Raw genomic sequence first — 72,089 nt, forward strand, 5'->3', positions numbered from 1 at the left:
CAAGACAGCGTGTCCCACAAGCAGAGAGAGCATGTGAGCAAGGAGGCAGGAGAGGGCAGCTGTGGCCTGGGGACCAAGCCTGCTTGGAATGAGGCTGCTGGGCAGAAAGGGACGGGGTGGACTGCAGGGCGCTGTGCTGTGGGGCTGCAGGGCAGATGAAGCAGGAAGGGGGGGCAGGGCATGTCCGGGCGGCAGGCCAGCGTGTTTACAGCCATGTGGCCAGGGTGATGTGTTAGAATGGACCATGGTAAAGGATACAGAGAGAACAGAGTACACCCCAAGGCCATTTGGAAGACAAGCCCAAGAGAAGACAAGGACTCTGGAAGGATTCTGGCTTCCTGGAGGGGGCAGCGCCTGGGCTGGGGAAGGCAGACAGGCAGGCTCAGTCTCAGATGCTGTCAGGGGCCCAGCATCAGCATCACCCCAGTTGTTGGCCCTGCAGCTTGACTGGCCACGGTGTTTAACAGAGTCCAGATGTGACGCATAGGTGCATGGAGGATGGAGAAGTGCCCAGCCTCAGGGGACAGGAGCTGGAAATGCAGGTGGGCTCACAGGCCAGAGCAGATAGGTGAGGCCCTGAATGTCCTATTGCAGGAACAGAGCGAAGCATAAGAAAGGAGTGCCAGGGGCTCACTCTTTGGAGGGGGGGTGAGGGCGGGGGCTGAATCTGCAACAAAATCGGCACAGAGGGATTAGCCTGAGAAGAAGAAAGAAGCAGAAAAGAAATATTGCTCCCCAAAGACATACCAACTCACTATCTCTCCAGAGATATTTTCTGGCTAAAAGCAGAAGTCTTTGGTCAAAGAGCAATTGTGGGCTGTAATTTTAAGAGAAAATAAAACCTTGCTGAGAGATGAATGTTCAGAAGCTTCAGCAAAGAAAAAGGAAGCATTGCTAGTCAAAAGTTAAGAGAAACAAACAAGAAAATTATTTGTACATTCAAACTGTAATAAAACCCCATGTCTTTTTAAGGACTCACTCAGGAATATTGATTTGACAATATTGCCTGGGGAAAATTCTGTTCCTCTACAAGGCAGGTATGTTCTACAGCCCTTTTGGGGTGATTCATATCGAGAAGAGGCTGTTTCACATAGTCGTGTGTGTGTGTGTCTGTGTGTTTGTGTGTCTGTGTCCCTGTGTGTGTCTGTGTGTTTGTGTGTCTGTGTTTCTGTGTTTAACATGAAAGGGTATGTGCTTTGCTCCCGAGATGCACATTTGCAGTCAGTTAGATACATTTCCATTGATGAAAAGCCCCCTTTGGTTATAATATACACCATTTTGGATACTTTTTTGGACTGGCAATATAGATCCTTCTCATCTACAAACACAGCTGCTCAGTCTTCTTGTCAAAAGTGCATTCCCTGGGAGTTCCCGTCGTGGCTTAGTGGAAATCAGCCTGACTAGCATCCATGAGGACACAGGTTCAATCCCTGGCCTCGCTCAGTGGGTTAAGGATCTGGCGTTGCTGTGAGCTGTGGTGTAGTTCACAGACGAGGCTTGGATCCGGCGTTGCTGTGGCTGTGGCATAGACCAGCAGCTACAGCTCCAATTCAACCCCTAGCCTGGGAACCTCCATATGCTATGGGTGTGGCCCTAAAAAAAAAAAAAGACAAAAAAAAAGTGCATTCACTGACTTCACACATCCACCCAAGCGTGTGCCTGTTGTGCACAAAAAGTATCTAATTTGGTGACAAGTATCCTCGTCGCATGTGGAACCTGCACTGTTTCTTCAGTATTGGCCTTGAGGATGGTAGCAAGCGGGCATCAGGAAGTAGTCTGGAGGGGACACCCTGTCGCCAAGGCCTGGGGCTCTGGGAGGATGTCAGTTTTCATACCTCAAGGCAGCTGCTTGCCCATCCTGCCTCCTGGCCAAACATTTTACGTGGTACATAAACGTGCCCAGCACTTCTCTCTAGTGTCCAGCTATGGGCGATGACACAGTTTCCCCCCCAATGTTCAGGCAGAAGGAGTCCAGCGACATCTTCAGTGCATGTAACCGACTATCCTGTTTCTTTCCAACTCTCTTCATCTGGTGAGAACAGAGGCCTTGTCTGGGTTCTGCCCCTGTGCCCCACTGCCCACTGGGAGAGGTTTTGAGCCCTGTTTTGCAAGGGGACTTCTCTTTTTAGTCAGTTAGAACGCTCGGTCCCCACCAAAAAAAAAAAAAAAAAAAAAAATTCAATGCAGGTTTTCTGGTTCAGTATTGAGAGGGCGTTTTTGGAAACCTAATGATTATGTGGGTGGAAAGGATGAGGGCACCTTCCAGGGCACCCAAGTCCCGCAGGGAAGAGCTTCAAGGACTAGTGGGCCAGGACTGGAGGGTAGGTGCTCTCACAACTACCTGCGCCCGGGTCCTGACCTCTGCCCCATCTTTGTTTTGCCAGGTGGACCCCTGTGTGTGCCGTAGGTGTCAGGAGAAGGCGCAGGCATGGCAGACAGTGCCAACCACTTGCCCTTCTTCTTTGGCAACATCACCCGGGAGGAGGCTGAAGACTACCTGGTCCAGGGGGGCATGAGCGACGGGCTCTACCTGCTTCGCCAGAGCCGCAACTACCTGGGTGGCTTCGCGCTGTCGGTAGCGTATGACAGGAAGGCGCATCACTACACCATCGAGCGCGAGCTGAATGGGACCTATGCCATCTCGGGCGGTAGGACCCACGGCAGCCCGGCCGAGCTCTGCCACTACCACTCCCAGGAGCTGGACGGCCTCGTCTGCCTGCTCAAGAACCCTTTCAACCGGCCGCCAGGGGTGCAGCCCAAGACCGGCCCCTTTGAGGACCTGAAGGAGAACCTCATCCGGGAATACGTGAAACAGACATGGAACCTCCAGGTGGGCGGCGGCGGGAACCCCTCGGCGCGCGGTCTCCTGAGTTCCCGGGCACTGGCGTTCACGCAGGCACCCAGCTCCATGAGAGCCAGGCAGTGGGGCCCCAGATAAGCACCCTTCTCCTTAGTCATCCACGTGGCCCCAAAAGTGCCTCACTCCAAGAAGACAGCCTTTCCTCTTTTGCGGTCGCATTTTCGAGGGTGGCCCTTTTGTGCCAGCGATGTGGGTTTCTCCACCGCAGGAAACCACTGTCACCCAATTCATGCTGGGCCTCTTGGAGGAGGCATCACAAGAATATACTGGTTTTTATTTACCTGAGAGGGTCATACTGTACACTCTTTTCGGCTTTGATCCTCTCGCTAGATAACATCTCTTGCAGAACTTCTGGTGTCAGCAGATACATGCTGCATCAGTCAGTTACTGACTGCCTGAGACTCCCTTCTATGCATCATAACTTATTTAACTAGTGCCAATTAACCAGTACCCATTGATGGACAACTTCGGTGCTTATACATAATGCTGCTAGTAACATCCTTCTAACCCTTTTTGCAATATCTACAGGATAACCCTGAGCAGGTTGCATTTGCCACAGAGAATGATTTGGACATGTTGATAAGTTGTCATCCAGAAAGGTCTCAGAGCTGTGACAGCTTACATTCCTGCCACACTCTCAACAGCACTGATATCAGGAGCCAGCAGGCTGATCGACGGCCTCCTGCTCCGACTTATATGCTCAACCATTTCCTTCCGTTTCCTGGATGTATGCCCCGGGCATTTTTCTGTGTTGTCTGATCCACAGGGATGTATGACAGCTCAGGCTTTTTCAGGATTCTGTACACCGATTCCTATATTGCTTTAATAGGTTCTACAATGAATGCAATCTTGCAGATAGATAATAATACTATGAGTTCAGTATTTTTCATTTAGTATTAATTGGATATGTCTTAAACCATCCTTTTTAAAAATTTTAAATTATTTTTCTTTTAAAAAAATTACTATTATTGAAGTATAGTTAATTGAAAATGTTTCTTCCTGTTCTGTTGTATAGCAGAGGGACCCAATCACACACATTTCCCTGTGCTATACAGTCGGCCCCCATTGCCCATCCATTCCAAATATAACAGTTTGCATCCAAAAAACTCCCCAAATGCCCATCCTTCCCGCCCCCTCCCCTTTCCCCTCTGGGAACCTCAAGTCTGCTCTCCTTGGCCATGATCTATTTTTGTTTTTTTAGATATAGGATCATCTGTTCCATTTTTTTTTTTTTTTTTTTTTTTTTTTTGCTTTTTAGAGCTGCGCCCGCGGCATGTGGACGTTCCCAGGCTAGGGGTCAAATTGGAGCTACAGCTGCTGACCTACACCACAGCCACAGCAACACAGAATCTGAGCCGTGTCTGTGACCTATACCACAGATTATGGCAACGCTGGGTCCCTGACCCACTGAGTGAGTCCAGAGATCGAACCCGCATCCTCGTGGGTACCAGTTGGATTCGTTTTCACTGAGCCACAATGGGACCTCCTTCTCTTATTCTTTTTTAAGTCAGATAAGTCAGGCTTGTTGAAGCGTAACTTACAAACCATGAAATTCATCCTCTTTAAAAGTGTCCAGTTCTATGATTTTTCAGCAAACACATGGCACATGTAGTCATCCCCCCAAGTCAAATATGCATTTCTGTCCCTATAGTTTTTCCTTGTCAAGAATGTCATATAAGTGGGCTCCATAGCAAGCAGTCTTTTCAAACTGGCCTTTTATACTTGGTGTAAGGCATTTGCGAGTCAGCCATGTGTCAGTGGTCCATTCTTTGTTATGGCTGAGTAATATTCCACACTATTGCTTTTGCCCTCTGCCTACTTTGAACTTGATATCTCTTTGGTACATAACTGTTACTGCTTTTGTTTTTCACCCCATCTCTGAGGCATGAAAAAATTTCCAGACTCACCTTTTCTTCTGTCTTCCCTCCTTGCATCCATCTCCTCCTTTGGGTTGGTTATGTTTTGATTTTTACTTCTTCTGGTTCTTTTTGTAAGTTAACAATTAACTTGGGTTCTTCATTTTCTGCTGCGAAGGATCTCTGTTTCTCTCCTCCTGGAATGATGAGGAAGAGAATTCACGTGGCTGTCAACCTTTTTTTCTCCTTTTTCTTTCTTTCTGCTTTGTCATTTCTGCATTGTCAAGGGTCATCTCCTTTCTGTGACCTTACAGGCAGCAGCGTGCATGAGCCCTCAGAGTGAAACCTTGCAGAGGCAGACAGAAAAAAGCATGCCATCTTAAGGCTTCCTGACTGCTGTTAAATGATCAGAGTCTAATACAGAACAATCAGCTCTAAGAGGAAGAGGGCAGGAAAACCATTCTTGAGACCTCATGGACTATACCAGAAGGTTTCTACAGCTCGATGTGGCTTTTCTTTTTTTTTTCTTTCCATTTTTTTTTTTTTTTTATTGCTCAAATGAATTTATCACATCTTCGATGTGGCTTTTCAAAGGCCAACCTCTGTATTCTAAAATCTGTTTTCTTAGTTATTACACTTGAAGGTACTTAAGTAACGTAGTAGATCTATCGGCTTTATCTATCGAATGAGCAAATAGATGAGATTGCATTTTCCTGGGTCAGGCTTAAGACAGACTGGAAACGCTTTCTTGTCACTTTCACTTAGCATGGCTCCACTCTCCTCTCCTCGTGGCAGGGTCAAGCCCTGGAGCAGGCAATTATCAGCCAGAAACCTCAGCTGGAGAAGCTGATTGCCACCACAGCCCATGAAAAAATGCCCTGGTTCCACGGAAAAATCTCTCGGGATGAATCTGAGCAGATTGTCCTGATAGGATCAAAGACAAATGGGAAGTTTTTGTAAGTATTCTGTCTTTCCCTTCGCTCCTGAGCACCAGGCCTACTGGGGACAGTTAGGGGTAACTCAGCCTCCCCATTCCTGGACTCCTGGTGACCCTGGGAAGGGATCAAGTGCCATCCTCTGAGACACACGTGTTGGTCACATAGACACCTAAAATCAAAGCCATCCCATGGAATTCTGCATTTAGCCACTCGCCCCCAGGGCGAATACTCCTCTTGGGCACTGAGGGACTTCATGTAAAGAAAATCTATTCAGCCTCACTTTCTGCTTTTCACGACAAACATGGGATGTGTAACACTGTCTCTGGCTCGCCATCCAAGCTAAAAATGCCGCAGTGTGTTTGCTTGCATTGGCCCTGAGATCTCAAACTTTACTTCTCTTTTTACTTGGAGAGGAATGTCCCTAGGGTGGAGAGTAAAGCGAATTTGCTGGGAAAGGTTAGTGCAGGTGCTTGATCCCAAGCACGCATGCAGACACCAGCCTCATAATCTCGGGAATGAGGTGTGGGCGTTCCCTGATGGCCTAGTGGTTAAAGATTCAGTGGTGTTATTGCTGTGGCTCCGATTCGATCCCTGGTCTGGGAACTTCCACATGTTGTGGGTGTGCCCCCCCCAAAAAAAGAAAAGAAAAGAGATGTGCATCTGGAAGTCTGTTCACTGTTATCCTCAGTGGTCAGTGCACCTCCATCCTGGAGGTTCTGGAGACACAGGCCATCCCAGGGTGCGGTCATTGGTCCAGAGGAGGGAAGGAGCTGTCTTGGGCAGGTGTCGACCGTATTCCCCCAAGGTGCTTCCAGCTGAGGCACACTCACCTGTGCTGGTCACTGCTCAGTGGTCACCACTCCCTCCCCCCGCCCCCCGAAGAGGGTCTGACTGGGTGCCGCGTCCGCATCTTGGACACTGACCCAGCAATGCAGCCCCATGACCAGCAATATGGAGTCACATCACGGGCATTATAAACTTTTCCTAGAAACAGAAGTGTTTTCTCTGAATAGCCATCTAAATAAGAATTTTCTTTAGACTTTACCGTAATAGTTCTTGTTTAAGAAATGATTTTAGGGAGTTCCCATTGTGGCTCAGTGGTTAACGAACCCAACTAGTATCCATGAGGGTGCAGGTTCGGTCCCTGGCCTTGTTCAGTGGGTTAAGGATCTGGCATTGGGGTAGGTCAGCTTGGATTCTGCGTTGCTGTGGCTGTGGTGTAGGCTGACAGCTGCAGCTCCGATTCCACCCCTTCGACCCCTACCCTGGGAACTGCCATATGCTGTGAGTATGGCCCTAAAAAGACAAAAAAAAAAAAAAAGGAATGATTTTAGGAGTTCCCATCGTGGTTCAGTGGAAACAAATCAGACTATCATCCATGAGAATTCAGGTTCAATCCCAGGCCTTGCTCAGTGAGTTAAGGATCCAGCGTTGCCATGAGCTGTGGTGTAGGTCGCAGACAAGGCTTGGATCTGGTGTTGCTGTGGCTGTGGTGTAGGCCGGTGGCTATAGCTCCAACTGGACCTCTAGCCTGGGAACCTCCATATGCCACAGGCGGGGCCCTAAAAAGACAAAAAAGAAGAAGAAAAGAAAAAAGAAAGAAAAGAAATAATTTTAAACACAATACTCTTTTTTAAAAAGTGACCTAAAAAAAAAATACACAGCAGACCAGGTTGGCACACAACATGACTGGTATGCAGTAGCAGCTGCTGGCAGAAATCCTGTGGCGGGGAGACATTTTTTTCCCCCTCAGTGTGGCATTTACTAGCTCATTTTCCCCCAAGGTTTGGACTTTTACCACCTTCTCTGGAGTGATTTCCATCAGCAGTGTCGTGGGACTGCATCCCAGCCTCTTGGTGTGCTTTGTCAGCCCCACGTTGTGTCATCGGAATAGCCAGGCCAGCTGCCCTCTCATAGGTTCCCACGCCTGCTCCCAGCCAGGCTCGCTGGGGGACAGCTGTGCTCAGGGAGGCCACGTGCTCCCCACTTAGACAAAGGGAGCAGCCGCCCTGGGACGGACTGCAGTTTCGGAGTCCTTCCCGCGGGGTCTTCTTGGTCCTCGTCCAGGTTTTCCTAAAGAACATGTCTCCTGCCCACTTTCCCATCATCTACGACAGCTTGTCCCTCTGTGGATCAGCATCTCCTGGTGTTCGCAGTTGTATGAGGCACTGGACGCCAGTACCGTCATGGGCGCTGGGCATCTGCCATGGGGAGCCTACATCTCAGTGGCAGAAGTAGCCACTGGACAAGGGAACAAGAGCTGCAAAGTATGTCAGAGCATTTAAGGATGGGACTAGAGCCTGCCGTGGTTGAGGTACCTGGGTTCTGTTTTATGCTGGGTGGTGAGGAAGGAGACATTTGAGCAGAGACCTGAAGGCAGCTGGGAACCTGCTGACACAGGAACAGCATGTGGCAGGAGTGTGCCAGGCCACCAGGAGGCCACCGTGGCAGATGCAGAGTGAGAGGGGGAGGATGGAGATGAGGGCCAGGCTGCCCAGGGCTCTCGGGCAGTAGGAGAACTTTGCTTTGGACAGATTGGTCCATCCACCTTCAGGAAGGTATTAAGGCAGATCCAGCTGAAGCTCAATGGGGTTCCATCTGGCTGGGTGCAGAGAAGAGCCCGTGCAAAGGTGCATAGGTGAGCACGCTCACCGACCACACTGTGTGTGTTTGTATCCATTTGACCCAAAGTGCAATGTCCATTTTCCTGTAGTGATTTGGGGACCTGCCCCTTCTTCTTTGTGAGCAAGGAACCTTTTGTGCCTGTTGGAAGAAGGCATGGCCTGGGTGCTGACGTGCAGCCCTGCTGCTTGGCTTCGCTCTGCCCCAAGGTCAGGGCCAGGCGCTGTGTCTCCTGTGTGTGCAGGCAGGCTCTTACTGTTGGGAGCAGCAGTTCATTTGTATCCTCTGTTGTCCCCAGTGAGGAGGAAGGCAGATTTCAGGATACGTGGTGCTGCACTTGGTCAAAGGGCCTGACACCAACTGTCTCTTATCCTGATGTTGACAGTTCTTTGTCCAACCGCGCCCACCCCCCCCCCCGCCGCCCTTTTCTCTTTAGGGCCACACCCGCAGCATATGGAGGTTCCCAGGCTAGGGGTCTAATTGGAGCTACAGCTGCCGGCCTACACCACAGCCACAGCAATGCCGGATCTGAGCCGCATCTACAACCTACACCACAGCTCATGGCAACGCCAGATCCCCGATCCACTGAGCAAGGCCAGGGACTAAACCTGCATCCTCATGGATACTAGTCAGATTCATTTTCACTGCGCCACAATGGGAACTTCCTGTCCAACCCCATCTTGCTGCTTGATTTTACCCACTTGGGGTGGATGATACTGGTCGTCATTGCTTACAGTCTATACTGGTCCATTCCCAGCCCTTCCGGACACGGTTTGGCTCCAGTTGGCCACCTGCCATGTGCTTCTCACACACCCTCTGCTCCCCTCATCCCTGCAGACTCAGAGGTGCTTACTTCCTGTGTGACCCTATCAGAGACTTTTCAAGGCTGGTGGCCTTTCCAGGACCTGCCTGTAACAGACATTAAGAACCTAGGAGGCTTTCAGATCCAGACACAGAACCTAATCTTTGTGATTCCTAATCTGGGCTTCATTAGATTTAAAATAAGTTAATGCATATCGAGCGCTTTGTAGAAGGCTAATAAATATAAGTGATTTTGTGTCATTAATAAACATAGGAGGAAAAGCCAAGGGACACCCATGGCTGATGGAAATGCCTGCACTTCCCATTTAGGAATAACTTGGAGAGTCAAGTGTGAAGATTCATCTGGAATCTCTGATTTACATTACAGTTCAGTGTAGCAAGACACCCTCCTTGGGAAAACAGTACTCTTGCTGCCCACAGAAAACATGGATGGAAAGACAGCATATTTCAAAAAGTCTGAGACCTAGATGAGGTTCTAAATCTTCATTAAGGCAAAAAAATAAAGGAGTTCCTGTTGTAGCTTCATGAATATGAATCCAACTAGTATCTATGAGGTCCACGCCTTGGATCCGGTGTTGCTGAGGCTGTGGTGTAGGCTGGCAGCTACGGCTCTGATTTGGTCCCCAGCCTGGAAACCTCCATATGCTTCGGCTGCAGCACTAAAAAAAGCAAATAAATAAATAAATCCTCACTAATGCAGCTTAAAATGCAGATAGTATGTCCTGGAGATTTCTAACCATCCAGAAGAACTGTGCCTGGGGAATGCTGGCCAACTCAGATTTGTTTGTTTTCCTCTTGAATTATGGCATGCAGTCCATGTGCAGTGGCAGAACCCCTGAGCCAGAAGGAACCTCACTGCTAAAGGTCTAAGTCCCTTGATTTTTACACAAGGACTTGGGCACAGGAGAGCTTACCCCAGGCTGTCAGGCAAATAGGAGCTGAGGGCTGGAATGCAGGGTCCCTGAAGTGGCAGAGCTGAGAGGAGGCAGCAGCAAAAGCCACACCCAGGGTGTACATAGTGTGTGGTTGCCTCTTCATTGTCAAAAATTTGGTAATATTTTCTGGGTATCAAGAAAGAAAACAGAGGAGTTCCCGTTGTGGCTCAGCAGGCTAAGAACCTGACTAGTGTCCACTAGGACAAGGGTTCGCTCCCTGGCCTCGCTCAGTGGGTCAAGGATTTGGCATTGCCATATGCTGCGGTGTAGTTCACAGATGCGGCTCAGATCCAGCATTGCCGTGGCTGTGGTATAGACTGGCAGGTGTAGCTCTTATTCAACCCCTAGCCTGGGAACCTCCATATGTCACAGGTGCAGCCCTAAAAAGGGGAGAGAGAGAGAGAGAGAGAGAGAGAGAGAGAGAGAGAGAGAAAGAAAGGGAAACTGAGTCCTTCCTGTAGGTTCACAACTCATTCTGAGTAATACATGTATATTTTTAGGATTGTTGTCAACTCTGGGAAAGGAAATTGGAGTAGCAGAGGGGGTCTTCTCTGGCTGCGATTAAATATCTCTTACAAATCGTACAAAACCCTATGGCCACGTGGTCACATTGCTGGGCCCTGCTTGGGCCGGATGAGGCCAAGAGGACGGGCCGTGGTCAGCAAGCCTCTGAGCATCCCATGCAGAAATATCTCACCCTATGGTTCATGCAGGGCAGCTTAGAGCTCTGGTGCACAAAAGCTTCCCTAAGCACCCATCATGTCTGCTGAAATGTAACGTGCTGTGCACCCTTTATGTCATCGCGTAATGTATCTCAGAATGAAAAAGCTCTGAAAATTCCATGTTCTGCAAATGAAAAATGATAGAATTGTCACTATCATTGTGTTTAGCACTCAGGTAAATATTTTATTGATTTTTGGCTAAAAGTCCTTACAGGTCGAGCGAGTTGGACGGGACCTTTAAAATACACAGATAAGGAGTTCTTGTGGCTTAGTGGGTTAAGAATTCTCAGTGTCCAGGAGGATTCAGGTTTGATCCCTGGCCTCACTCAGTGGGTTAAGCCAAAAGCTGCAGCTTAGGCCACCCATATGGCTCAATCCAGCATTGCTGTGGCTGAGGCGTAGGGCTACAGCTGCAGCTCTGATTCAACCTCTAGCCTGGGAACTTCCATATGTCGCAGGTGTGGCACTAAAAATTAAAAAAAAAAAAAAAAAAAAAAAGCAAATAATGGCTCTCCAAATGCTTGAATCAACATCTCACAGAAAAGGAGGGATTTCAGATTTGTCAAATGAGTCATCAAACCAATGTCACCGAGGCCATATTCACTGTCGTTCCTACTTTCTGACTTTAGAAAGATGCTATTTAAAAAAGAAGCTACAGAGTTCCCTTTTGGCACAGTAGGTTAAGGATCTGGTGTTGTCACTCCAGTGGTTCAGGTCACTCCTGTGGCATGGGTTTGATCCCTGGGCTGGGAACTTCCACATGCCCCGAGTGTGGCCCAGAAAAAAAAGAAACTGCAGGAATAGCTTTTCATTCCACAAAATATCAATGCATTCCACCAGATGGGTGCCATGCATTGTGATAGGACTGTGACAAACAACACAGGTTTTGGTCCCTGCCCGCACCATGCTTACAGCCTAAGGGGAGATGTTAAATTCAGAAAGATGTACGGCAAAGCGTGTGATGGGTGATGGGCAGGTAGGTCCTATTCCATCCACTATGGTTATCGCTTCTAATTAGTGACGCTGTTGACTGTCCCAGTGGTATCTTTATTTTATTTCCGTTCACTTGTTTACTGTCCATTAGTCTCACTTGTTCTGAATGTCAGCAGTGCCTTGTCATGGATTCTACTGCTCAGAACAGGGACTCAGTGGTAGGCATCTTTCTGGGGAAAGGGATGTTTCAGCTGTGCTCTGAGCAGTGAGGAGAATAGAATTAGTGGAGAAAGAAAAGAAAGTGGTCCCAGGCTGGAGGACGTGTCATTGCAGAGTCTTAGAGGTCAGCTCTGTGACCCAAGTGTGGCCTGGCCAGGAGCGGGCCAGGAGTGACAAACGGTGGTGGGGAGGCAGTCAGACCAGACAGGAAGTCTCTACTGATCCTAACAGGTGGAGCAGGGAATGGATTGTCCACTTGGGGAGTGAGAGGAGGCTCCTAACGTGATGGGAGGGGGTATAGCACTGTCTTGGGGTCAACAGGACTCTCAGGCTGGATGATCATCCTATTTATGCGCCAACTGTAGGATTTGCCAAATGTTCCTTAACCTGGCTGATTCGATCTAGCTGAGGGTGAGGGGGTGGAAGGGCAGGCCTGGAGTCCAGCAGGAGGGAGGAAAAGCTATAGCCGGACAAGTGTGTGTGTAGCAGGGAGGGGTCGGTATGCCTGAGATACTGGGCAAGAGTGGTGGAAGGTGAGAGGTGGCATCACTGGTGCTGACTGCAGGTCTTATTTTGGAAAGGCCTGGTGAATGCCAAGCCAGTGTGGCCATTTGGATAGGAGGTGGAGGGTGCTGAAGGTGAACCCAGGAGAGAAGGGTTTCGGGGTAGGGGTGACAGAATGTCTAGGGAGTAGGTGCTGCTAAGCCAACCCTCCTGGGCCAAACAGGCGGGGCTCTCAGATAGGGGAGACTCCTGAGGTCCTCAGGAAAACTCTGACCCCGGGCCTACCCCCTAGGGAGTGAAGAATAGGGATGAGGGTTCTGCAGAGGGAGAGATGGCAGAGTCAGGTCTCAGACCAAGCACAGTAGTTTGCAGATGTCAAGAACCAATGTTGCCTATGCAGTAGCTGAGTGAGGTGGGCGGGGGGGCAGGAAGGGAGAACTGAGGCTGAAAGGTATCCGGGAGAGTGGGGTTCTGAGAGTCAGAGAGGCACACCTGCTGGGGAGTGTGCGTGGAGGATGGGAGATGTGGCCTGTGGGCTTCGCTGGTCCTGAGGTCATAGAGTGCTACATCCCCTGCGCCCTTTGCTGGCCTGTGGTTGTGGTACGTGATGGGTGGGACTCCTTAACACACTCCTTTCCCATGACAGCTCTTATTGTAACGTATTCAAATTCTCCCAAGTAGCCTGGGGCCCTATATGCACAGAAACAAGACAGTGCAGAGGCCTCTGGAGCAGGTACCAACTGGGGGTGCCATTTGCCCTTCACAGGCCCTCAATAGTCAGCCACCTTTCCAGCCCCCTGGGACACCTGAGTCCCCTGTGTGACATGTTCTTAGGTGCTCTGCAACATTAGCCATTTGCCGTTTTCCAGGCAGAGTATGACACTCTCATTATTTTCTCCCTTCCTCTCTGCTTTTCCTTTCCCTTCCCCACTGTATTCTTTTCCATTACAGCCCTATACCCCTCCCATCGTCTCCTCCCTTACACACACACACACACACACACACACCCACACACACGCACACACCATGCCTCTTACATTGCCAGCCCTTTGGGAGGCCCACTAGGAGAATCTGCAGGTACAGCCAAGAACAGGCAACAAGCATAGGTGGTCCAATAAGGGTATAACCAAGTGGGCCCTAGTAGATTTGGTGATAGTGGCTTTCTAAGGAAAAGGTTGCGTCCACTCAGAATCACGGATGTGCAAGACCACGTGACGCTTGTCCAGAATGAACCTGGCTTGGGAACCCCAGATGACATACCTGCCACCCTTGACTCTTAGAATAATACCTTTGACCAGGGCCCTCCCCACTGACCTCATCCTGTGGACTGGGTGGCAGGTGGATGCCTCTCTTTGGAAACAGCTCTTAGTAATCCTTTTCAGTGCAAGTACAACTTGGTAATAAGGTAGCCATAAAAAAATGTGTTCATGATATGGCACATTTTTCAGAGACATTGAGATCAATTGTAAGAATGTACACTTATATTCCCAATGAACAGGGAACAAATGTAAATTAGGAGAAAGGATGAAGAATGCAAGCAGAGCCTTCAGTTGGGTTCCATAGGATGGACATAAAGTCCAGAGCAGATGATGTAAGCATTAGTCCTCAACCTTCTGTGTTTATGTGAACCACCTGGAAGCTGGTTAAACCCCCCTGCCCCACTGCCCACCAAGTTTTTAACTCACTATGTCTGGGTAATGGCTCAGGAATTTGGATTTCTAATAAGTTCCTAAGTGATGCTGAGGCTGCTGGGGTGGGGACCACATTTGAGCCTGTTCAAGATGCTGAATGCCTACCTAAGCTATCTGATTAAGAATAGTGATCATTTAAGATTTTCCAAGTTCACTGAAGGGTCTGTAACCATGTGTGCAGTAGGGAATGTTCCCATGACACACTGCAAATGCTGTATTATTTGACTGGTTGAGACAGAGTTAACCTTGAAACTGCTTCTATTTGTAGAAACTTTAGTTCAGACAAGCATAGCCACCTAATAATGCTGTGATTTAGACAGTTTAATTCATCTCTCTGACCTCAGTTTACTGAATGATAAAAAGAGGAAACTAGTGTGTTACCTGAGTTGTTATAGAGATGAACAAGATAAAAAGTATTTAAAGCTAAGCCAGTGGTTGTCCTCTATCTGTACTTCCTACAATCATGGATTCTTTTCTTTTATCCTTCTTTCATATTTCTTCTTTCAGAGGCTCTTATTAAACATATGTTAGACCTTTTTAATTCATCTTCTGTATTCATTCTTATTTTCTGTTGCCTTTTCTCTGTGTGCTGCACTATGTAATGTTCTTGGATTTGTCTTCCAGTTCATTAATTTTCACTTCATCTGTATCTAATCTGCTATTAAATTCATCCACTGTTTTTTCCGCACTAATTATATTAAAAATTTTTTTCTAACAGTTCTATTTGTTATTTCTTAAATAGTCCTATACATTTTTGAGATTGTTTGCTAGTTTTTGTGATTCCATCCTTTGGTTCTTTGAACATTTCATTTTATATTCCGTAAATAATGATTTCAAAGTGGAAAGTCCTTGGCAGTCTATATCTCTGTCTCTCCTGCTGTCTTTCCTGCTCTGCCCTTTTTCTCAGAACGTATTGTTTCGTTATGTTTCGGGTAATCTTTGTGCATTAGTATTTGATTGATATTCATCTGCAGGACTCCTGAACATCCTGTGCTGGGAATGTTGACTTCCAGAGTTGAAGAGGTTTTCTTCCCAGTCCTTGCTTTCATGGGGCAAACTCAGGTTTGGGTGCCCACCTTGCTGCTGGCCCAGGATGTTGTTCTCCTGTCCACTGCAACACTGATATTGGTGTTTGTCCTTAGGTGAAACTCACATTTTTTTTTGGCTTGTATTTGCTACTCATTTTCCCCGGCTCAAGTTTTAATTCACTTTCTATTATAGACTTAAATTTTGAAAGCAATCTGTGGGTTTAGAAAAAAACCTTACTCTGTTCATTGTTGAAGGAGACTGGATGACCCTCATATGCCACAATAAAAGCTGAGTTCTGTGAGCACTCTCAGGTACCGGAATCCTTGATCAGAGTGTACCATTTTATTTGACATGTGTGGTTGTGTCGCCACAGGTCTGCATGAAGAGACGAGATGTGTCTGAAGTCAAAAGTTTAAAGGGGGTTGTGAAGTGATGTCAGCGTCACTTCGTTGGTCTGACCAAGGTCCCCATGAAGCTGGAGGAGAAGCAGCATGACCTAGTTTCACCTTATGATCTAGAGCCGAGGGAGAGAGAAGGGAATTTGTGATGAAACTTTTAAAAAGGCAGAGGTGTGAAAGAATAGCTTGACCTGTGAACGCATTTGGCCCTGTGTTCCATACTGATCCTGCTTGTAGGGAATGCTCACGTGTCTCGGTTTTTCTACAATACAAGGCAGAAGCACCAGAGAGTTGCATTTTCTTTGTCTTCCATGGATCATGAGGGCAGGTACCTCTCCCGACTCTAGGGGAGGGGCTCTTGGCGTTACACTGGCAAGCACACTTCTGGGCATGACACTTTCACATCCTCTCCTTGCCAGCTCTGCAGCTCTTGTCTTGAGAAGCCCCTCTTGGGCCCAGGCGGCAGTATCTGACCACCTGATACGGTGTCGGCCCCGGAAAGGAACCCTTCCCTGTCTCTCTGTACAGCCCATCCCAGCCATAGGTGCACAGCTCATCCCAGCAGCCTCCTTCCCCTCTAGCCAGCCATGCGCTGCTGTGCCATGGAAAAAAACATGCATGGGACAGGAATGCCTGGTGGGCTAGCATGCACCCTAGACATTCTTTTCTGTGTGCGGCAGACACATGACAATGTCCTGGGACCTTGGGGGTCACCTTGAGGGTCCTGCCACCTCCCAAGTCCTCACTCCCTCCTCAGTGTCTGGGCATCATTACCAAAAAGTTTTCTCTGATCCAGGAGGTTATAGGAGAGCCAAGAAGGAGTTCAGCCCCTCCAGGCGGTGCCTGGCAGAACACTCTCCCCACCTCAACTTTGCCAAGCGCCTTGTGTCTGTGAGCTGCAAGGCCTGATCATTGCAGAGCCTGAGACTGTCCACCCCCAGAGGCAAGGTAGCTCTCTTGCCCTCTCACCAGCGACCTCAATTCTGTCTTTTTTCCTTTTTAACCTTTAAAGCACTTGGAGTAACCACCACCAGATGTAGTTTAGTTCCTTATGCTATAGTTGGGAAAAAATACTTCTTCTTTTTTTTTTTTGGTCATTTTAGGGCCACACCCCCAGCATATGGAGGTTCCCAGGCTAAGGGTTGAATCGGAGCTGCAGCTGCTGACCTACACCACAGTCACAGCAATGCCAAACCTGAGTTGCAGCTTTCAGCAACACCGGATCCTTAACCCACTGAGTGAGGCCAGGGATTGAACCTAAATCTTCATGGATACCAGTCGAGTTTGTAACCCACTGAGCCACAGTGGAACTCCTGACGGTCTTGAGGCCAATTTGGACAACTTCACAGTTCAAAGCACTGAAGTCCTACACCCTCTAGTAGCAAGATACACATCTGTTGTGAGCCTGCTTCTTCCAAGAGGCTTATTAAGAAAAAATATTCTAGGGCTTCTCAAACAGTTGACCTGGAGGGCAGAAGCCAGCAACCCCAGGAGAGTCTCTTTGGGCATCTGTGTGACAAACCTCATGGGTGTCCCCAGGGCAGAGGGGAGCTTTCTGAGGACCAAGAGGGGGCCAAGATGAGGAACTATTTTAGCTTCCAAACCAGTATTTTCCGTATATTAGAGTAAAAATAGCCCAGCCCAGGATGCGCCTGCTGCCAGCAGACACTTCACAGTTGCTGGCCGTTAGTGTCACCAAGCCTCTGGTCTTTGCCACCTACAGATGTTGGGCCTGTGGGTTTCCCTTCTCTGCCCTCGTTTCCTGCCAGCTGCCTTGGGGGCTGCTCAGACTGCATGTCCAGGGCCTGTCCCTGTATTTTCTGGTCCTTAGGCTGTGCTCACCAGGTAGCTGTCACTGCTGGCATCCTGGAAGTTGGCTGTCTGGCTCTGGCTGGAGCTCTGGGAAAGAAACTCCTCTGGGACCTGTTCTCTGGGGAAGCCAGAAGGAAATGTGTGCCTGTCTAAAAGCAAAAGATGCTCTATTTCTGCCTTGCACCAGCTCTCTTTTAATGCTGTTTTTATTAGGAAAGATCAAACACACAAAAGAGTGCATCACTCTACAGGTGCAGCTTAATGGATAAATGTAAGGCAAACGCCACTGGAGTCAAGAACTAAAACATGACCAGCATCGCAGAAGGCCCTTCACTCAGACCCCAGCTCTTTGAGGACACCACTTCCTGCACCCTGTGTCCAGCATGTCCTAGCTTTTTTCTTCTCTTCTCTTTCTCTGCCACCTAGACCCTAGGTGTACATCTTTCAACAAAAACATTTGCTTTTGCCCGTTGGGGAACTTCATGTGTACGCAGTCACAGTCTGTGTTTTAATGCTCGGGAGAGTCATCTGCGCTTTGTATCATTGCCATTGGTTCATTCTATTCTGTGACATCCTGTGGCCTGAAGACCCGACTTCTTTGCACCTGTGCGGTCGGTAAACACTTGGATTGTTTACAGTTTTTGGCAATCACAGATAAAGCTGTTAGAAGCATCCTAGCACATTTTATAGCTGCAGAATGCACACATTGTGTGTGTCTTGGAGTGGATTGCTGACCCGCAGGGGATAAATAGGTTCAAATTCAAGAGAGAATTCCAAATCATTTTCCAAAATGATTGAACCAATTCAGGCCCCACTGGTAGGATACAAGGGTGCCTGTTACCCCCCCCCCACTTCTCAGCAATATTTAGGATTTTCAGTCTTTTTAGTTGTTGCCAGTCTGAAGGGTATATGATGGTGTTAATTTGCATTTCCTGATTTCTAATGAGGTGATTGCACCGTCTCCCCGAGCATTCTGCCATCCTCTGTCTCAGCTTTACCAACAAGAGTCCATCAAGGTTTAAGGCAAAATGGACAGGTGGAGACTGGACATGGATCCAGAAAACCAGAGTTAAGTTGATCGTTTCCAGGACCCTGAGGTCCAAGACTCAAAGGGCTCTAAATCAAGGAGAGCAGAATTGTGGAATGGCCTGTGGACATTGCTGTCCCAAAGTCCCCTTTTATATGCATATGCATAAATTCTTAATGCTTCATAGTAAGAATTTTTGTTGTTGTTGTTGGTTGCAAAGGAAAGGTTGCTTTATTCAGGAGGTCAGGAACCTGGAGAGAAAGGAGACTCATGTCCAAAAACCAACCCTAAAGATTCTGTTTGACTGTGAAAGTTTTGCCTTTTTGCCTTTTTCTAGGGCCGCACCTGCGGCATATGGAGGTTCCCAGGCTAGGGGTTGAATCGGAGCTGTAGCCGCCCGTCTACACCAGAGCCACAGCAACGCGGGATCCGAGCCGCGTCTGCGACCTATACCACAGCTCACGGCAACGCCGGATCCTTAAACCACTGAGCAAGGGCAGGGATCAAACCCACAACCCCATGGTTCCTGGTGGGATTCGTTAACCACTGAGCCACGATGGGAACTCCCGACCATGAAAGTTTTTAAAGGGAGACTCATTTGGGGGGAAGGTCAGAGTCTTCATTATCTGCCACTGTGTGCAGACTTTCTTCTGATTAGTTGGTGGTGAGGTAACAGGGTGGAATCTTGTGCTCAGCATGAAGTTGCCATCCTCCACCAGGATGGGGGCCTTAGTTCCTCGAGAAGAGCTCAGAGGTATTGTTATGCATATTCCTTGAGGAGGAACTAGGACCCTGCCCCATTTTTTGCACAATTTTTTTTTTTAAATTTTATTTTTTTATTTTCCCACTGTACAGCAAGGGGGTCAGGTTATCCTTACATGTATACATTACAATTACAGTTTTTCCCCCACCATTTCTTCTGTTGCAACATGAGTATCTAGACATAGTTCTCAATGCTATTCAGCGGGATCTCCTTGTAAATCTATTCTAGGTTGTGACTGATAAGCCCAAGCTCCCGATCTGCACAATTTTTTTGATGCTAAATATAAACAGATTTATTTTTATAAATTTAATTGTTATTGTTATTTCCCCCAACACCCTTATTTTCCCCCACTGTACAGCATGGGGACCCAGTTACACATACATGTGTACATAAATTTTTCTCCCATTGTCGTGCTGCGTTGTAAGTATCTAGACATAGTTCTCAGTGCTACATGGCAGGATCTCATTGTAAATCCATTCCAAGAGCAATAGTTTGCATCCTTTAACCCCAAGCTCCCAATCCCTCCTACTCCCTCCCCTGACCCCAGGGCAGCCACAAATCTATTCTCCAAGTCCATGATTTTCTTTTCTGTGGAAACATTCATTTGTGCTATGTATTAGATACCAGATATGAGTGATACCATATGATATTTGTCTTTCTCTTTCCGACTTATTTCACTCAGTATGAGAGACTCTAGTTCCATTCATGTTGCTGCAAATGGCATTATTATTATTATTTTATGGCTGAGCAGTATTCCATTGTGTATATATACCACATCTTCCTAATCCAGTCATCTGTTAATGGACATTTGGGTTGTTCCCATGTCTTGGCTGTTGTGAATAGAGCTGCAATGAACATGTGGGTGGCATGTGTCTTTTTTAAGGAAAGTTTTTTCCGGATATATGCCCAAGAGTGGGATTGCTGGGTCATATGGTGGTTCTATGTATAGATTTCTAAGGTACCTCCATAGGGTTCTGCATAGTGGCTGTACCAGCTTACATTCCCACCAACAGTGCAGGAGTGTTCCCTTTTCTCCACACCCCCTCCAGCTGTTGTTATTTGTGGACTTATTAATGATGGCCATTCTGACTGGCATGAGGTGGTATCTCATGGTAGTTTTGATTTGCATTTCTCTAATAATCAGTGATGTTGAGCATTTTTTCATGTGCCTGTTGGCCATCTGTATATCTTCCTTGGAAAAATGTCTATTCAGATCTTTTGCCCCTTTTTCCATTGGGTTGCCGGCTCTTTTGCTATTGGCAGTGTATAAGTTGCTTGTATATTCTAGCAGTTAAGCCCTTGTCAGTTGCATCATTTGAAACTATTTTCTCCCATTCTGAAAGATGTCTTTTTGTTTTCTTTTTGGTTTCGTTTGTTGTCCAAAAGCTTGTCAGTTTGATTAGGTCCCATTAGTTTATTTTTGCTTTTGTTTCTGTTGCTTTGGGAGACTGACCTGAGAAAATATTCATAAGGTTCATGTCAGAGAATGTTTTGCCTGTGTTCTCTTCCAGGAGTTTGATGGTGTCTTGTCTTATATTTAAGCCTTTCAGCCATTTAGAGTTTATTTTCATGCATGGTGCGAGGATGTGTTCTAGTTTCATTGATGTGCATGCAGCTGTCCAGGTTTTCCAGCAATGCTTGATGAATAAATTGTCCTTTTCTCATTTTATGTTCTTGCCTCCTTTGTCAAAGATTAATTGACCGTAGGTGTCTGGGTTTATTTCTGAGTTCTCTATTCTGTTCCTTTGGTCTATATGTCTGTTTTGATACCAGTACCACGCTGTCTTGATGACTGCGGCTTTGAAATATTGCTTGAAGTCTGGAAGAGTTATGCCTCCTGCTTGGTTTTTGTTTCTCAGGATTGCTTTGGCAATTCTGGTTTTTTTGTGGTTCCGTATTAATTTTTGGATTGTTTGTTCTAGTTCTGTGAAAAATGTCATGGTTAATTTGATAGGGATTGTACTGAATCTGTAGATTGCTTTGGGTAGTATGGCCATTTTTACAATATTAATTTTTCCAGTCCAGTAACATGGAATCATAGTAATAATTGGTATCATTTTTGACCCCGCCAAACTATCTTATTTGTTGGCCCCTGAGGGTTATGCGGCTGATATATTAAAAAAAAAAAAGCAAGTGTGGAGAGTCCCACGTTATCAAATAGCTTCTGCACAAGATAGGATCAGTTCTCCTCTGTATAAAAATATGTTTTACTTTTACTGTGTGGTTATGTTTTGGTTTGATGGCAACCAACTGGCCTTAATGGGCCATGTGACCGTGAAAGGGAACTTATGCTTTGGGGTGACGGTGAGCCAGCTGGGAGGAAGGAGCTGTCTTCACAGCGCAGAAGGTTTTAGAAGCAGCCCTTGCTGAGGCTGAGGCTCTGGGTGTGCCCCACCACCCACACCAGCTGCCCTGAGCCCTGGGGCGTGGAGGGAACCCGTTCCTCGCGCACAGCCAAGCACGACTTAAATTTATTTTTAAAACAAAGTTCCAACCCCACACAACACAGCGCAGCCCTCAAGTCCTGGGGTTAGCTTTATGAGATGAACCTATGCAACCAGGAAAGTGTGCCTTGTCAGCTTCCAAAGCCCGGCTGGTGGACGTGGCCTCTTGCACGCAAGAGGAGGCATCAAAAATTGCCCTACAACATGGAAATCCCACGGCAGCTTAGCACATTTGAGCTTTTCCCAAACTACAGTGCAGTGGGCGCGTTGCTTCATATTTGGGGGCCTTGGTTTCCTTATTTTAGAAGATGTTGAGGAAGAAGAGGCTTTCTGGGACCTTCTGGGGAACCTCTGTGACTCACCCTCTCTCAACTCTTGTGATCCGAAGGGCTTGAATGGCCGAGAGGGGAGGATGGGCCGAGGATGGCCATGACTTCGGAGTTCCAGCGGGGGAGGGGTGCACCTCCATCTGTGCCTTTGCATCCCCCCGCTTCCGGGTCTGTGCCCTCCCCGGGTCCCACAGGCCTTCCACGTAGGTCCCTCTCCTCTCTGTGGGCAGCAGGCCCCCTGCATCACAGTGGGTATCTCTATTCTCAGTATCCAGACTTACAGGTCCCATTCCCAGGATAAGGGAAGGCGGTGGCACCAAGGACCACCCGATAGGACGAGGAGGCAGAACCTGGGCCACCACTGTAGCCCTCGTTTTGCTTGCTGGTCCCCCACCCTGCAGTGGTTGACACATTCTTCTCCTACTGACTTTGTCAGACAGGATCATAGGGAACAACATTTTATTTATTTTTATTTTTATTTTTTTGTCTTTTGTCTTTTTAGGGTCACACACACGGCATATGGAGGTTCCCAGGCTAGGGGTCAAATCAGAGCTACAGCTGCCAGCCTACACCACAGCCACAGCAACACAGGATCCGAGCCGCGCCTGTGACCTACACCCCCATTCACGGCAATGCCAATCCTTAACCCACTGAGCAGGACCAGGGATCGAACCTGCAACTTCAAGGTTCCTAGTCGGATTCGTTTCTGCTGTACCATGATGGGAACTCGAGGAACAACATTTTAAATCCCAGTCCCACACCCTCCTCCCTGCAAAGGAGGGAGTGAAGAGGGAGCTGGGGTGTGGGAACTTCCACCCCTCCCCCATCTGGTGTCTAGAGGGTTCCCAGTTAAGATGCCCTGCAGACACCCCCCCCAGGCCACACCCTGGGCTGGACGGTGGTGGAGCTGCACCGCCTGGAATCTGACCCTCACGCAGACCTCACTGAAGAGAGGAGGTGAGTGTGGAAGGCTGCACAGACTCCCCAGTCCAGGGATGCTGTGGGTCCCATGTGCTGTTGCCCTGAGCGGTGCTGCTGCTCCAGGTGGCAGGAGGAATCAGCCCCTAGAGCCCAGGGCTCTGATGTTGGGCTTGGCTACTGCCAGTCCCCCAACCATAGCACTTCCCTATCTAGAGCTCGCCGTGTCCCTGAGCTGTGGGCTGGGCCTCCCTGGGTACAAAGCCCTGGACCCCAAGGTCGAGGTCAGGACACTGGTACAGGCTGCCCTCCCAGGATGTTCCTCCCCACCCGCGGGAGGAGTGCTGGTGATGCTCTGGCTCTTCTCTTCCAGGATCAGGGCCAGGGACAACGGGTCTTATGCCCTGTGCCTGCTGCACGAGGGGAAGGTGCTGCACTACCGCATCGATAAGGACAAAACTGGGAAGCTTTCCATCCCCGGCGGGAAGAACTTCGACACCCTCTGGCAGGTACACATCACCCTTAGAAAAGCGAAGAACTGGCTTCTGGACCTTGTTAGAAATGCCCCCCTGTGTCTTTGCAGAGACCTGCCCAATCAGGACTTGCTTTTCCGCCTCCGGGGTCATTATGTTAGGTGACTGAGGCTCCATAGCTTGTCCAAGGCCCCTCAAGTACCCGCCCAGGACTGTGCTCAGTTTAATAGGACACACTGCCTTGGGATACTAGAAGCATTTTTCTCTTTTCTAATTAAAAAAAATTTTTTATGGCCACACCAATGGCATACGAAAGTTCCCGGGCCGGGGATTAAATCTGAGCTGCAGCTGCATAGTTGCAGCAATGCCAGATCTCTTAACCCACTGTGCTCATCTGAGGGATCAAACCCACGCCTCTGCAGTGATCCAAGCCACTGCAGTCAGATTCTTAACCCCCCACACCATATAGGGAACTCCTAGAAGCCTTTCTTCTTAAAATGTTCTGCCTGGAACCCAGAGGCAGCCTTTTAGACAAATACACATGAGAGGAAGATATGTTGGCTGGGAAGGGAGGGCTAGAGGCAGCTCATCAGACTGTTCTTTGAGTTGTGAGAGACTAAATTAAATATAAAAGTCAGGTGCCATGCTTGCTGCAAAGTGAATCTTGCTACAAAAGTGAAGGTGTCCATTTCTGTAGCATGTCAGGGCTGGTCCGATTGAAACATTTATTATGAGGGTGGATCTCATACTGTGTTCTTTCCACAATAAAATAAAATTTAAGAAATTCCCACTGTGGCACAGTCCTTAAGAACCTGACAGCAGTAGCTTGGGTCACTATGGAGGGGTAAGTTCGATCCCCAGCCCAGTGTAGTGGGTTAAAGGATCCAGCCTTACTGCAGCTTCAGCTTGATATTAGTCCCTGGTCTGGAATTTCTGCATGCTGTGGATGTGGCCATAAAAAAGAAAAAGAAAAAAAGAAAATTAACAAAAGAATATTCTGGGAAGGATTCAACAAACATTCATATAAATAGGTAGGTAAGTTTCGAGAGGAGCAGGCAGGAGCAAAGAGTCCTTACGTGGAAAAGGCACCAATACACAGATAAGAAAGAAATACCAGATATGAAGATTTTACCTTGTCTGAAGAAGAAATATCTGTGTGAGAAAATAAAATGTGGAAATGAAGACTCTCTTTCCATTGCATAATTTTGACTAGATATACATAAATGTACTTGCAATTAATTTACTTTTAATGTAGAAATCAGACATCACAGTTCATTGTTTTCTGAGAGCCATTAGCCAAGGATGTCCATGTTCTGTCAACATACGGCCATTCTCCAAAGAGTCAGCTTTCTCCATAGCCCCACTCTTAGGTCCCCTGTCCTGTGATGTCTTCTCTCTGAATCTTTTGGGCTGGATTATTCAGTCCTTCCAAAGCCTTTGCTTACAGCACGACTACAGCATTAATAGCTCCACATCATGATTCATTTCTATCACTCTGCACCAAGAACGTCAACCCCTCAATGCTAGGAAATGTCTCATTCCCCATAGTTTACCTTTTGTCCTACCTCCCAGCCTAGCACACAGCAGAATGTTTGTTGAATAACTAAATAGAGGAATGAATGTTAGCGTGCTGAATTCATTGTTATAATATCATATGGATATAGGAGAATGTAAACAAATAAACGCAACTTACTACTGAAAGAAGAAAGAAAGAGAAAGAAAGAAGAGGGAGAAAGAGTGAAAGAAAGAAAGAAAGAAAGAAAAGCAAAGAGTCAAGAGAAAAGTCTAAAAGGGAAGGTAGCATGTGGATTTCTGTCAAGCCTGAGCTGTAATAAATTCACTAAGTAATTAAAAAAAAATCAAAAACAAGAACAACAGCAGCAAAAGAAGTCTGAGGATGGAGGGATCAGGAAGAGCAGCAAGGAAGCGCTTTCTGTTGTTAAGGGCTGTCCTTTAAAGTCCAAAGGGGAGTCATCTGCTCCTCTGCTCCGGGTCAGAATTTTTCCATTTCCTGCCCCCATTATTTATTAAACTTTCTGACTTTCTCCTTTTTCAGCTCGTGGAACATTATTCTTATAAATCAGATGGTTTGTTAAGAGTTCTTACAGTTCCATGTCAAAAAATTGGTGGGCAAACGGGTAAGTAGCCAAGCCATGAGAGTCTCACTTTTTCAGATGTTGATGTTGATCAACCTCATTTTATTTCTTTTTATTTTGCTTCTTGGGGCTGCACTCGTGGCATATGGAAGTTCCCAAGCTAGGGGTAGAATTGGAGCTGTCGCTGCTGGCCTACACCACAGCCCACAGCCACGCTGGATCCCCGACCCACTGAAAGAGGCCAGGGATCGAACCTGCATCCTCATGGATACTAGTCGGATTCATTTCCGCTGAGCCACAAGGGGAACGACCATCAGCCTCATTTTACATTTGGTCTGTTGCGGATGCAGGTGGGAATGGGTCTTGTTTTGACTGATTGATTTAAATGAAGTCATATGGCTCCAATTTTATACATATTGTTTACCAAAAAATAGCCAATAACTTTGACTTAAAAAAAGGAGATTCATTTAAATTGCTTGTGTGAGAAAGGTAAGAAGATAAAAAGAAATGCATGCAGAAAGTGGGAGCTCAGCAGGTTAAGAACCCAACATAGTCTCTGAGGATCTGGGTTCTGTCCCTGGCCTCCCTCAGTGGGTTAAGATCTGGCATCACTGCAAGCTGCAGCATAGATTGCAGATGTGGCTCACATCTGGCATTGCTGTGGCTGTGGTGTCGGCCGGCAGCTATAGCTCTGATTCGACCCCTAGCCTGGGAACTTCCATATGCCACAGGTGCGGCTCTAAAAAGAAAAAAAAAGAAAAGAAAAGAAAATGTATCTACTCCTCAAGCATTGATTGGTCTGCAAGGGGAGGGGGGGAATATGTGGTTTTTCACTGACATAGCAGTAATTGTCCCTGTTCTTTCTAACCAGGAAATGATAGTTTTCGTCCACAACTTCCAAGTGCTCATCCTGCGGTAAGTGTTACTTAGCAGTGCTGTTAAAGGCAAAGCCATTGTATGTTAGCAAAATGAAAAGCATGTTTTTAGATAACGGGAGTAGTGGTAATTGTTATTTTTCCCCCCTTCCCCCTCCTTTTTAAAAAATTAAAGTATAGTTGATTTCCAATGTTGTGCCAGTTTCTGCTGTACAGCAAACTGCCCCAGTCATACATATAGTAATTGTTTCCATCACCCTTGATGAGCTGGCATTGCGGGTGTCTGCTGGAGTCAGCCTATTTGCAATTCCAAGCCAGCCAGCTTAACTTCTCTGGGAGATTAGATTCCCTCTATTTTTTAAAAGTGTCCAGAATGACCATGCAACCCAGTGCCACATCAGAAATAGGTCTCCTGGCAGATCTGGGAAATGGTGACACATTGCTGGGGCTCAGGTCTGACCCACCAGCGTGGAGCCGTGGGCATGACGCTGGTGACCATGTGGGTGATGGGGTAGCGAGCCTGGGGTGTAAGATGTGTCACTGAGGTTGACTGCCCCACTCTTTTGGTTCAATCAACCAAGACATTGTTATCAGAAAACTCCCCCTTTCCAGGAGAGCTGCTCTGGCAATAGCTTGGTGGAGGAAGCCTTGGGATATAGGGGTGCTCCGTGCCATCACACGAGAGAATGCCCTAGAGAAGGATAGAGTTGGGGGCTGAGCCAGAACCCACCGCCCCCTCTGTGTCAATGGGAGGTGAAAATGTGGCCCGACCACACTTCCCCACATGGGTTTGCCCAGTGTCCACAAAAGAGAGAATTCCAGCTCCTTCCTCCCTTCAGACTCTTAGGAGCTGATATACAGATTTTATATGCAAAGCAGGAATGATGCCCTACTTTTTCGAGGCATGGACCTCACTGTGCGCCTTTGATGAGGTGTGAAATTTCACCCATCATGAGCTGTGCACTCTGTACCTCATTTTCTGCCTATTCACCCTTAAAATCTGCAGAAGGCAGAATGTACATTCTGCACGAGGTAGGAATCATTAACTGCTCAGAAGCTGTACCTACACTGGCCCACAGAGGCTCTTAGAGGTGGCACTTGTCGGATTGGGGGAACCTGGAATTTGCTAAACTACCAGTAAAATTTGGGATCAGCCATTACAATATAGCACCTTTATAGAGTCATCATTTTATTTTACCCTTGACACAGCTCGTGAGCCTGGCGATTCGACTTCAAGGTTGTACCCACCACGAGATGGGTTAATTTTCCTCTAAGAGGCATGAGGCTTAGGGCTGAGAACTCTTAAAAGAATATCAAGCCCTCTATCTAGCCATGCATCACCTAATGGCTTCAGAAAGACCATTTTGGAGAAACTTTTTATTGACTAGGAAAATAGGTACAGGAAAAAAAAATGCACTTTCCACAAAGGGTCCAGCTCAGGAATTTTCCACAAACACAATGGAATCAGAACCCCAAAGAAGGAGCAAAATTGGGCACACAGGTTTACTTTTTTCTTTTGGGCAATTTGCCTTCAGTTGTGACATGATCATTCTGTATAAAATGTGGGTTATTTCATGGGAAAGCTCAAATTTTATAACCTTCCATGGAATATACCACCAAAGTATTTTTTCCAGATCCTTCTGCTCCAGTGGCAGGCTTCTCCTGAAGCTTTCCAAATGATCAAGGGTTTCCCCTAGTGCCTCCCAGCAGCAGAATCTGGAGGGGACGCGTGTAATTAAAGAACAGGGTAAAATAGCATATGTCGTGTAAGGTAGCCTGCGTTTGTTTTCTGAAACATTTACTGTTCCTCTTTGCCGTTATGGTTTCTAGACTTGGTCAGCGGGTGGAATAATCTCAAGAATCAAATCATACTCCTTCCCAAAGCCTGGCCACAGAAAGGTGCTAAAGCGTCCCCTGCTTGCTGTCCCTGACTAAGTGGTAGGACTGACCCGCACTGAGCGCCCACGCGCTGCCCTCCAGCTGCCCCTCCGTGTGCATTGCGGCTGCTCTTCCTGCTGCGCTGGCCTCACGTCCCTGCCACGTGGCCCTCACGGGCAGCCCTCATCCCAGTATCCACTGTGCTTTCCATGTGGGTCCCAGTCACTCTGCTGCAAAGTCCATCACCGTCAGCGCGCTCCCTCTGCTGAAATGTGCGCTTGGAAGTCGTTTTGGTCCGTGTGATGGGGCGGGAGGGAATTCTCAGATGGGAAAGTGTTTTCAAAGCCAGCCAGGTTACTTTCGAATTGCCAGAATCACATGCTGCAGTTATATAATTTATGTAGATAAATTATGTGTTGGAAGAAATGCCAGGGTTGTGTGGGTCCTGCCCAGGGATGACACAGGGCCATTTATTTTCTAAACATCGAGTGCCACAGTGGCATTCTAGAGTTCCAACACAGAACTTTAAACATAACATGGTTAGAGACAAGACAGTGTGTGAGGATTAGAAACACCATTTTAGGAGTTCCCGATGTGGCTCGGGGAAACGAATCTGACTAGCATCCATGAGGATGCAGGTTTGATCCCTGGCCTCACTCAGTGGGTTAAGGATCCGGCATTGCTCTGAGCGGTGGTGTGGGTCGCAGACATGGCTCGGATCTGGTGTTGCCATGGCTGCGGCGTAGGCCAGCGGCTACAGCTCCAATTTGACCCTTAGCCTGGGAACCTCCATGTGCTGCAGGTGCAATCCTAAAAAGTCAAAAAAAGAAAACATGATTTTAATTTGAGACAGTAAAGCTGACAACAATGCATTTTCATATTTTGCCATATGATTGGATTGAGATAAATAAAATAAATTCTTATTTAATGACATCTATAATAAATCGCTTCCCTCAATATGTATATATATATAAGTGTATATATGTGTACATATATATACACACACGTGTGTGTAATTATAATACATAAAACATGTATAAGGATTGCTTACATTTTTATATATACATATATACATGTATTATATTTATGCATGTTTTATATATATACATGTTACATAGATGCATATATATAAAATATGTATAAGGATTACTTTTTTTACTTTTATCATTGTGGTATAAAATTGATTATTAATAAGTCTTTCCATTCTTGTTTTGGTACTTCTGAAACATTTCAGCATGTAATTGGGCATCTGTTCATGAAGCGGGTTGCCTAAAGTACTTATTAGAAACAATGGGAATAGAAAGCATAAGAAAGCCTTGTGATTTCATTCTCAAGTGGACAGCTATGTTCTACATGTTCTCTGTCTCGTTGACCGTAGAACGGAGAAGTGAGTTGAATGTGGTATTTCAGGGGAACATTGTGTGATAAACCTGAATGGAACACCTGTTTTGATGTCACCTTCATAGTCAGTGTGGACCAGCTCATGGGCAACATCGGCCACAATGGGGCTTTTGAGAGGTGACAGTGAGGGCTGCCCGTGTTAGGATGGCACACAAGGAGCCCGGGACCAGGCAACACATGCTCTATGTCAGTGTTCCTTTTGCCCTATGGACCTGGTGTTTGTCTCAAGCCACCAGGGCCAGTAGGTGATCACTGGCCTTGAAGAAATCAACATTCCCCAGGAGCCAAGGCAAAGTGCTCCACATTGCCACCTTCCAGCACACCTAGCCCTCAGCCCTGTCAGCATCCATCCCTTCTCCTTGGAGAGGGCTCACTCAGCTGCCAGGATAGCATCTCACAGGACCATGGTCCAGGGGAGATGGGCCAGCTGGTCCTCTGCCAACAGAGGTGGTTTAGAATGTGTTCTAGTTCAGGGTGCTTTCCAATCATGAGTCACCTTTTCAAGAGTCCTTAATCCAAGGCTGTACTGACAAAGCTTCCAGGAACAACTCAGGGTGGGATACCAAGCATGCATGGTGCCCCATTAGCCAAGAGCCCTCAGTCCATGTGCAGTCCCAGAAATGAGCAGTTTCATTGCAAACTGAGTAGACACAGCATTGCACATTTATCTTAATTCTGTGGTTTCCCAGGGCATCTTTCAGGGTTCAACCAGGGGAGCATGACAGGTCAGAAATTTATGCATAAAGCAGAACCTGGCACACACACTTATACACATACACACACACACAAAGGCACGTATGTAACATACACATACATATTTATATATACACCTGTCTAGATGCATGTACACATACACACATAGATTTATCACCAGGACTTGACTTACACAAGCAAAGTGCCCTGCACACAAGTACAGGCCATCAGGGAGGTGAGATGAGCGGGGTGGAACCTCTCAGACAAGGCCATAGCTGTCATTCACAGCCAGGGTTCAGTCCTGCCTCCCCCCACCCCCTACCCCCAACACTCACTCTGCCCTTTCTCTCTTAGGAAAGCCTCAACTCTCTTCTAAGCACTGTCAACTGATTAAGCCAGGCCCACCCAGGATAATCTCCTTAAATTAAGTCAACTAACTAGGGATTTTAATCACCTCTGAAAAATCCCTCTGCAGTACTGTCAAGATCACAATTTGATTCAATAACACAGGAATGTAGTTCAGGCTAACTAGATTGACACATCAAAATGCCTTCACCCCCAGGAAGCAGTAACCCAGCACTTTGAGGAAACGAGCCCTACTCTCACCCCTGTCCTTGTCCCAAGCAGGCTGAAGTCAGCTCAGGTCACCCACAGTGACTAAAGAAATATCCAGAAAATAAGTTTTAGCAGATCTTTAAATGAAAGAAGAACATGTCCAAAGAAAGCTGAAGAAAATATCAGTAAGGCTACCTACAAATAAAATACAATGCATGGATAAGATCATCAAAAGAAAGATAATACATTTGAAATAAATATTAGTAATACTGATATGTATATAAGGTTAATAGGTTAATATCATTAATATATAAAGAGAATCTATAGATCAATAAAAGTTTTAACTATGTAACAGATTAATGGACAGAGGATAGTTGAGGGTAAAGCAACTATAAATAGCTCTCTCTCTCTTTTTTTTTTTTTTTTTTTTGTCTTTTTGTCTTTTTAGGCCTATACTCATGGCATATGGAAGTTCCCAGGCTAGGGGTCTAATCGGAGCTGTTGCTGCCAGCCTACACCACAGCCACAGCAATGCGGGATCCGAGCAGTGTCTGCAACCTACACCCCAGCTCACGGCAACGCCGGATCCTTAACCCACTGAGCGAAGCCAGGGATCGAACCCAAAACTTCATGGTTCCTAGTTGGATTCGTTAACCACTGAGCCACGACAGAAACTCCAGCCTCTTAACATTATTTAACCAATTTTAAAAGATAATTAAATATTAGAAACGAATTAATCTGAGTAATACTGTAAAAGTACTTTAAAAAAATTATTATAGCTTATTTACAATGTTCTGTCAATTTCTGCTGCACAGCAAAGTGACCCAGCCACACATCCATATACATTCCTATTTTCACATTATTCTCCATCATGTTCCATCACACGTGATCCTATATAGTTCCCTGTTCTATATACAGCAGCATCTCATTGCCTATCCATGCTAAATGCTGTAGTTTGCATCTATTAACCCCAAACTCTCACTCCGTCCAAATACTGTGAAAATACTTTTCTGACAAAAAGCGGGCTGTTTTCTATTTAAATTTATAACAACATTGAAGTATGCATTGAATTTCCCTAAGTGCCCCAAATATCAATAGTTAACTAATTGAAGGATTGTGGGATTTAAGCAGTATATTAAAACTATTTTGATTACTCACCAGAAATATTTTAGGAAAACCAATGCTCATATTTGCACAAGCAGAAGGGGAGTTTTCCATTATTTTACCAGTCCTGAGAAAAGACTTGTGGGAATTATGTCAGATATCCCATCTGTTCATCCAAGGGACACAGAACTTTCCTAAATTTGTTCATTTGATCAATATTAATAGTTGTTTTTGTAATGCAGCCACAGAAAGAACATGTTAGAACATGAATTAACCCTAACCTGTAGGTAGTTTTTGACAAGTGTGCTTTGATTTGCAGAATATTGTTAATCAGATCATTTAAAATTTCATAATACGTTTTTCTTTTTTCTTTTCTTTAGAGATTAGTAACATTTTAACATTTAACTTATAAATGGATTTAACTGAAGAAGACAAATATAATTCACCCTCTTCTCATTCCCACCGTACACTTACTCTGAGGGCTGGTAGTCCTGACCCGAATAAAATTCCTCCTATTATTAGCATTGGAATATTTTTCTTTGCTACTTTAAGTACATAGACATAGCCTTCTGTTAAGAAGAACAATTGGCAGAGTTTGAGCAGCAGCCTTAAAGACCGTGACTCTTTTTCCCAGTTCCAAGGCACGCTTTCTAAAATGAGACATAGCATCCACATTTATCTTCATTGTGGAGAAATGTCCCAGAATTTCAAATGAATACCCATTTTTCATGTCTTATTCCAACACCTACATTGAGGACTGGAATATTTAAAGACATTTTAATGCATGATTCACTCGGGTTTAGCTAGGAGAGAGAAAGAAAAACTTCTAAAATCAGACCTGTTTACTTCTGGACCAGACCCTTGAAAAAATGTTTCCACATCCTTATAAAGGGCCAGATTTTATTTTATTTATTTATTTATTATTATTATTATTATTTTGTCTTTTTGTCATTTCTTGGGCCGCTCCCGCGGCATATGGAGGTTCCCAGGCTAGGGGTCTAATCAGAGCTGTAGCTGCCAGCCTACGCCAGAGAAGGGCCAGATTTTAGATCTTTGCTTCTAAGGGGAGGGAAGATGAAGTGTCAAGTGTTTCTTGGCATGGAGCCGAAGCAAACCTCAGATTAGCTCATGCCCTGGCCAAGGAGAGTGTGCCTTAGGACCAGTCATTCCCCCAGAGAGTCAAATCCTGTCTGATTTGGGCAGCCAGCATCTCTCAAGCCTACTGGCCCCTTTTGTCACTGCCGTTGTGACACGTATGTTGTCATCTTTATTACTGCTGCTTCCTGATTTGAAAACATCTTTTAAGAAATATGCAAATGAAGATCTAAAAGTGAACCAGTGGACATGGCAATACTCCCAAACCAGGAAACTTTGAATTAGTCTACCAACTCTATAACCGCAATATGTTTTTTTTTTTTTCTCTTTTTTTCACTTGTGAATCATTGGCACTCAATGAATATGTGTCAAGTATATTTTCTACTGTCAGTTAAGCCTGGCCAATATGAGAAAAAGCATTATAATTTATAACCTAAATTGATTTTCTTTTTTATTACTGTGGAGTGATCTGTTTTTACTCAAATTTATAAAAATCACAGATTACTCCTTGGAAGTGGAACTCTAAGATAGCTAGTGCCATCTAGTGGTGTCCTACGGGTTTGACTTCTGTTTCAAATATTAGCAAAAATAGGGAGAAAAGCAACAGTGAACATTTCATTTACACCTTGTTTTCTATGCAGAAAAGGTGATGCTATTTATTAAGGCAGAATAAGTGATCAAATGCAAAGCAGAAAGAGTATCATCAAATGATAGAGTGGACCAGCAATGTTTTTCATTACATTAAAATTTCTTTAGGCGTTCCCATTGTGGCTCAGAGGATAAAGAAACAGACTGGAATCCATGAGGATGCAGGTTCGATCCCTGGCCTCACACTCAGTGGGTTAAGGATCCAGTGTTGCCATGAGTTGTGGCATAGGTTGCAAACGTGGCTCAGATCTGAGATTTCTGTGGCTGTGGTGTAGGCTGACAGCTGCAGCTCCAGTTCAACCTCGAGCCCTGGGAACTTCCATATGCCACAGGGGTGGCTGTAAAGAGAATTCTAAAAAATACTTTAAATTCTAAGTACTAACAATACTTCTATAATTGATCATTTTGCCCTAGAGCTCATTCTTAACAAAGCCTTCACATTCTTTTCAACTGGGCATTTGATTCAGAGGTTTTCTTTGGGAAAGAGGAAACTTCACATAAAGATGAATCTTCATATAAAGTCAATATGACCCCTTTAAAAGACACAGCAGAAAACCTCGCATTTCTTCCAAAGAACCTTCTCTGGAATGCAGGTCCATCTTCTGTCCCAGTCAGGGCAAGAAGGGCTGAGGGATCTGGGCAGGGAGTTCAGGGCTCTGGCTGGAAAGGCTTGTGACCACATGGTGGTCTGCGTGGGTAGCATTGAAATGAAGCTCTGAGCCACCTCGGCTTGAACAATGGGGCCCTCCCTTCCAAAGGAGGACCCCCCTTCCAATCTGTTTCGTTATCTGTGGCCAAGACAAGCTAGGGGTGAGCACCACACAGTCATTTGGAGTGTGTGTTCCTGTGTCCAGGGCTTTAGGCAGACTCTCTTCATCATACTGTTCTTTTTTTTTTTTTTTTTTTTTGTCTTTTCTAGGGCTGCACCTGCAGCATATGGAGGTTCCAAGGCTAGGGGTCTAATCGGAGCTATAGCTACCAGCCTACACTATAGCCACAGCAACACCAGATCCTTAATCCACTGAACAAGGCCAGGGATCAAACCCACAACATCGTGGTTCCTAGTCAGATTCATTAACCACTGAACCACAACAGGAACTCCCATCATACTGATTCTTATATCTCAGGCCCTAGAATCCTTTCCAGTACTTTTTACACCCCAACGTGTTTTTAAGTTCTTCCCCAGAGGATTCATACATTAGGTAATTGCATTCGGACTCAATTGTAACAGGCTTTAACGAAGTCCTCCTGCTCTGGAGAAGATTCCATCAGGGTGGAGGGGCTGCAGCCCCAGGATACGTCCCTAGATAGGCAAAGGGTGGGAGGTCTTCAGGTCAAGAGAAGGCGGGCTGTGCCCTCTCCTTGTCCGTGATTGGCTGGTCCTGGTATCTTGAAGTTTTGTCTTTGGATTCAGAAACCTTCCTACCTGGAGGGAAAAATCAGAAAAGTTGAAATGAGAGTCAATATGAACCTAAAAGGGAATTTTTTTTTTTTAACCTGAAAACTATTTCCTTCTTGGAGTTTAATTACCAGAAGGAACTGAGCAGAGCAGGAGGCTGGCAAGCCTTGGGAATGACAAGTTTTTCCTGGGACCGTTCTGTTGAGTCAGGGTAATGATACCACACATGAGACATGAACTTGCACCACGTCCAATAGTCTTGTCATGATACGAAAATTTTTAAAAAATGGAAAATTGTCATTTGGAATTATCCACATCCTTAATATAAAAACTTGAGAGAGAACTCACTTTATTTTTTTTTCTTTTTAAAGCTGTACCCTTGGCACATGGAAGTTCCCAGGCTAGGGGTCGAATGGGAGCTGTAGCCACCGTTCTACACCACAGCCACAGCAACACAGAATCCAAGCTGTGTCTGCAACCTACATCACAGGTCACGGCAACACTGGATGCTTAACCCACTGAGCAAGGCTAGGGATCGAACCCACAACCTCATGGTTCCTAGTCGGATTCGTTAACCACTGCGCCGCGACGGGAACTCCCTGATAACTCACTTTTAAATCACATTAGTATGCACTTACATCTCCCAGGTTGAAGGTTATCTTCATTCATTCATTCATTCATTCGTTCATTCGTCATGTGTTTGTTCAACACATTTTCGTTGAGCACCAATGGTGGGCATGGCAAAGCTCTGATGCAGTGACTAAATGGCTACGCCTCCTGAAACTTATATTCTGCTTTCATTCTTGATATATCCCAGCTACTTCTATTAAACAGCTCAATAACGATGCTGAGCTCGTCGTCAGAAAATGGATCTGACGACATCTCATTGACATATAAGAGTGGATGTCCTTTCGCCTGTCAGAAGGGCCTTTGCCACAGAGAGCAGTGGCTCTGCAGAGCTCTGTAAGCAGCAGAAAGAAGGTTTTGGAGACAAGTGGCCAAGTGGCAGCGGTGATGCTCTGTGACTTGGTTACCGGACTTTTGGTTCCTGGACCTGGGTTGTCAGGAAGGCAGCTAAAGGCTCAGTGTGTGCCGGGAGATAAGTGACTGTGTAAAATTAAGCTTAATGTCTCTGTTTCTTTAAATTTCTCCAAAATCTGGCAGTATCTCATTTCTTCCCGGCCAGTGTTTGGGCACTGCTAAGGGAAATGGATATGTAAAATTTCTACTCGACTCAGGCCAAAAGGAAAAAAAGAAGTTCGAATCACCCGTGAACCTCACTTATAGCCATGCCCTTGTTTTAAGTCGAGGGCGAAGGTGGTTCAGGCAGACCTGAGATAGAAACTTTGGAAAGGGAAAGGTTATAGGCCTGTAAGAGTAGATTCCCTCCTCCCATGATTTCCTGCTGCAAATCGATGCAAATCACATAATAGGGAAGCTTGCCATTGATAAAGGCCAGCAAAGCTTTGTTTTGATATACTTGAGTTACCTGCTCTGGGTAGAAGGAAAACTACTTTTCTTTGGATTAACAAAAAGAGGCTGCCCCAACTGAGCAGGGTCCGTGACAATGAGGAGGAGGAGGAGGACAGAGATTAACAGCAGCAGCACTGGGCCCTGGGCTGGTGGCAGCCGCTTCCTCTTGGGCCCTCTAGCTTGCTGAACAGTGCCACCCTCTGACATCTACCCAAATGTTGCTGCATCTCCACAGCTGGTAAAGATACAGGAGGATACTAGGAAAGCATAGATGCTTTAGAGTTGGAGAGTGGGTGGAAGCTGGTGGTGGATACTTAATGTTTTTATTTTTTGTCTTTTTGCCATTTCTTGGGCTACTCCCGTGGCATCTGGAGGGTCCCAGGCTAGGGGTCAAATCGAAGCTGTAACCGCCGGCCTACGCCAGAGCCACAGCAATGCGGGATCTGAGCCACGTCTGCAACCTACATCACAGCTCACGGCAATGCCAGATCCTTAACCCACTGAGCAAGGCCAGGGATCGAACCCTCAACCTCATGGTTCCTAGTCGGATTCGTTAACCACTGAGCCATGACAGGAACTCCCTTAATGTTCTTTTTAAATAACTTCCTTATAATATAAAATGAATAATGTGAAACAAATCCAAAGGGATAGTGAAAATCCTCAGCATCTTTTAGCAGATATATTTCAAATATTTAGAAGAAATATTTGAAAGAGCGTGTACGTGGGAGGGAATTCCACCCAAATTGTTATGCTTAATTCTCCCACAACACCCCCTGAGACTCTTGCAGGCCCTGTCTGTTGTAGGAACATGAGTTTTATTTAACCCTCCCAGCATCCCATCAGTTGCCCGAAGAATGAGATAAGCCATGCTGCTGTTTGTTTGTTTTTTTTTTCCCCTGTGTCTTTCTCTCATTCTTTCTTGCATAAGTCTTCTCTGCATAAGTTTAAATGTGATTATTTGAAAATAAAAATAATTATACGGATCAACTCAAGAGTGTTATCCAGGAAGAAAAGTGAGCTGTTATCATTTGTGTGCCTCAGGCCTCCTCGCCCCAAGGGAACCGGCCAGAGAGTTTGGTGTCGTACAACCCTTACGAGTCAGACCGAGGGCCCTGGGCCAACGAAAGAGGTGAGACATGCACCCTCAGTCCCTGGACGTTCATAGCACAGAGGCGCTTCCTACAGTCAGGTTGCAGCGTGGGCGCCACCATTCACCCCACTGTCAGCAGCTGTGACATAGAGGCGCTTAGCAGTGAGTGCCTTTGTCATCTGGCAGATGCCACGTGTCTGTGAGCAGTGGTGTCTGTTGCCTGAAAGGGTCTGAGTGGCCTCCCTCATGATAAAGTGGCTGTGTTGAAAATAGCCTCCAGTCCTGCTGCTTCAGAATGTCTCATCTCTTTGCAGCAGTAACTGATATTCCTCAAGGTTTTCGTTGCTAAGATCCTGTTCTGGGAAAGAGGTCCGGGTCCATGAATAAGTGTCAGCAGGAGGCGCAGTCACACCTGGCTGGTAAAAAACGAAGGACTGGGTGAACTGTTGGGATTCTGGACATGTTTAGGGAATTGTGGTGATTCTCAGAGGCCAGGAGAGAGCATGGTCGGGAAGATGCCACCTTGAACTCAAGAGCCCTCTACTAGGCTTGTCAGACATGCGGCCGCTGGGTGACCTTCTTAAGTTTTCTAAGGTTTGGGGTTTTTTTTTTTTTTTTTTTTTTTTAGTTGTTGAACTTTGTTTATCACTACCGAAAACGTACCCGTAAACTTAATAGCTTAAAGCAATCATCATTTAAGTATCCCATGCAGGTCAGGAATTTGGGCGAGGCTCAGCTGGGCTTCTTGCAGGTAGATTGGGGGTGGAGCTGGGTCAGCAGGGGCAGAGGCTGCACTGAGACTGGGGCCCGGGCTCTGGGAGCCAGCATCTCCCTATCTCCACAGAGCCTCAGGGGCTCTCCATCTGGCCTCTCCACCTGGGCCTCCTGGAGCCTTCTCACAGCATAGAAGGGGTCGGGGCAGTTGGACAACTTGCATGGCATCTGAGGCTTCCAGAGCCAGATTTCTAGCAAACCAAGGAGCAGGTGCCTGGTCTTGTATGCCCTCACTTGAATATATCACAAACATCACTTCTGATCTGTCCTATGGGTTGACATGATTACAAAAGCCACTGAGGGAGGTGACATAGATGGCACCTCTCAAAGAAGGAGGGTCAGAATTTTCAGACATAGGTTAAAGCCACCAACGGCCCATTAGGAAGGCCCCATCCATCTTTGCCTCTGTCACAAAGACTCTTTCTCAGCACATTAGTGCAAAGACAAGGGTCCCATGGAGTTCCTGTTGTGGCTCAGAGGGTTAAGAACCTGATGTAGTCTCTGTGAGGATGCAGGTTCGACGCTGGCCTTCTTGGTGGGTTAAGGATTTGGTGTTGCCGCAAGCTGTGGCATAGGTCACAGATACACCTTGAATCTGGTGCTGCCGAGGCTGTGGTGTAGGCCAGCAACTGCAGCTTCGATTCAACCCCTAGCCTGGGAACTTCCATATGAAGTAGTGTGGCCCTAAAAAGAAAAAAAGAAAAAAGAAAAGAGCAGAATAAGGAACTTTTTCCTGCCTGACTACCAGCTGGGAGAGACTTTTCCTTGAGGCTCACAGGAGCCATAACTGCCCAAGGTAACCACGTCTTGAAGAGTGAGGTGTGCCCCCCTCCCCGGGTGGGGGGAGCAGGGGATGATGGCAATTTCATGGGGGATGCAGCCCCACCGTTGTGCATTTCTTGTCTTTTTTTTTTTTTTTTTTGTCTTTTTTTGCTATTTCTTTGGGCCGCTCCCGTGGCATATGGAGGTTCCCAGGCTGGGGTCGAATCGGAGCTGCAGCCCCTGGACTACGCCAGAGCCACAGCAACGCAGGATCCGAGCCATGTCTGCAACGTACACCACAGCTCACGGCAACGCCGGATCATTAACCCACTGAGCAAGGGCAGGGACCGAACCCGCGACCTCATGGTTCCTAGTCGGATTCGTTAACCACTGCACCACGACGGGAACTCCCGTTGTGCATTTCTTGACTGCATTGCAGAAGCCCAGAGAGAAGCCTTACCCATGGACACCGAGGTCTATGAAAGCCCCTATGCAGACCCCGAGGAGATCAGACCCAAGGAGGTCTACCTGGACCGGAAGCTGCTGACCCTGGAGGACAAGGAACTGGGCTCTGGGAACTTCGGGACTGTGAAGAAGGGGTACTACCAGATGAAAAAGTAAGTCGAAGCTTTTCACTGTCACATCGTGTGAGCTTGCATTGTAGAAACCACCACACATTCATGCACTGTGTTCATTTAATCCCAAGCATCAACTGTCACTTGGCATGGCTAAATTCTTTGTTATCAACAGCATAGCTTTTGTTCATTTCTGGTACAATTCCCATAAAAGCATCCATTATACATTCACTAGGTATATAATAATTATATATGTATGTATTAGGTTAGAGGTATTATGTGTGCCATAGAGAGACTTAGGAAGTAGAAATAGGCAAAACATAAGAAAATAAATCATATTTTACCACCCACACACCAGTATTGTTAACAAACCTGAGTGGCTATATATGTATATATATATATATATTTTTTTTTTTTTTTTTTTGTCTTTTAGCCTTTTCTTGGGCCACTCCCGCGGCATATGGAGGCTCCCAGGCTAGGGGTTGAATCGGAGCTGTAGCCACCGGCCTACACCAGAGCCACAGCAACACGGGATCCGAGCCGTGTCTGCGACCTACACCACAGCTCACGGCAACGCCGGATCCTTAACCCACTGAGCAAGGGCAGGGATCGAACCTGCAACCTCATGGTTCCTAGTCGGATTCCCTAATCACTGTGCCATGACGGGAACTCCATATTTTTTTGATCTTTATATACACACACACACACAAATATATTTATTATTTAATTAAAATGCAATCATTCAAAGATAATGTAGTGCTTCCACTTATTTTCTTTGAATTTTGAAAATTATGTCTCATTTATCTTAGAAAATTCTTGATTACAAGTATCACTAGTGTAAGTATTCATTTGCCTTATCCTATAATTGCAATTAACAATACGTATTATACAACAATTAGAACTGCTAAATTGCTAAAAATCTCTTCGTACTTCATTTGGTCTTTAGGAGGCATCCCACATCCAATGTTCAGTAAAATACTGGTTTCTGAAGTCCTTTGAAACAAACCCTTTCTTTGAATATCTGTATTCAAATTAGTGTGTTACTGATATGAACATAGTTGGGAGTGGTTGTTTGATGTTATTTATTTTTTTTTTTTTGGCTTTTTGTCTTTTTAGGGCCACGCCCATGGCATATGGAGATTCCCAGGCTAGGGGTTGAATTGGAGCTGTAGCTTCCAGCCTACACCACAGCCACTGCAATGCCAGATCCTTAACCCACTGAGCAAAGGCCAAGGATCAAACCCGCAATCTCATGGTTCCTGGTCAGAATCATTTCTGCTGTGCCATGACGGGAACTTCTGATGCTTTTTAAATTTAAGGAATTTGTGGTTTTTTTTCTTGAGTAGCTAATTTATATGATTCAAGGGTCAAAATATAGACAAAGGTACATATGCACGAAAACTTCTGCTTTTATTCCTACCCCTTCCACCATATGTGTGTGTACCGTGTTTATATATATGTGTATGTGTGTGTGTGTGTGTGTGTGTGTGTGTGTAGATGATTGCTATGCTTGTTTTTTGAGCTTTTTTCTTGGTTTTTTGGTCTTTTTAGGGCCACACCTACCACAGATGGAAGTTCCCAGACAAGGAGTCAAATCACAGCTGTAGCTGCCTGTCTACACCACAGCCACAGCAACATGGGATCTGAGCCACGTCTGTGACCTACACCACAGCCCACAGCAATGCCATATCCTTAACCAACTGAGTGAGGCCAAGGATCGAACCTGTGTCCTCATGGATACCAGTCAGGTTCATTAACCCTGAGCCATAATGGGAACTCCTGTTATGCTTGTTTTTAAATGTGTGTGTGTGTGTGTATCTCATAGTTATTTTGCAAAATGAACATGAATTATCCTTGTTAAGACATAATTTTTCTCAACCAGTTCATGTTACTTAAATTCCTCACTTATTTAAATATGTAAATTAACATAGACCTGACTATATACACATAATTTCAACCAAAGGTTTGGGGAGAGGAGAGGCCATGTAGGTCAACTGGGGACAAAATGATGACTTTACGATATTGAGTCTTCCCATAACATGACCCATCCGTCCATTTACTTGGATCATCTTTAATTTGTCTCCAGTTTCTCTTGGCAATGATGTTTAGTTTTCTGTGTTGGGGATTTGCACAATTTCTTTGTTGGCTTCACTCATAGGTATTTAGTACTTTTTTTGTGTGTGTGAATTATTTATTATTTATTTATTTTTTTTAATAATTTTTTTATTTTCCCACTGTTCAGCAAGGGGGTCGGGTTATCCTTACATGTATACATTACCATTACATTTTTTCCCCCACCCTTCCTTCTGTTGCAACATGAGTATCTAGACAAAGTTCTCAATGCTATTCAGCAGGATCTCCTTGTAAATCTATTCTAAGTTGTGGTATTTAGTACTTTTGATATGAATATGTATGGTATAATTTTAAGATTTTATTTGCTATTCCTTGGTGTTGCCTGAATGCAGGAATATGACTGGTTTTATCTGGTGGCCTGATGCCCTGCAACCCTTTCTGAAGTACCCTGTTATTTCTTACTTATTATTTCCAGTAGTTTATCTGTGTATTCATTGACCCAGCATCATGACAGTTTTATTTCATCCTGTCCAATCCTTGTAATTTTGTTTTTCTTCCTTGCCTTATTGTATTAACTAGGAACTGTGGTTCAGTGTTAAAAGTGACAATAGCCTTATTCCTCATTCCTTAGTTCAGGGGGAAAACTTTCAATATTTCACCATTAGGTTTATTGCTGCTTTTTATCAGATTATGAAAGTCTCTTTTTATTTCCACTTCTCTGAGAGATTTTCTTTTAATCATAAATGTGTATCACATCTTTTGTGTCCTTTTTTTCTCTCTGATAGGACCACAGGCTTTTTCTCCTTGATTGTGTTTGTGTGGTGGATTACACTGGTTGACTTTCAAATGTTAAGGCCATCTTTCATTCATGGAATAAACCCACCTTGTGGGTGACTTATGTATTCATTATATCTTTTTCAGAAATCACTGAATTTAAGGTACTAATATTTCCCTTAGAATTTTTACATCTATGTTCAAGAGAGATAGCAATAATTTATTTTTTTGTAATATCTTTGTCTGGTTTGGACATCAGGCTAATGCTGGCTGGCTTCATAAAATGAGTTGGGAATGTCCCTTCCTTCTTTTGTTTCTGGAAGAGTTTACAGGTGTTCTTTCTGCCTTAAGCATTGGGAAAAATCAAGATCGAGAGGTTTGCTTGTTAATTTTGATCCCTACCTCACACCACACACAACACCAGTTCCAAATGGATGGTATACTGAAGGGTGAAAGGGAAAACCATAAACTGTCTAAGATAGCATGGGAGACTATTTCCTTGGTCTCAGATGTGGGGGACTCCTAGGATGCTAATGAGATTCTCGTGTTCAATGTGTAAATATCCTTTGAGTTCTACACTGGATCTATATGTGCTTCAGAATGTAGATCAGACTTACTCTGTTATTCTATTGTTTTACCTATTTTATTGGATAGCTCTGTTTTTATTCTCCCATTTCAGAGTTTATATCACAGAGAGATGCAGTTTTTCAAATCATACCCAGTTAAGTTCCATTCATATAACCCTGCTATATCAGAATATTTTCAAGAGTTCAAATATGACCTATGTGATATTTTTATTAGCAAATGGAAAAGTTTCATGCAAACTTGTTGAAGTGTGCTTAAAATGAACAAAGCTCAGTTTTATAAAGTGTTTTATAAATTATGACCTTTCACAGCATATTCTTTTTAATTCTGCCTCTAGAAATTCTTTGTAATGTATATTAAGGGAATGTTGTATTCACATACATTGTGCATAATCTGAGATGGTAAATCTCAAGATGTTACTGGAATTTTTGTACGTCATCATTTGTTAGGTTTGTTTGAAAGTTCTTTACATATTCTACTACATGTCAGCTTTCTACTTGGTTGGGGCATTCTTCAGCACTCTCCCATCATTTCTAACTAATTAGGTGTTACTTTCTTTGTCTATCACATGAGAGAACATGATTGGACAATTAGTCATGTATAACATGGTTTCTTAAGACACATTTCCACTTTGTGGCAGGTACTTCTGTAGCACCATTTCTAGCATGAGAATTATGCTTTACAAAAGATAATTATCTACACGTGAGCAACTTGAAAAAGCTTCTTCTTATGGTTTCTTTGGCAGAGTTGTGAAAACAGTGGCTGTGAAAATCCTGAAAAATGAGGCCAATGATCCCGCTCTTAAAGATGAGTTATTAGCAGAAGCAAACGTCATGCAACAGCTGGACAACCCTTACATAGTTCGCATGATCGGAATATGTGAAGCCGAGTCCTGGATGCTGGTTATGGAGATGGCTGAACTTGGTCCACTCAACAAATATTTACAGCAGAACAGGTATGCTTGCTCATGCTGGAAGGGGCAGAGCCCACCTGCTCCATGCACATTTTAGCCTGATTTCTACAGGAAACCTTGTCTCCCTCCTGGTCTTCCCAGGGTTGGTTCACACCTTGTACAAGGAGGCAAGAGAGCTGTAGTCTTCAGATCAAGTGCTCTTTAGCTTTTACTGTGCAAAGGAAAACTCTCATCCAGCAATTTAGTCTCCTCTGCTCATTCTGTATTGGTCTGGTAATAGAATCAGACAGAATATCTTGGCAAGTAGTGTCCCCTCACCAGGCAGAATGAATGTGCTCTTTTTCAAGAAATATTTATATAAACATTTTAGGAGTTCCCGTCGTGACACAGCAGAAATGAATCCGACTAGGAACCATGAGGTTGTGGGTTTGAACCCCTGCCTCGCTCAGTGGGTTAAGGATCCAGTGTTGCCTTGAGCTGTGGTGTAGGTCGCAGACATAGCTTAGATCTGGCGTTGCTGTGGCTCTCGCGTAGGCCAGCAGCTACAGCTCCGATTAGACCCCTAGCCTGGGAACCTCCATATGCCACAGGTGTGGCCCTAAAAAGAAAAAAGACCAAAAAAACCCACATTTTATAAGAGCAAACGTGGTGTTTTACATGTCTGACTGACCTCTTTATTCCCAAGAGTAATTACTTCTGAAAATATCCCGTGCTATGAACTGATTACAACCTTCAACAGAGAAATCACGCTGTGCTTATTTACAACCATAGTTGAGATGCAGGAACTCATGTGGAATAAGTCCCAATATTAGCCACTGGTTATTTTATCCCTCTTGCTACATTACATGTGTACTTTTCTTAGATTGTGCCTTTTCTTTGTATAGAAGGGAGGTGTTGTTGCTTCATTTCACAGGTAAGACACTGAGACTCAGTGTAGGTTTTGCTACCTGTCCAATATTGAAATGGGGATCCAGCCGAAGCCTGGCTTTCCATGAGCCAGGTGGACCACCCGATTCTACTGCTTTTATTGCAATTCGAAGCTTTCCTTGGAAATTTTACCATTTGAACACCAGGAGAATGGTATTCAGTTTTGAAGAACTAGGTTAACTTGATTACTTGTCACCATTTGAGACTTTTGTTTAAGAAGAATAGGATTAAAAAAAAAAAAAAGGAGTTCCCATTGAAGCGCAACAGAAATGAATCCAACTAGGAGCCATGAGTTGCAAGTTCGATCCTTGGCCTTGCTCAGTGAGTTAAGGATCCAGCATTGCCATGAGCTGTGGTGTAGGTCACAGACTTGGTTTAGATCCTGCATCACTGTGGCTGTGACGTAGGCCAACGGCTACAACTTGGATTGGACCCCTAGCCTGGGAACCTCCATATGCCATGGGTGCAGCCCTAGAAAAGACAAAAAAAAAAAAAAAGGTGTTTCTGCTGGGGTGCAGTGGGTTAAGAATCTGACTGCAGCTACTCAGGTCGCTGCAGAGGTGTGGGTTGGATCTCTGGCCTGGTGCAGTGGGTTAAAGAGTCTGGTACTGCCACAACTGTGGCTTAGGTCACAGCTGCGACTCAAATATACAATCTCTGGCCCAAGAATTTCCATACACCATGGGTCTGGCCATTTAAAAAAAGAAAAAGAAGAATAGGAGACGAGTGGGTTTATATTGTGTCTGCATGAGGAGCATGGTTGGTTGTTCCTGAAATGGACTGCTATTCACTGTCACTAATGACACCTCTGTGGCTTTCAGGCACGTCAAGGATAAGAACATCATAGAGCTGGTTCATCAGGTGTCTATGGGAATGAAATACTTGGAAGAGTGCAATTTTGTGCACAGAGATCTGGCTGCAAGGAATGTATTGTTGGTTACTCAACATTATGCCAAGATCAGTGACTTTGGACTCTCCAAAGCACTCCGTGCCGATGAAAACTACTATAAGGTAGGAGCAACTTAGCCAGTATTCAGAGCAGCAGGTAGTAAAAATCTGGTGTTGTCTTTATTTTATTATAGTGGGTTTCAAAAAGCAATTTCCCTATTTAAAAATAAATATGTAGGAAATAGTCTTTTTTTAATTGTAATACTGAATTTTTATTGAAGTAAAGCACACTAAATCAAACCAATTACAAAAATACATGAGTCACACCAAGAAAACATTTTCAGTTATGCTGACAGCCCGAAATGCTTTTAATTTTTCAAAGACAGTTTTAATGCCATGGAAAAAATGCTCATGATGTTAAAATGAAAAAAGCAAGATATAGTACCGTATATGCAGTATGAGCTCAACTATGAAATAATTTAATATTTATACATTGAAAAAAAAAAAGGCTGGCAGAAAATGCACCAAACATTAACTGCAGTTATCTCTGTAGCGTGGGAGAACAAGATACTGAATTTTTTACTTTTTGGAAATTTTCAAATTTTCCAAGAAATCAGTATTTATAAATCAGAAAACTAGTGGAAAAAAGTGAACTTAAATGTTGTAGGAAACAGTCTTTGAGCCTTGACTCTATGGTTTAAAAAATGGAAATACTCTACTATATCACAACTTGAGATTTACTCAGAATAATATCTTCCAAACTATGTTCCAAGGAACCATAGGGAATCAAGGTATTAATGATGATTCATGTGGAAAAAAACAAGAATAGAATTCTTTTGTTAAATTACTCTGGAAAATATGTGCTGAACAGGTTGACTCTTGTAGGATTTTTCAAAGCCCCTCTCTGAACCCTCGCATGTACTAATAGCAACTAAAAGAAGGGGAGGGTTTCCCCGATGGCACAGTTGGTTGAGGATCCAGCATTGTCACTGCGGTGGCTTGGGTTACTGCCATGGCACGGATTCTGTCCCTGGCCCCTGAACTTCCATGTGCCATGGGTGTAGCCAAAATAAATAAATAAAGGGAAAAAATAAGAAAGTCCTCATACAAACTCAATCATAGTGTGTATGTAGGGTCTATGTTGATCAATTGAGAAATATAATAGGATTGAGACCAAGTAGTAGAAGAAGGTGCCAAGAACAGATTCCCAACTCTTGAGGTCCCTGGAAGTGTCCAGCATTCTCACAAATAGACTCTGAAGGTCCACCTAGTTAATGGCAGGATGGGATGCTGTGGGATTGCCCTGAATGTCAAATCCCAGAGTGACTGGAGAAGCAAACCTAAGTGACCACACCCATCCACCCACCCTTTCTCTGAGAGGCCAGCCATGTGGACATGGCAGGGGGCAGCAGATCTTGGTCAGCTACAGGTCAGGATGAATGATGGGCAATAGGAGTAGAGCTTCCATCACCAGCTCCTCGCTCCATTCTGCATAAAAAAGTTGGACCCTGAGCAAAGCTGCTTCAGATATGAGCCATCATGAGAAAAGCATCCATCATGGTCTATCCCAGGAGACTGGATATAGTTCCCTGTGCTCTACAGTAGGACCTTGTTGTTTATCCACTCTAAAGGTAATAGTTTGCATCTACTAACCATGATGGAAAATAATATTTTAAAAGAATACATATATGTGTGTGTGTGTATATATATATACACACATATATGTGCATATGTGTGAGACTGAGTCACTTTCCTGTACAGCAGAAATTGGCCCAACATTGTAAATCAGCTATATATATATGTATATATACATATATATATATACATATATATACACATATATATACATATATACATATATATACATATATGTATATATATATATAGTCTTTTTGCCTTTTCTAGGGCCACTCCCGTGGAGGTTCCTGGGCTTAGGGGTCGAATCGGAGCTGCAGCCACCGGCCTACGCCAGAGTCACAGCAATGCAGGATCCGAGCCGAGTCTGCAACCTACACCACAGCTCACGGCAATGCCGGATCCTTAACCCACTGAGCAAGGCCAGAGATTGAACCTGCAACCTCATGGTTCCTAGTCGGATTCGTTAACCACTGCACCACAACGGGAACTCCTCAGCTATATTTTAACAAAAGATAAATTAAAAAAAAAATTTTAAAAGAAAAGCATCAAGTGAGCCCTTGACATGGACTGCTGGGAAATGGAACAAAGGGAAAAATAGCTTAGAATAACAACTGGAGTACACATCAGAAAAAAATAGATTTTAAAACTGGAGACACTTTGGAACATTCACTTCATCATGATAATTAGAGAGAAGAGAAAATAGACTATCTCAAGCAAAGACTCAAAGAGATGGAGAAGTAGAAGTAATAAATAATCTGAAAACTTAGTGCATTAAAACAATGCCAAGCATGTATTTACTCACAGTTCTGCAGTGTGGGTAGGGCTTGGTGGGAACTGTGCATATGCGCTCCACACAGTGTTTTGGGGGCTGGTGCCAGGGGGGACAGGAAGATTTATTTCCACTCTGCTCACTTGCACAGCTAATGACTGATTTGACATAGGCCATGGTCTGGAACCTCCCCTGGGCTGTACCCTTTAAACAATAACTTATCTACATGTGGCCTCTCCATGTGTCCCTGGGCTTCTTCACAGCATGGCAGTTGGGTGTTCAGAGCCAGTTACTCAAGAGACAGGAAGTGGAGGTCGCCAGGCTCCCAAGTTCAGGACCCAGGACTGGCTCAGTCATGTCCACTTATTCTATTGGTAGAGCAACCACAGACCACTCTTATTCAAGGGAGTGGGGAGGAAAGTCAGAGAACAGAGGGCCAAATTTTTCAATGGCCACAGATATTAAATAACATACCATTGAAAAGTAAACTAGTGAGTCCCTGAAAATCAATAAAGAAGAGGAAGAAAATGTAGAAGACAATATAAATGTAAAAGACAACAGAGTAGGAATAAGATGATGCGGTAGGAGACTCTTGCACTTGCCATTATGTGTTGTGCAACCAGCCCCTGTCACTACAGAGGCACCTGCAGCCAGCCCCCACAGCTAAGTGTAGGTGCAGCACTGACTCTGGCTACTATCAACACACCTGCCCTGGTTCCTAGCTGCTGGAGCACTAGTGAGAGCAGTTAGGCAAGAAAAAGAAATAAAAGGCTTATAAACCAATATTGCCTCAATTTTAAAGAAGAAATAAAAAGCACCCATACCTAAAAGGTAGAGTAGAATAGTTTCTATTTGTAGATGACATGAAATTACATGGCTGACCCTTGAACAACACGGATTTGAACTACCCAGGTCCACTGACACATGGATTTCTTTCACTAAGTTCGTGTTACTGTACAACACAATCCACAGTTGGTTGAATCCATGGTTACAGAGGGCCAAACCGTAAGGGTTATACATGGATTTTTTTTTTTTTTTTTTTACTGTGTGGAATATCGTTACTCCTAACCCTCACATTGCTCAACAGTCGACTGTATCCAAAGACCATCAGAAAAACTGGGAAAACTAATCAAATTCAGTAAAGTAGCAAGATACAAAATCAACATACAAAAATCAGTGGCATTTCTATACACTAACAGTGAACTACTTGAAAAAAGAAATTTAAAGAAATCTCATTTGTAATTGCACCAAAATAATAGAACACTTAGGTATAAATTTAACCAGGAAAGTGAAAGCTCTATACACTAAAAATGATAAGAAATTGATGAAAAAATTGAATACATAAATAAATGAAAAGTTATTCTTTGTTCACGGATCAGAAAAGTTAATATTGGAGTTCTTTTCATGGCTCAGTGATTAGCAAACCCAACTAGGATCCATGAGGATGTGGGTTCAATCCCTGGCCTTGCTCAGTGGGTTAAGAATCCAGCATTGCTGTGAACTATGGTGTAGGTCACAGACATGGCTTGGATCCCCTGTTGCTGCAGCTGTGGCGTAGGCTGGCAGCTGTAGTTCTGAATTGATCCCTAGCCTGGGAACCTCCATATGCCATAGGTGTGGCCCTAAAAAGCAAAAAAAAAAAAAAAAAAAAAGAAAGAAAGAAAAGTTAATATTGGTAAAATGTCCATACTACCCAAAGCCATCTATAGATTTAATGCAAATCCCTATTAGAATTCCAATGACATTTTTTACAGAAATAGAAAAAAATAATCCTAAAATTCATATGAAACCCCAAAAGACACTGAATGGCCAAAGCAGTCTTTAGATAGAACAGAGCTGGAGGCCTTATGCTTCCTGATTTAAAACTATAATGCAAAGCTATAATAATCACAATGGGGTGGCACTGTCACAAAACCAGATACGTGGACCAATGGAACAGAATCAAGAACCCAGAAACAAAGCCAATGCATGTATAGTCAACTAATATTTGACAAAGGAGTCAATAATATTCAATAGGAAAAGATAGTCTCTTCAATAAATAGTGTTGGAAAAACTGAATATTTGGGAGTTCCCATCATGGCTTAGTGGTAATGAACCCAACACTGATCCTTGAGGATGTGGGTTTGATCCCTGGCCTCACTTAGTGGTTCAAGGATCTGGGATTGCTGTGAGCTGTGGTGTGGGTCACAGACTCAGCTGGGATCTTGCATTGCTGTGGCTGCAGCATAGGCCAACAGCTGTAGCGCTGATTCAACCCCTAGCCTGGGTACTTCCATTTGCCTCCGGTGTGGCCCCAAAAAGCAAAAAAAATAAATTAATTAATTTTAAAAATAAAATTAAAAACTGGATATTCACATGTAAAATACTGACACTGGACCCTCTATTATAACATTCACAAAAATTAATTCAAAGTGGATTAAGGACTTAAATGTTAAATCTTGAAATCATAAAACTCCTAGGAAAAAAATATACAGAAAAAGCTCATCAACATTGGTCTTAGCAATGATTTTTTTTGGATAAGACACCAAAGCACGAGCAGCAAAAGCAGAAATCAACAAGTGGGAATACATCAAACTATAAAGTTTCTGTACAGCAAAAGAAACTATCAGAACAAAACATCAGCCTAGAGAATGGGAGGAAATATTTGCAAACCATCTAATCCAATGATTGGTAATTATCCAAAATACATGAGAAACTCATATGACTCAATAGTAAAAAAAAAAAAAAAAAATCAGATTTTTAAATGGGCAAAGGACCTGAATAGACTTTTTTTCTGTATTTCTGTGACAAAAGAAAACATACAAATGGCCAGCAGGTAAATGTAAAGGTATTAGACATAACTAAGCATTAGGAAAATGCAAATCAGAACCACATTGAGATGTCTCCTCCTACCTGTTAAAATAGCTATGATCAAAACGTTTAGAGGTGGCAAGTGCTGAGTGTGTGAAAAAGGGAACTCTTGTGCATTGATCGTAGGAATGTAAATTGGTGCAACCACTATGGAAAGCAGTATGGAGGTTCTTCAAAAAATTAAGAGTAGAATTACCATATTGTTCAGCAGTCCTACCTCTGTTATATATCCAAAGGTAATGAAAGCACTATCTGGTAAAGATATCTGTAGCCCATGTTCATTGCAGCGTATTTACAGTAGCCTACAATAGCCAAGACATGAAAACAAGATCCATCAACATAGGAATGGATAACAAAGGTGCTGTGATGTGCATGTATGTGTTGGCTTAAAACTCTAGGCAGATACATGGAATATATTCAGCCATAAAAAAAGAGGAAATCCTGGGAGTTCCCGCCCTGGCTTAGTGGTTAATGAACCCAACTAGTATCCATGAGGACATGGGTTGGATCCCTGGCCTCTCTCAGTGGGTTAAGGATCTGGCATTGCCCTGAGCTATGGTGTAGGTTGCAGATGCAGCTCAGATCCAGCATTGCTGTGGTTGTGGTATAGGCTGGCGGCTGTTGCTCCATTCAATTCAACCCCTAGCCTAGGAACTTAACATATGCCGCAGGTGCGGCCCTAAAAAGACAGGGGGAAAAAAAAAAAAGAAGAAGAAGAAGGAGGAGGAAATTCTGCTATTTACAACAGCTTGGATGGACCTTGAGGCATTATGCTAAGTGAACTATCTTCAAGAAAGACAAATATGCTATGATCTCGCTTATATGAAGAATCTAAAAAAGCCAAACTCATAGAAACAGAGTTAGATTTTAGTTGACAGGGGCTGGAGGTGGGGGAAATGAGAAGATGTTGGTCAAAGGGTACAAACTCCCAGGTACAAGAGGAATAAATTCAGGGATCTAACCTACAGCGTGGTATAGTTATCAGTACTGCATTATATACTTGGAAGTTGCCAAGAAAGTAAATCTTAAATGTTCTCACCATTACAACCACAAAAATTGATCATTTTTTTAGGGGAAGGATGCCAACTAACTTTATTATGTAAACATTTTGCAATATGTACGTGTTTGTGTGTGTGTGTGTGTGTGTGTGTGTGTGTGTCTTTTGTCTTTTCAGGGCTGCACCTATGGCATGTGGAGGTTCCCAAGCTAGGGGTCTAATCGGAGCTGTAGCTGCTGGCCTACGCCAGAGCCACAGCAACACCAGATCCAAGCGACCTACACCACAGCTCACAGCAACGTCGGATCCTTAACCCACCGAATGAGGCCAGGGATCGAACCTGCAACCTCATGGTTCCTAGTCGGATTTGTTTCCGCTGCACCACGATGGGAACTCCACAGTATGAACATGTTTCAATCATCGTGTTGTCCCCCCCAAAATGAAAGTCATGTTAGAAGCAGCAAAAAGAGACTGAACACAATTGAAAAGATGAGAACATGGAGGATTTCTTTAGGAAAACAAAGTGAAGTGGAAAACCATGAAGGGTTAAGGAAGATTGAAGAAATGATGGTGCTGGAAGCAGATTAACTCAGCGCTCGGAGAACTATAATGATGGCATGAATTTGTGCAGTCCCAGACTGTAAACACAAATGCCCTTTGATCCAGCAATTCCTTACAAGTAGTCTCCACACTAGGAAAATACACAGTCAGTAATGTTCATTCTAGCAGGATGTGTAATAGCAAAGCTCAGGAAACTGCTTAATGACCTCTCAGTGGGAGGCTGGTTAAATCAGTTGTAGCAGATTTAAACAAAGCATGCCATTAACTCTCCTAAAAGGACTTTCTTTGCCTATGCTGACAGAGAAATAGCTCTATGACACATGGTTAAAGAGAAAAATGAAAAAGCAAAATGCAAAAAGCGGATGCAGTACCGGGACTACCCTTCAAAAAGTTTATATTACCTATTACCTGTATATAAATTTTCCTGGAAGCATTCAAGAAAAGCTGTCAAACATGCTGTCTCTGTTGATGAAGATTTGGAATTTGTGATGGAGAGAGGCTCATTTTTCATCCTGCTTAGGAGTTGTCAAAGGTTTATCTTGTGATCAGTTCAAAATTCGGAATAAACTTGGAACAACACACATGACTAGCTTGTGGACAACTTTTGAAATTAAACATCTAAAAATAATGCATACTTGGAGTTCCCGTAGTGGCGAAGTGGTTAATGAATCCGACTAGGAACCATGAGGTTGTAGGTTCGATCCCTGGCCGTGCTCAGTGGGTTAAGGTCGGGCGTTGCCGTGAGCTGTGGTGTGGGTCGCAGACACTGCTCGGATCCCACATTGCTGTGGCTCTGGCACAGGCCGGCGGCTGCGGCTCCAATTTGACCCCTAGCCTAGGAACCTCCATATGCCGCAGGAAGCGGCCCTAGAAAAGGAAAAAAGACAAAAAAAAAAAAATGCATACCATGAATGAGACAGAAGTAGAAGCAGCCCATCATTTGGAGACGAGCCATGGCACCTACGGTCTCAGATCAATATCTCTGAGTTGACCCCTTCTGGCCACTGTAGGGCAGTTCATCTCCCTCCTTTTGCCCCAAGAGATGTCACCCAGGCTAGAGTGATATCCACAGGTAGTAGCAAGAGTCACCCACACTGCATTGAACCCCAAGCCTCAAAGAAAGGGCTTTACTTGGTATGATATTGATGTCTTTACTACCCACTTGCTTTTTTAGAAAGTTTAAAACTTTGTTTTAAAGGATACTAGCAAACCATCTACCCCCCACATAATTAGTGCTGGCTTAAAACTGTAGACAAATGCACACTAATAATTACATATATTAAGAGCAGTCCAGTATTTTTTGGAGCATAACCATGAAGTCACATTCAAGCCTGATTCCTGCATTGCCCACTAGGCTCAGTGAAGCTAGGAGTAGCCAATGGAAGAGGTGAGAGAAAGAAACTAAAAGATGCAAGAAATTCAGTCTGAATCCTTTTTCTTTCCTTTTTTTCTATTTAAGGCTGCACCAGTGGCATATGGAAGTTCCCAAGCTAGGGGTCAGATCAGAGCTGCAGCTGCCAGCCTGTGCCACAGCTCCAGCAACATCAGATCCAAGCCGTGTCTGTGACCTACACCCCAGCTCATGGCAACGCCGGATCCTTAACCCACTGAGTGAGGCCAGGGATCAAACCTGCAACCTCACGGTTCCTCATCAGATTCGTTTCCGCTGTGCCACGAGGGGGACTCCCAGAATCGTGTTCTTAATGGGCCGTCTCTGTTTGCTTGGTTTTCAGGCCCAGACCCACGGGAAGTGGCCCGTGAAATGGTACGCTCCGGAATGCATCAACTACTACAAGTTCTCCAGCAAGAGCGACGTCTGGAGCTTCGGAGTGTTGATGTGGGAAGCGTTTTCCTATGGACAGAAGCCGTATCGGGTGAGCTCCCGGCGCTTCGCTCCCTAATTACGCAGCCATCAGAACAGATGGGCAGCGGATGATCTTTGCAGGATCCTGACAATCAGCAAATCCGGACACTCTTTCTGGGTCTTTATCTTTTGAAAGTGGACAGTAAATATAATCTCAGTTTATTCTAAATGGAAAGAAATATTTGCAGCTGTCTGGACAGTATGTGTTTTTCATTGATGCCCACATATAAATGGGCATAAAATATATCCCCGCATCAACATTAATTAGAGTGGAAATAGAAATAATGGCTATTTCCATTATCAAGTGTGTGGCTCGGTTACTTTTTTCATCAAAATACATATACTGAAAAATGCACAGATCCTAGGATACAGCTTGATGAATTTTCACAATTGGGGGACCATGAAACCAGCCCCCACATGAAGAAACAGAACAGAACCCCAGAAGCCCCCTTCTCTCCCTGCACACACAAGCCTTATCCCAAGGGGTGACCCCATGTGGCTTCCAGCATCACAGCTTAGGTGCTCCCGTTTTTGTATTTTTTACGATTGAAATCACACAGCATGTGCTCTTTTGTTGCTTTGGGGGAGTGGGAGGTATTTGTTTTATTTGCTGAATGATGTGTTTAAAAACCTCGGGAATATTTTGCATGTTTTAGGGGATGAAAGGAAGCGAAGTTTCTGCTATGCTGGAGAAAGGAGAGAGGATGGGGTGCCCCCCGGGGTGTCCAAGAGAGATGTATGAGCTGATGACGCTGTGCTGGACCTATGAGTAAGTACCCAGCCCTTCCTGCTATTTAGCCCAACACGTGGGAGGCAGGCGCTATTGCCAGGCACCAAAAAGGAGCATACATTCTGTCTTGGAGTTCCCGATGTGGCTTGGCAGGTTAAGAACCTGACATAGTGTCCCTAAGGATGAGATTCAATCCCTGGCCTTGCTCAGTGGGTTAAGGATCCGGCGTTGCCGTGAGCTGTGGTATAGGTTGCAGACGCAGCTCGGATCCTGCGTTGCTGTGGCTCTGGCGCAGGCCAGTGGCTACAGCTCCAATTCGACCCCTAGCCTGGGAACCTCCATATGCTGTGGGAGCAGCCCAAGAAATGGCAAAAAGACAAAAAAAAAAAATATATATATATATATATATAATAAAAGTAAAAAAATAAAGATTGCTGCAATGTCCCTGTGCTGCCTCAGCACCAAGTCCTCTGCCTCCAGGTGCCCTATCCTCTAAGAGCCCTGGGCATCTACTTGGCCCATACTCACCACCCAAGCCTGCGGCATGCCAGCGTGCAGCATGCCTACCCTGTCTCTGGTGCTTGGAGTGGTGGTCAGCAAACCTCAGCAAGGCCCATACTCTGCCCCACAAAAGCCTACAGTTCAGGGGAAAGGCAGGCAAGCCACAAACAAGCTAAAAAATAAGAACATCTATACCGTGTTCTCAAAAGGTAGCAAATCCACTGGCAGCTCAGAGCCTAGGAGGACTGAGAGCCAAGGGGGCCTGCACGTGTGTAGGAAGACCTCCCATGTTGGGTAGTTTCTCCAAAAGAGGACTTGAAAACTGATCTGGGGCACAGCTGGATTCAGAGAAGCAAATACAGATTATCTCTGTATATTTTCAAACCATTTTGAGGGTTTTTTTTTTTTTCACTATCACCTCCATTGTAGTCAGTCACCTTCTCCAAGGAGATAGATAGATGATAAATGGCTAGATTGATATATTGATAGATAAATTGATCAGTCAATATGTATGATGGATGGATGGATGGATGGATGGATGGAAGGATGGATGGATGGATGGATGGATGGATGGATGGATGGCAGGCCAGATATTTTGACATACAGGGATATATGTGTACCCTTAGATTTACCACCGATGCACTTTATCGTCTGTCCTGCACATACTCAATACCATGAATAAGCACTGGTTGACACTTTTCTCATGGATGTTACAATCCTGGGCTAGACAAACAGGAAACAACCCCCATGTAAAATGCATGATTATGCACTGTGGTGGATGCTATAAAACAAACCACAGGGAGCTTTGAATGAGTGTCATACTTCCCCTGGGGCATCCCTGTTGGCCTCTTTAGGAAGAGGCATTACAGCTGAGAACTGCAGGATGGGGAGCTTGAGTGCAGGACACAAGGAGGGAGGAAGGCAGCTGCTGGTCATAAGGGTCAGAGCAGAAAAAGCACCCCAGGCCCCCGTAGGTAGAAGTGGGCAGAACACCAGCACACACACCAGACACTTGGCCACCCTCCTCTGCAGAAGCTCAGCGTTGTCCTGTCTTCCTGGAGGCAGCCTCCCCTCTGGTGTCAAGGAGAGACTCTCCCTGGGAAACCTGATCAGGCGTCTTTGCTGGGGGCCAGTCTGCATTCCTGTTTCCCTGCACTAGTTTGTTTGCTTGGTGCTAGACTGCTGGGTGCATGAAACCCTCACAGCAAGGCTCAAAGGGACTCTTTGTGCATTTGGATCCCCCTGGTTGGAGCAGAACACCCTGTTTTGCTAAGATGACGAGTCTGTGTTCTTTGGCTGGAGAAGTCGGGTAACAGGAGGGAGCTTTTCCTCTCTGTGGACACAGGTTTCTGCATGAGGTCCCACATCCCAGGTTTGGCCATCACTTCCCCTCCTGCAATACGCTTTGGTGGTCGGAGACATATTTTCCCACCGTGAGGCAGAGGAGGCATTCATCTCCAGGCGTGACCACAGATGGCTGATGTTTTCAAGCAGTTTTGTTGCTTGTTCTTGAAAACTCTAGGTGCAACCATTTACTTGATGCCACTTGATAAAATGACCCATTTTGGTTTTGGAGACACTATTCTGCCCTTGTAAGTGTGAGTGCTGCTTGGTCCACATGTGCTGTCCTCACCTGCTTTCTCAGACCTAGACTGAGCCATGTGAAATTGCAATTGTTGCAGGTCAGAGAGGCTGATTGTGGACAGTTTTTGCAATTTCACTTAAGTTCTGTTTCACTTACTGGGCAGTTTTACATCTCATAGAAGAGCCAAAAATCTTGCAAAATAAGAAAAAGAAAACTTCCAAGCAAGGCTTGAGTCTCAGAGTTTTAAGAAATACTTGCTCCCAGCTGATCCTGTTCAGCATTGTTAGAGGAAGCAGAGATGTCTGTAAAAGTTTATTTAAAAAAGAAAAAAAAAGTGGAGTTCCCATCATGACTCAGTGGAAACGAATCTGACTAGTACCCATGAGGACATAGGTTCAATCCCTGGCCTCGCTCAGTGGGTTAAGGATCTGGCATTGCCATGAGCTGTGGTGTAGGTCGTAGATGTGGCTCAGATCCTGCATTGCTGTGACTGTTGTGTAGGCTGGCGGCTATAGCTCTGATTCGACCCCTAGCCTGGGAACCTACATACGCTGCAGGTGCAGCCCTAAAAAGACAAAAAAAAAAAAGTTTGTTTAGAGGTTACAGATTGTTAAAAAATTTTCCCTGTAGTTTCCATGCATCATCACCTCACCTGCCAACAGCGACAGCAGTAAGGTTTTGCCACAGTAGGGTTTAATAATAGCATCATGTTTTCAGAAAATCCATAGCCATACGATGAGGAGGGAAAGTCGAAATTATGACCACAATTTTTTTTCTTACTGAGATTATGAGTCATGAGTTCCCGTCATGACTCAGTGATAAAGAACACGACTAGTATCCATGAGGATGCAGGTTGGATCCCTGGCCTTGCTCAGTGGGTTAAGGATCTGGTATTGTTGTGAGCTGTGGTGTAGGTTGCAGATGCGTCCTGGATCCTGTGTTGCTGTGGCTGTGGTGTAGGACAGCAGCTACAGCTCCAATTCGACCCCTAGCCTGGGAACCTCCATATGCCGAGGGTTTGGCCCTAAAGATAAAAAAAAAAAAAAAAAAAGATTATGGGTCAAATGTTAAATATATGTCTGTAGTCCACTGACCAACTCAGTATTTTCAGACACATCCTGTTTTGCTAGATCATAAGGCAGGCAGTCTCTGCAGCTGGGGTTAAAAGCTCCAATTTTTTTTTTTTTTTAGGGCCACACCCAAGGCATATGGAGGTTCCCAGGCTAGGTGTCTAATTAGAGCTATAGCTTCTGGCCTACACCACAGCCACAGCCATGCCATATCCAAGCCATATCTGTGACCTACACTACAGCTCACAGCAACGCTGGATCCCCAACCCACAGATTGAGGCTAGGAATCAAACCTGCGTCCTCACAGATGCTAGTCAGATTTGTTTCCACTGAGCTGCAACAGGAACTCCAAAAGCTCCTATCCATGAGTGTAAAACTTCCACATCTTTAAGGTGGACATGAGTCACCCAGGGTCCTTGCTGGATGCAGATTGGGCTCTGTAGGTCCGGGTTGGGCCCCCACCGTGTTCCCCATAGGCTTCTGGTCACCTGTGCCTTGGAGCAGGGATGTGCTGAGCTGCAGGCTCATGAGGAAGCCAGCAGGGGGCGCAGCCACTCCACTTGCTGTTGGCCTGCAAAGGCCCCAGGTAGTATCAGGGCTTTTTCACCAGCACTGAAAACACACAGTGATGCCTCTCTTTCCTTTCAGCGTGGAGAACAGGCCTGGATTTGTAGCGGTGGAGCTGCGGCTGCGCAATTACTACTACGATGTGGTTAATTAACGTCTCCCACGCCCGTCCGTGGCTGCCTTTGAGCAGATGAGCAGTCGCAGGAAGACCATTCCAGTGCCTTGATTTTGAGTCTCCATCTCCCTCTGCCCATTAGGAGAGCCAGCTCAGGTGGAGCATATCCGTGACTGTTGTTCCCCAAAGCCTGTCCCCGAACAAGCCTTCCACAGAGCAGACCCCTCCCGGAGGAGGCCCAGATTGATGGATAGACACCAGGATTGCAGGACCCGTGGATTCATGTTTCTTGTCTGGGTGGCAGGTTATTTGCAGGATCGGTTTCCAAATTCCTTTCTGTCTTTCCAGTTCTGGGGCTGTGGGCCGCACTGGAATCACCATAGGGGGTAAAGCGCCCGTTAGCTGCTCTTTCAGTGGCCAGAGGGTGCCACTGGCCAGTGATGCCTGCGAGGAGGGAAGGAAGGAAGAGACAGGCTTTGGCTGCCACTGGAACGTGGCTCTTACAGGTCCCAAGACTGAGTCCTGCCGCTGGAAAACTTTCCCCGATAAAAGTGCTTTGAGGCTTTAAAAAAAAAAAAAAAAATCAAGCTGGACCAGTGCAGTTTCTAAGCCAGTAGCTCAGTTAAGGGAAAAAAAAAAAAAAAAAAAAGTATGGATGCTGCTTTTGTTCTATGTGTTCTGAGGCAGAAGACTCGCGTCTACATTAAAAAAAAAAAAAATTTGAACTGTTGATGTGTTAACAATAATTGTCATGGCTTACTTCCCCCCATCCCAAAGCCTCTCTCTTGCAGACTCTGAAAACTGTGCTTGACCAGAGACTAATAACGGTCTCCATGGAGACCCAGTAGGGCAGAGGATGTCCATTATCTCAGGTCTGACCGAAAACAGCTGCTAGAGTGCTATAGGCTGTCTGCTTAGTGTGGTCCAAGCTTGCTCTCCCCAGAGAGGGGGCGCCACCGGAATTCCCCGACTTCTTCTGTGCTCATAGCGGGGGACAATCTGTGGCCACGCCCATCTAAAGATGAATTTCTAAGGCAAATATTAATTCATAATAAACCCACCGACCCTGACCCTCCCCAAGTAAGCCTCACTGAGTGTGACTTTGGGATGAAGATATAAGACGCAAGAAGTCTTTTCTAGTCCCAGAGTCTTAGTTAACCCTTGATTAACGTTTGATCTTCTGCAAGTCATCAGCCCGTTGATAGCACTTTTGCTGTGGCCCTTGAAAGTGGGAGAGAATTAGCCATCATTCTTAGCTCAGTCTAGACACAGACACTTAGGCTGTCTCACCTTCAGCTGCACGTAAGATATTTTAAATGGTACATTCACGGGCATTCCTGCTGTGGCGCTATGGATTAATGATCCCGTTTGTCTCTGTGGCATTGCTGGTTCGACCCCCTGGCACAGCCCTGTGGGTTATGGATCTGGCATTGCTACAGCTATGGTATAGGCTGCAAATGTGGCCTGGTTTTGATCCCTGGCCTGGGAGCTTCCTTATGCCGTGGGTGTGGCCAAAACCAAAAAACATGCTATAACAAAAAACTTTAAAAATTGACACAACATTGTAAAATACCATACTTTAATAAAAAATTTAATAAGATAAAATAAAAAATAAAAAAATACATTGTGCATCCAGCCTATGGTGGGGAGAGGAGACTGAACTCCTAACAGGGAAACGGGGCATGGAGGAAGCCAGCCGTTGCTGGCACCCCAGCTTAGCCAGCAGAAGGCAAGAGTCCACTCTCCCCCACTTTCTGACAGCATCCAATCCAGAGCAAAGCCTTGCTTCCTTAAAACCTCCTCAGATCACCCAACTAAAGCCCAAATACTCTACAAAGTCTTTTCTTTTCTTTCTTTTTCTTTTTTTTTTTTTTTGTCTTTTTGTCTTTTTTGCCTTATCTAGGACCGCTCTGCAGCACATGGAGATTCCCAGGCTAGAGGTCCAATTGGAGCTGTAGCCACCGGCCTATGCCAGAGCCGTGTCTGCAACCTACACCACAGCTCACGGCAACGCTGGATCCTTAACCCACTGAGCAAGGCCAGGAATCAAACCCACAGCCTCATGGTTCCTAGTCGGATTCGTTGACTACTGAGCCCCAAGGGGAACTCCACAAAGTCTTTTCTAACAACACCCTTATACTGAGATGCCCCATACTGTATGATGTGTGTTCCCTTTGCTGCAACGAGTAATAAACCCAATTTGTTCAAAACAAAAACATTGAGAAGCCACCCATGGTTTTTTTTCACTCTTTTTTTTATTACTGAATTTTAATTACATTTATAGTTGTACAACAATCATCGCAACCAAATTTTATAGCATTTCCACCCATGCTTTTTGGAATGGGGCCACCTGGTGGTTTAATCACTATGTTAACGCAGAGATCCCTATGTGCTAAGCAGATAGATGCTCAACACAGGGGCCGTGCACAGAGTCCCTGAGACCCAGAAGATCAGCGCCCCCGTCTCTGTGGTCAGGCTTAGGTAGAATCATCAGAGGGAGGGTTTAGTAAGGCGGCGATGACAGCTGAGAAAGAGGCCATCCATCCATCCGTTCTGCTGAATGCCAGGTGACTTCCTGCCCCAGAGTGGAGCTATAGCAAAGGCCACACACTTACAGGAATAAGGGGCACGCCTGCAGTAAGCACGTGGCGCTCCCTTTCTTTCTGGTGTGGAGCTCCCCACCTCCACGCTGTCTATCAGCTCCCCGCCCCCTCAGGAATCTGGAACATCTAGAATGTGGGTGGGCAGGAGGGGAGCAGCCTCACTTTCCCAGAAGCCAGCCCCAGAGGCAACGCCATCTCCACTCTGTCCCTGCCTGTACAAAATCCCCACTGTGCAAATCTCCCCCCCCCTTTTTTTTTGGCCATGCCCATGGCGTGCAGAAGTTCCTGGGCCAGAGATCAAATCTGCGCCACAGCAGTGATAACGCCAGATCCTTAACCGCTACATCACCAGGGAACTCCCTGTGCAAATCTTGTGTAAGGATAAGTTGTATCCCGTGTTAGGGATAATTTTCCTTTCCCCTGGGGTCACAGAAGAGGGCAGTATGGAAAGGCATCTTCATGCAAGAAGAATTTATAACTACAGGAGCAAATTTGGAAGGTCAGGGCTTCCTGCAAGGCATCTGTGCTGCCCTCATGATGGTTCCAACTGTGCCTTTACCTGGGTTTGGGCTCATTCCACGTGCCTCACCTTCCAGTCCACGTTTAGCAGGAACACGTCAGACACACAGCCCTTGCCAGCACCGATTGTCTGCTGAGGCCACAAACACCTGTCCCCTCCATGGGACAAAAGGTTTCCGTGACAGAAACATAATTCGTTCTGTGCTTAAAATGATCACCAGTGCTTTTTGTTTGGGCGTCTTTCCCTGCACGTGCCGGCACCAGCCTTGCCTTTGTCTGTGGGATGGAACTTCACACTGACACCAGCCCAAGGACTGCAACTCCACCTGGTTTTCACACCGGATTTACAGGACCCCAGACCCCCCCAAAGAGCACACTCCACCAGTTAATCCAGGCATTGTATTTTCCCTCCATGTCAGAAGAACAATCATTTTTTTGTCCCTGGACTTTTTGCAACTGTGATTTTTAATAAAAATTTAAAAAGAGCTTTGATGATTTTCATGCATGTTATTAAAATGTGATAGGTTTACACTCTCAAATACACTGGGTCCAACAGCATTGTCAGATGTGCAACGTATTGCAAAAAAAAGTTAAGTCCCCAGCCATGTCCTAAAAAGGTGGGTGTGTGCAGGCCCATTGGAGCGGGTCTGCGAGCTTCCGCTATACACAGAAGGAAAAGGCCAGTCGAGGAGGGCCCTGGCCTTCCATCATTCTCTGTTCATAGGCAGGATCCCCCACCCTACTGGGAGGTGAGCTGACAAGACAGAAACCCCGAAAGGGGCCAGAGCAGGGTTGTGGGTGGTGAGTGTTCCCTTTCTCTATACGGATAGCTTAGGGAGCATTGAGGGCCTCAAGGAAAGAAAACCAGAGCGCTCTGGGTTTTTTTGTTTGTTTGTCTGTCTTTTTGCCTTTTCTAGGGCCGCTTCCCGGGGCATATGGAGGTCCCCAGGCTAGGGGTCTAATCGGAGCTGTAGCCACCAGCCTAGGCCACAGCCACAGCAACATGGGATCTGCGACCCACACCACAGCTCACAGCAACGCCGGATCCTTAACCCACTGAGCAAGACCAGGAATTGAACCCACAACCTCATGGTTCCTAGTCAGAATTCGTTAACCAGTGCACTACGACAGGAACTCCGGGAGCCCTCTGTTTTAAAGGAGGTTACACACATATGCATGGACAACACATACATGCAGACACACTCCACATACATACACAGAGCCACTGAATCCGATTCCCAATGCCCACTTCGCTGCCAATGTGGGACAGACATCCTGCCTGGGGATACGTGTTGCTGGCCTTGTTCGCATCTCTTCCACCTGCTCTGGGCCCAGGGTAAGCACTAGAGTCTGTCCTGGCCACCAGCCTCCTTCATAGCCCCACAAAAGGTCCTCCTGCTCCTGACAGACCGAGGTTTTGAGGAGAGCTGGGTTGGCTGGCCTCACGCTTTCTTGGTGGCTCCAAGACCCAGACAGCTCCGGGATGGGAATGACACAGGCTATCAAAGATCCCCTTGGCCCGTTGCCCTGGAAGCAGTGCATGACAGGCGGTAGCCATCACTGACCTTGGGCAGCTCATCCAAACTCAGCTTGCCGAGGTACATAACCGCAAGTGAGAGTTACTACGGAACTGCGTTGACACATGTAAGTGTGAGGTGCAGGCTTGGGGCCATGTTCTGAAAATGTCCTTTGAACTATATTCTGTATCTTGTAATAACCTATATTGAAAAAGAGTATTAAGGGGTTCCTGTTGTGGCTCAGTGGGTTAAGAACCAGATGTAGTGTCTGCAAGGATGAGGGTTCAATCCCTGGCCTCGCTCAGTGGGTTAAGGATCCAGTGTTGCCCTGAGCTGTGGTGTAGATTGAAGACGTGGCTTGGATCTGGCGTTGCTGTGTCTGCGGTGTAGGCTGGCACCTGCAGCTCCGATTTGAGCCCTAACTTGGGAACTTCCATATCCTGAGAGTGGGGCCCTAAAAAGAAAAAGAATATATATGTGTATGACTAAACCATTATGCTGTACATCCAAAACTAACGCAACATTGTACATCATTTATACTTCAATTAAAATAATAATAAAATTTAAAAAATAAAAATGTCACCAGGCACCCCAGCCTGTGCCCTTGCGGCTATGGGCTCCCTGGCTGGTGGGGATTCTGCAGGCCAACAGGTGGCGCTGTGTGATGGCTCAGGAAGTGACTTGGGAGCCTTCAACCCCTGGGAGGATGCAGAACGTGTGTGATCACTGTAAATAGTGATGCCAAATGGCTTTATGGTTAAAGTGAGTTCGGACAGAGAGAGATTTTAAGAGCTGCTTGTCTTCCAAGGTGAGCTAGGGACTTCAGAATCATCAATAAATGAGTTTCCATTTCAGGGAAGAAAGGAAGCATTTTGGAAGAGCTAGACTGAGATTTTGTTTCTCCAAATTCCCTTTCAGTTTGGGATAAACGATGCTAGTGTTTCCCACTGTAGGGACCAGTTGCTTCCTTCCCCTGGACTCTGGCTTGTGGCCTGAGGATGGAAGTCATCCCTGCCTCAGGGAAACCAAGTCCTCATGAATTGTGGCCTTTCTCAGGCATTGGGAACTCAGCAGAAGCAAAGTACCATCACGCGCCCCCCAACCTCGCCCTGCCTCACCCCTTCTCCTCCCTGCCATCCACCCAGAGAGAAGCCCAGGAAACATCTCCCAAGGATCCGCCTGTGAATGTTGAGTCTGGAAGACAGAGCCGTGCTATGTACCCAGCAGTTCCCTCATCCAATAACTCTGGAAAACACAGTGAAATGCACTCCCACGTGCGGACGCCAGGGCCCCCTTAGCCCAACATTCATGGAATATTGCAATAGAGACTATGCACCCATTTTTTTCTAACTCATCATTTTCCCAACTCCTTCGAGCACACAACCACTCTTAGGCTCAATGCCTGTTAGCACGCGGAAACAGGTGTTCTTCACACGCTTTACGAGACACACATGTGCCACACAGGAGGGCGGGATCTCCACAGCGGGTTACTGTGCTCTTGAGGGGAGGTCATTCTGCCCATGAACTCAGCCAAGGAAGAGGTCACCATGCTTTTATTAGCTGAAAAACCAGCCTTGTGCTGTCCTCAAATGTGGGTTATTTATATATCATGTTCCCTCCCCGCTACCTCCCACCACACCCCAGTACACATATAATCCATCTTTCCTTTAAACAAAAAGAAATTAAGTGATAGCCTTTGATACAGAAGATGGACCCAGGGCACAGGATTTGATGTTTCACGAGAGCTCTTTTTAAGCGCTCTTTTGAAGAGCTCTCTTTCTTATTTGGTAGTTTTACAAAAAGTAACCTAGAGGAAGAAAATGAACACATTTTCATCAACTCCAGTAAGCATCTATCCACCTGGACGCCCAAGCTCTGATGCATCCGGTCCCGGGCTTGTTGGAACTCATCATCTCACCAGCTTGGCGTTGCTGGTCCCTGCCCCATATGGGGCGTTAACTGACCAAGCAGTGCTCTCAGGCCACATGCCTCTCTGCTGAGGCTGTTTCCAGGAGCTGTTTTTTTTTTTTTTTTTCTTAAACCAGGCGTTATTTTGCCAAAGCCATGAGTCATACGACTTTACGCCTTTTGAAATCTCTGAGGTCCTTGAATGACTCAGTTTTCCATGACTGCCATTCAGCTGTGGAACAGTGAGTGGAAAATATATCATGTTCACAAACAACTCTTCCTCATTCATGAAAATGAAGTGTCAGTGTCAGGTACTGTTGATTCTCCGCAGCTCGTATGAAATGACATCATGAGTTTCTATAAACTGCCGAGGATGTCAAAGCTCTTTGGAAAAGAGGGTTGAAAATAGTCACTGCTCATGAACAGCAGCTCTGAGTCCCTCCTTCCCTGACAAAGGGGCAGAGGGAAGCCTCTCCTTCACAGGTAGTGAACAGGTAAGGAGAGGTGGGAATAATCATTGATTAAGAAAACCGGTTTGCAGGAGTTCCTGCTGAGGTGATGCGAGTTAAAGATGCAGCGTTGTCTCTGCAGTGGTGTGGGTTTTATCCTCAGCCCCATGCAGTGGGTTAGATCCAGCGTTGCTGCAGCTATGACATAGGTCACAGCTGTGGCTCAGATTCGATCCCTGGCCTGGGCAGTTCCACATGGGGCAGGTGCGGCGGAAAAAGGAAAAAAAGAAAAGGAAAAGAAAACCATTTTGCTAAGTTCAAGTCCTTATGAGGTGAGTTGTGCCAGAAAGAAAGTGATGTTTCACAGAAGGGGGCAAGTCACTGCACCTGCTCTGCGATGCCCCTGGAGGTTCTTGGAGACCATCAAGAGCAGCGTCTCCTCTAAAAGCTGGATTGAGAGTCCTGGTGGATAAGGGACTTGAACTTGACCCTGTGATGTAGGGTGGGATGGAGGAAGGGGCCTCCAGTCAGTGGGGAGCCTGGAGCAACATCCCTGGGGTTCATAGGAACCTTCTCGTTCTGGAGACCTCAGGCTCTGGGCTGGTTTAGGAAACCCTGACTCAACATACTTCTTGACCATTCTCTGGACTTCAGCATCCTCATCTGTGAAGAGAGGAAAAATCATTCCAGTCCTTGCTCTCTTAGGGATGCTGATGGAGAAAGAAGGGATAAACAGAGCCTGATAATCATCCTGTGTGTGAAACCCGCAAAAAAAAAAAAAAAAAAAAAAAAAAAAAAAGGAGTAGCATCTCCTTTCAGACTGAAGGCCCCTGGGAGAGCTCGACCTCTGGACGCTGGCTGTGGTCCCAGGCATCCCAGGGAGCTCTCTGCCTGCCAGCAGCGCCCAGATGAGCAAAGGCACCCAGCAGCACACTGCTGCCCCAAGCACCTGTCAGAATTGAAGGCCATAAGCTGCCCTACAAACCCCCAGCCCACCACCTCCCTCCCCACTTCTTCTTGTTTTTGTCAACATTCGGCCCAAGAACAAAGACAACAAGATGCTTGATAAGCCGGTTCCACCGACCTCCACTGGGTACTTCGTGAGATCATGTACATGGTGGGAAAAGCAGGCAAAAGGGAGGTGACTTAAATGGGTAGCAGGACACTGGCACCGAAGCAGACCCCCCTCCAGTCAGAGGAGGGGATCGTTACAAAGAAAAGCACCGCCCAGTTTAAAGCCGCACACAGAACCAACACCCGTGTCAATCGGCTTTACGGGGCCATTAAAACATTTAGACACTTGTTCGTCCTGGGCCACTCTTCTCTTCAAATCAGTATGATGTTCCTTCCTGCACGCTCTGCTAGGAGATTTTTTTCCCTCCGTGTTATTCCAGTGCTCTATTCTTGTGCACTGAGCAATATTCTCCTCTGGGCTGCTTTCTCACTGAGGGCGAGGGGTTGCCTTAAAGTGCCAGCGAGTCCACTCTATTCTGAGTCCCTCCTGCTGTGTGTTATCATTTGGAAACCCAGTGTCCAAAGTTGACTCATGGGGCTGTATCCTTTTGTAATGCTCCCCAGGGATGGTGTGTGTGTGCGTGTGTGCGTGTGTGTATGAGAGAGAGAGAGACTCTGTGTCAAACAGGTGTCTGTGTCTTTTTTTTTTTTAATCGGACCTTCTTGGATGTTGAATACTCTTCTTTCTGTTATCAATCAACTTGATCACTGCTTTTCCCACTTCAGCCCAAAGTGTGCAGAACCGGCTTCCCCACTCATTGGCATGGACCTTGGGCCTGATGCACTGTCCCTGCCATCTCTGTAAGAGCCAAGCATTTCGGTGAACAAGGGAAGGTCTGCTTTTCCTACACCTCGTGGAGATTGGCCCCTGTTCTGGCCCCTCTGGAGTGAGAGGGTGGGGCCGGTGCTGGGAAGCCCCAAGTCTGGCAAGAGGTAGGTCCACAAGGAACAGGTGGCATATTTCTACATCTGCAGGCACTTCCTCAGTGGAACCTGAACTTTTCTTTTTTAGGGCCGTACCCGCAGCATATGGTAGTTCCCAGGCTAGGCATCAAATCAGAGCTGCAGCTGCAGCCACAGCAACGCAGGATCCCAGCTACATCTGTGACCTACACCACAGCTCATAACAACACTGGATCCTTAACCCACTGAGGGGGGCCAGGAATCAAACCCTCACGGACGCTATGTTGGGTCCTTAACCCACTGTTAAGAGAACTCCTGGAGTTCCCGTTGTGGCGCAGTGGTTAACGAATCTGACCAGGAACCATGAGGTTGCGGGTTCGATCCCTGCCCTTGCTCAGTGGGTTAAGGATCCGGCATTGCCGTGAGCTGTGGTGTAGGTCGCAGATGCAGCTCGGATCCCGCGTTGCTGTGGCTCTGGTGTAGGCTGGTGGCTACAGCTCCGATTAGACCCCTAGTCTGGGAACCTCCATATGCCGCAGGAAATGACAAAAAGACAAAAAAAAAAAAAAAAAAAAAAAAGAGAGAGAGAGAGAGAACTCCCTCTTCAGGGATATTTTCTATCTTAAGTCTGAAAACAATGACCTTTTGAGATGGCTATGATGATTAACTCCTATTTTACAAACGGAAAGGCCATGGCTCAGAAAGGAGCATCAGCCAAGAGGCCAACCCAGACGTCTCTGTCTTATACCCCTGGCTCCCTGGCCTGACTGCACAGTAGAGTCAGCAGGAACCTTAAACAGACTGAAGCCCAGGCTCCCTTCCCAGAGCACGATTGCTTTGATTTGGAATAAGGACTGAGGGTGCCTGGGCATGGACAGTCTTTAAAAGTGCAACCTGTCCCCATTGTGTGACCCATCACTGGTGCTCCTGACCTAGGGGACTCAAAACCATGTGGGGTCCTAGAACAAGAAATTAAGGATCAGAGCTGCATCTGGGTTCCAGGAGGTTGGGTTTCTCCACTGGAGGCTTGTGGCGTTGACTGATGTTTTCTCAGATGGGTCGTTGAATGTTGCCAGGACAGTTCTCTGGGGAGCACCAGCAGTCCCCAAATGGCTCAGTGAAGACGGAAGGTCTTGAATTGTCTTGGTTGATAGGAATCTGACTTGGTGGTTTTGACTATTAAATCTCATCATTTTTCTGTGATTCGGATTCCAAGTTTTTCATGGAAGAACAGGGAAATCTTGAACATGGAGAGGTCAATGTCATGACCAGCCTGTCTGTGTGGACTCAGCAAATTGGGGAATGACATGGAACTGAAATGCCTCCTTTGCTTCCTCTCGGTCTGCAGAGTCTGATAAATAGGCCAAGGGAAGGCCTGAGAAGGCGTCAGAAGCTGTTGTCAGCCCAGGATGACTCAGAGGAACCTGTGAGGTCCGGGCTTCCTTCAGAAGAATCTGGGAGATCTCAGCCTCAAATGCCATGACCCTGTGTCCCTAGGTGACTTTCAGGATGACCAGCAAAAGACAACACCCAAGGTCTCTTTGGGTCTGGGCTGCTGCCTGAGTAATGACAACATTGAAAGCCCCTGGGTGAGTCTGATGTGCAGCCTTCAGAAGAAAGATGTTCCTTGGATGTTCAGGGTGCTGGGGGTACAGAAGCACCTCGAGTTCTATGGGGTCTGAATCTTGTCTAGTCCAGGATCTTTTGAAAGAGTAGATCATGTGAATATACTTGGAAGTTACAGAAGGGAGACCACAGGCTCATGCACTGTCATCAGAGGGGCTCCCAGGGCCTGAAGTCATAGCTCGGGTTCCCCAGGGGCCAGAATTCGTCCAGTGGGAAGTTTAAGGGCCTGGCAGCTTCATGAGGGCGGCTCGGGATGGGTGTCCATCCAGATGGGCTGTCCAGGTTTGTGTGAGTCTGGCCCACCTGGGACAGCTCTGCTGGGCCATGCGAGCCCCGAAAACTGCCATGCCCCTTCCTCTGGCCATTCCTGATGGATGTGAACTCTGCAGCCCTTGCTGACAAACACCGGCCCCCACACTCCATCAGAGTTGGCTTCCTGAAGGACTGCCTGCCTCGAGGTCCTCCAAAGAACCCAGTGCACACACGATTCATACCTGCATAACTGTGCTGCAGGGAGTGTGGACTGGTATGGGGTCAGAGGGCACATGCAGCTTAGATACTGGTAGCTGATGTCCGATTGTCCCCAGGACTCCACTGCATGTCGCCTTGCCTGTCCACTTCTGCTCACTCTGGCACTATGCCACTTCCCGAGGCCTGAGCCAGGAGAAGAGCCTGGGTTCCTGCTGCGCAGAGCCCCCATCCTTTGGGCCTACAAGGTTGTCAGCCTGTATCTCAAGCTGTGTGACAAGGCTCACGGGCACCAACGGCTGTCCTGGTTGAGGACCATGTCCACAAGGCCCATGGGCACCAGCTCTAGGTCCACCTGGGTGTGTGGGATGGCAGCTCTGTGCAGTGTCATGTTCGGGAGGGTACCCCCTCCCCTGGCAGATGGGTGATTCCTTCTGAAGCCAGCAAGTGACAACTCGGTCAGGTTGTGCTGGGCCCTGGGCACACTGTTATAATGACCTAATGAACTGGGGACAGGGTGGGGTGGGTGAAGGGCAGAATCACAGTCCCCAGGTGAGTGTTATTGCTGAAACCCTCAGGCGGAGGGGCCTGCTCTCAGGAATCTAACGGTGTAAACCTGACCCGCTGGATTGAGGCTACCCGTGCCAGGTCCATGCCCAGGGTAATTTTTTAGAGTTCTTTCCAAGTAAAAACCTTGCCACCTGACTCAGAGGGGGTTTATTTTATTGGGTTAAACCTCTTTTTTTAAAAAATTAAAATATAGTTGATTTCCAATGTTGTGCCAATTTCTGCTGTACAGCAAAGTCACCCAGTCATATATATATGTGTGTGATGAGAAAAAAAGTACATATATATACACATGTACATATATGCATATATACATCTTATCTTCTATCATGCCTCTCTTAAGAGGTAAGAGGGAAGAAAAAGACGGGAGAGACAAGAGGGATGACCATTGTGTCAAGTCTCTAGTTTAGGTGGCCTGACCCTGACTGTGGCAGGAAGGCAGCGGGTCCCCGGGGCCCCTCCCACGGACAAGGCTGATGCTTAGGGTGCCCTTTGCCTCTGGACAGGCGCTGTGTGCGGCCATTTCCCAAGTGTCCACTAGGTGGCAGCCTAACACCTGGGCATGAGCTCACCAGTCCTGCTGACAGTGACTGAGGTTCTGCTTATTTTCACAAAAGCCTGAAAGTCGCCAACTGGATGCAGTATTGGAAATCACATTTCGGCGTGTGTAAAAAGATGTAGCAAGTGATTTATTTTCGAAGTAAGTAGTTGGCAGCTGGCTACTCGATTCAGGGAAGCAATTTCTGATCTTTGCCATTAGGTATTGGCCAGCTGAGAGGAATTTAAATGTTTCTCTCTGTCCTCCTGTTAAAAGATCTGCCTGCCGTGGGCTCGTGCCCACTGGCTTGACCTTGAGGTGGGCTCATTGATCTGGATGCTGCATGTTTGAGCTGGAAGTGCCCCTCATCCAGGCTTGTTCATTTCCAGCCAACAGTCCTTGGGAAATGAAAGGCACATCACATATTCCTGGAGAAGGCCACCCAGACAACAAAAATACTCAAGCTGCTTAATTTGGGCTCAAATAGTCCAGGCTTTTCTTTCTTTCTTTCTTTCTTTTTTTGGCCGTGCCTGCGTCATGCGGGATTTCCAGATCCAGGGATAGAACCGGAGCCACAGCCGTGACAATGCTGGATCCTTAACCCTCTGAGCCACACAGGAACTCCGAGGTCCAGGCTTTTGATTAAGAGAACGACTGGAATCTATGAATTTACTACAGAGTCAACATGGTTTGGTTCTAAGGAGGTAGCACAGAGTATCTCTGATTTAATCCACCCTGTTTTACAGGGGAAGCAACTAGGTCCTCAAAATAGGTGTGGACTGAGCCATGGATCTCATAACCACTTGCTCGGAGCCCTCTCTGCTCCATTCCTCCTGGGTCATCGAGCCTCAGGAAGC

At 45.8% G+C, this 72,089-nt stretch overlaps 1 protein-coding gene across 1 annotated transcript; it reads left to right on the top strand.

Annotated features, from left to right (window-relative positions):
• SYK (spleen tyrosine kinase) lies at positions 2,373–59,553 on the top strand (the record flags this gene model as incomplete). Its single annotated transcript, NM_001104952.1, is given in 13 exon segments — positions 2,373–2,830; positions 5,512–5,672; positions 23,196–23,331; positions 25,352–25,433; positions 26,263–26,306; positions 28,097–28,165; positions 37,554–37,641; positions 39,578–39,755; positions 43,891–44,100; positions 45,807–45,996; positions 54,422–54,562; positions 55,209–55,321; positions 59,087–59,553. Coding segments are annotated over 13 exon segments (1,887 nt in total). The 3' UTR covers positions 59,160–59,553.

This window comes from Sus scrofa, chromosome 14 (assembly GCF_000003025.6).
Source record: "Sus scrofa isolate TJ Tabasco breed Duroc chromosome 14, Sscrofa11.1, whole genome shotgun sequence".
NCBI classification, from domain to species: Eukaryota; Metazoa; Chordata; class Mammalia; order Artiodactyla; family Suidae; genus Sus; species Sus scrofa.